Source organism: Ailuropoda melanoleuca, chromosome 2, assembly GCF_002007445.2.
Source record: "Ailuropoda melanoleuca isolate Jingjing chromosome 2, ASM200744v2, whole genome shotgun sequence".
Classification (NCBI taxonomy): Eukaryota; Metazoa; Chordata; class Mammalia; order Carnivora; family Ursidae; genus Ailuropoda; species Ailuropoda melanoleuca.
The window spans coordinates 56,085,499-56,157,232 of NC_048219.1; the positions used below are offsets into that span (position 1 = coordinate 56,085,499).

General features: G+C 42.2%; 3 protein-coding genes across 3 annotated transcripts in view; all 3 read right to left on the reverse strand.

The window, feature by feature from the left end:
* Nucleotides 1-8,916: 8,916 nt before the first annotated feature.
* Nucleotides 8,917-18,847, reverse strand: C2H1orf52 (chromosome 2 C1orf52 homolog). Its single transcript, XM_002919390.4, has 3 exons — nt 18,537-18,847; nt 17,699-17,897; nt 8,917-12,767 (listed from the first exon to the last, which is right to left on the reverse strand). Exons 1-3 carry the CDS (start codon nt 18,810-18,812, stop codon nt 12,694-12,696), a joined length of 549 nt encoding a protein of 182 aa, XP_002919436.2. The 5' UTR covers nt 18,813-18,847; the 3' UTR covers nt 8,917-12,693.
* Nucleotides 18,848-24,071: 5,224 nt separating this feature from the next.
* Nucleotides 24,072-34,533, reverse strand: BCL10 (BCL10 immune signaling adaptor). Its single transcript, XM_002919396.4, has 3 exons — nt 34,055-34,533; nt 27,658-27,946; nt 24,072-25,905 (listed from the first exon to the last, which is right to left on the reverse strand). The coding sequence occupies exons 1-3, from the start codon at nt 34,109-34,111 to the stop codon at nt 25,547-25,549; spliced, it is 705 nt and encodes a 234-aa protein (XP_002919442.1). The 5' UTR covers nt 34,112-34,533; the 3' UTR covers nt 24,072-25,546.
* A 29,371-nt stretch (nt 34,534-63,904) lies between these two features.
* The window catches only part of DDAH1 (dimethylarginine dimethylaminohydrolase 1), a 140,375-nt gene continuing 132,545 nt past the window's right edge, over nt 63,905-71,734 (reverse strand). Inside the window, exons 5-6 of the mRNA XM_034653811.1 lie at nt 69,363-69,506; nt 63,905-67,148 (exon numbers count right to left, since the gene is read on the reverse strand). Coding sequence (XP_034509702.1) covers nt 67,032-67,148; nt 69,363-69,506 — 261 coding nt within the window. The 3' untranslated portion in view covers nt 63,905-67,031. The remainder of the gene's footprint in view (nt 67,149-69,362; nt 69,507-71,734) is intronic.

The following is a 71,734-nucleotide window of genomic DNA, read 5'->3' on the forward strand; positions in this document are numbered from 1 at the left end:
CACAGAAGTTAGCACTGGGAAGCTTCTTAGAGAATATCTAATACAACCCTTTCGATTTCCTTGAAAAGAAACTGTGTTGGTTTGAATAAAGTTAATCCATACAGTGGCTTTATTANGAAGTTAGCACTGGGAAGCTTCTTAGAGAATATCTAATACAACCCTTTCGATTTCCTTGAAAAGAAACTGTGCTGGTTTGAATAAAGTTAATCCATACAGTGGCTTTATTAAAAAAAGTTTCTTTTTCTCTCGTGCAACAGTTTTAGTATGAATGGTCCGGGTCTTCAGGGCAGCTTTGCTCCTCCTGGTCACTCAGTGATTCAGGCCCCTTCCAGGAAACTGCAGTGCCCTCTCTTAGGACTGGTCATCAAGCAAGGCCACCACATCCAAGGTCCAGCCAGCAAGAACAGGGAAATGGCCATGCACAAGGTACATGTAGGCTCAGGCTTCCAAAACATTAAAGAAAAGTGAAGGCGGAAGGAGAAAGAAGAGCCAAAGGGCGGACATATGTGGAGGAAGAAAAGAGAAAAATGACTTGTTTCTGTGGTAGGAGGAAAGATTATGGGTTCGAACCAGGAAATTTTATCAGCCATGGGTTAAAAAAAATATACAGGAGAGGACAGGACCGCTTCCTGCCTTTTCCCTCTTTTCCCTTCTTCTCCATGTTATCTCATTACAAGTGTACTTATGAGGAAGGAAAAGCCTGGAAAGGTCTGTGAGCGGTCACCTCATCGGTCAATAGAGAAAGCTGAAGAGTGGGACAAGCTTCTATCCTGAAGCACTGAACTGGGATGCCAGGCCCGAGGTAGTCTAGTTAATGGCACTTTCAAGGTAGCCCCTAGTTTGTCAAAAGTATCTTTGGCTTGTTTGGTATTTTAAATTAAATTAAAAATTTTTAAGTGGGCCAGGCAATCACATGGTTTGAACATCAAAATGATATATAAAGGTTAACCCCAAGAAGTCTTCAACCTCTGTCCCCATGCTTGTTGTGAAAATGCACTCGACAATGAAAGAGGGAGGTAATTTTATTCTGGCTGTTATAATAGGGAGAGCATTCATTAATGAGGGGTGTCTTAAAGAGAGGGAAGGAGCGGGTCAACAAGGGAGCCAGCCAAAGGAGTCTTATGGGAGTCTTATGAAGATGGGACTTATTTCAGATAGGAGGGGGTTCCTTTGCTATTTCCTAGTACACAGAAGGGTTGGGGGATGTCTTAGGCTTCACGGTTGTCTGGAGCACAGGGCTTAGGTAAAGTTTGACATTGTCGCAATTTATACCAAACTCCCCCTGTCCTCTTACAGGTGACTGCTTTCATTGGTCTCTTCTGTGTAGTTGCAGTATTACCTGATACAAACACGAACAAACACGACTCTACATATTTTCAAAAGGCTTTTTTTAGAGCAGGTTTAAGGTCAAAGCAAAATTGAGAGAAGGTACAGATTTTTCCCGTTTACCTCCTGCCCCCACACACCCACAGCCCTCCCCATGATCGATGTCCTCCCCCCAGAGTCGTACATTTATTACAACTGATGAAGCTACACGGACACAACATAATCGCCCAGACTCCATAGTTTACATTACAGCTCACTCTCGCTGTTGCACATTCTACGGCTTTGGACAAACGGATAACATGTATCCAACATCATAGTACCATACAGAGTATTTTCACTGCCCTAAAATTCCTCTGTGTTCCACCTATGCATCCCTCCCACTCACTCCAACTCCTGGCAACCACCTATCTTCTTACAGTCTTCATAGGTTTACTTTTTTTTTTTTTTAAGATTGTATTTATTTGGGAGAAAGAAGGAGAGAATGCGTGCATGAGCGGGGAGGAGGGTCAGAAGAAGAGGGAGAAGCAGACTCCCTGCCCCCAGGTGCCCCATGGTTTAATCTTTGCCAGGTCATACAGATGGAATCATACAGTATGTAGCCTTTTCAACTTGGTTTCCTTCATTTATGCACTTAAGTTTTTTCCATGTTTTCATGGCTTGATAGCTCATTTCTTTTTAGTGCTGAACAATATTCCATTGTCTGGTGAATATATTTTCTTATCACCCCCTTTCTTACACAAAAAGTAAACAGTAGCACAGTATACACACCTTCTGCAATTTCCTTCTTTCACTTTATAATATATGCTGGTTATCTTTCCATATCCATCCAGGGAATTTTTTTTTTCCTTACTTTTGGCACTGAATACTATTCCATCGTGCGGATAAACCATAGTTGTTTAACCAGTCCCCTATGTCACTTGAATTCATTCCAGTATTTTGCTATAATAGTGTTTCAATAAATGACTTTTTTACATATATCATTTGGTACACATACCTACAGGATAAATTCCCAGAAGTGAGATTGCTGGGTCAACAAATATATTTGTAATTTCTGTAGTTTTTGCCAAATTGTTCTCCATAGATTTAGATCATTTCGCCTTCTTACTTGCATCGTATGAGAATGCTGTGTCTCCGTATCCTTACCAGAATGTGTTGTCACATGTCATTTTTCTAACCTACTTAGGGAGAAATAGTATCCCTTAGGAGTATTAATTTGCATTTCTCTTAAAAATATCTTTGATTAGAAAGGTGGGGGGGCCACCCAGGTGGCTCAGTCGGTTAAGCGTCTGCCTTCGGCTCAGGTCATGATCCCAGGGTCTTGGGTCCCTGCTCAGAGAGGGGCCTGCTTCTCCTTCTCCCTCTGTCCTTTCCCCCCTCGTGTTCTCATTCATCTGCGTGCTCTCTCTCTCAAATAAATAAATAAATCTTTAAAAAAATATCTTTGATTCAACAACTGTTTTGAAAAATAATTTAGCAAGTAGACTCTATTGGAGATACTCCTTGAATAATCGATGATCAACTCTCCCCGCCCCCAGCGTAAACCCAAGTGTGTACTGTCATGCCACACGGTGGACGGTGGACGGTAGCGTGTCTGCAAGTGCATTCCACAAATTTTTGCCAGCTGTTCCTCAGAATTCTGTGCTCGGGGAAATCTGAGACACACGGGCCAAGAAGGTAGAGGCTTCTTTATTGAGTGACTCCTCAGAACCCTTGTAACTCTCATGTTCATTGTGAATATCTAGAAGGGAAGAATCCTAGATTCTTGTCAATGGAAACCTTTTCTCAGAGCATCTGCAAGCAGTTTTCTTGGAACATATTTCTGGAAACATTGACAGAGAAGGTTGAGGAGACGGAGTTGGATTTTTACCTAGCCCACGGCCAACATTGAGGAAGTAGTTTTACTTGTTTTTTAAAAAATAAAAATCCCTATTGTTTTCTTATAATTTTTTTTTCCTAAAAATTGAGGAAGTGGGGGAGGAGCTCAGTTAATTGAAGGTTATTAACAGTTGGATTAACTGAGGGACAGGAGTCAGAATTGGACTCGGTTAGCTTTCTTCAGGGCCAGCCCAGGGAAATAAGGTCGTTGGTAAACTGCCCTTTCCTGGTCCTCTTTCCCCTGGGTTGCTTTGCCTAGTTCCCCATCGAAAAGAGACTGATCGAGAAGGACCTAAAGGCTCATCTGCTCCAAGATGCTGTGTGTTGGTTCCCTTGTGCAAATAATTACCGAACAACTTCTAATTTTATTGCTTCGGGCTGGGTCCGAGGGTTTGTTCCACAAGACTTGGAAGACCCTGGGGACTCTCCAGCAGCTCCAAATCCAGTTAGGAAGATAAGAAATGCCCAGCAGAGGGGTAACAATGTAAGTGCCATTAAGTGACCAGATGAGAAATGGGGATAACGTTACTTCTCCCAGGGAGCTCCTCTCTTGGGAGGCTGCTTTGCAAACCCTCTGGTAAAACTCGACTGGGAGCTCTGGCTGTGGAATTTCCCCAATTCCACAAACCACGATAAGGAGGCCTTTCTTCTTTTCTTTGAGAGGAGGTGCTCCCTGGCGTGCTCTGTTCTTGGCTGGCTTGCTCTGGACGCCTCCTGCCGTGAGGCTAGCCAGCGGCTGTGGGGAATCCGGGAGACGGGGCCTGCCCGAATGCAGAAGGGGTTTCTCCAGAAGCCTCTCTGGCTCCACCTAAGGCTCTTCTCTGTTAATTGCAATTATATTGTCAATAACGTGCAGGTGGGGTGGGAGGAAAGCCCAGTACGCTTTACGTATTTATTTATTTTCCCTCTGTCCACTTTCCACCCTCAAATCCATCTTTAATTCAGAGTGGCCACAAATTCCTTTTGCTGAAGGCAAAATAACCAGGTTCTCAATCTGAGCACTGGTGAATGGCTTTTTGGAATCTGAGTAGTTTTTTGGAGCAGAGCAGCTAAAAAGAGGACATATTAGAAATACCAGATTTCTGGGGACACTGGGTGGCTCATTTGGTTAAGCTGCTGCCTTTCGCTCTGGTCATGATCCCAGGGTCCTGGGATTGAGCCCCTGCATTGGGCTCCTTGCTCCTCAGGGAGCCTGCCTCTCCCTCTCCCTCTGCCTGCAGCTCCCCCTGCTTGTGCTCTCTCTTCTGCCAAATAAATAAATAAAATCTTTAAAAAAAGAAATACCAGATTGCTGTTATAAAGAGCTGGTTTTTGGACAGGGACTTAACATGTAGGAGGTCAAAAAGAAGTAAAAAAACTTTTAAAATATTTGTTTAGATGTGGTCTCAAGAATTTAGCATTAAGTCAAGCAAACTAGATCAACTTTACATAGGACTCTGTCTTAAATTCCTATTCACAAAAGCAGTTCTATAATCAGATTCTACAACTGAATACTAAATTACAAGATGTTCATCTTAGCGTTATTTATAGTGGTGAAAAATGTGGAAATAATTTCAAAGTCCAGTAGATAAATGAAAATTTAAAAAGGTGTTTGAGGAATTCTTAATGGAATTAATGCTTAATGCGAAGTAAAGTATAGAATATCTATGTTGTTCAGAATGTGTACACATGTGAATAGGAAAAAACACTCTGTGAAAATACTCCATATCAAAATGTTACTGGTGGATTTCTCTACTAAATGTGATTTCTATTTTCTTCATATTTTTTTCCCAGAACTTCTACAATGAATGTGTATCATTTTCATAATCAGAAATATTTTTTAAGATTTATTTTAGAGAAGTGTGCAAGTGGGGGGAGGGGCAGAGGAAGAGAGAGTCTCAAGCAGAGTTCATGCTGAGTGGGGAGCCTCCTGACATGGGGCTCAATCCCAAAACCTTGTGGTATCGACCTCAGTCCAAACCAAGAGTCGGCCGCTTAATAGACTGCGCCATTGAGGCACCCCCATAATCAGAAAAACTGTTTTCCTTTACTTTTTTTAAGATTTTGTTTCTTTGAGAGAGCAAGCCAGCATGAGTCAGAGGAGGGGCAGAAGGAGGGGGAGAAGCAGGCTTCCTGCTGAGCGGGGAGCACAACGTGAGCGAGCTCGATCCCAGGACCCTGGGATCATGACCTGAGCCGAAGGCAGATGCTTAACCGACTGAGCCACACAGGCGGTCCCAGAAATATTTTTAAATGAACATTACTATTATAAACAATATATGTAACATTGATGTTATGAGAATTAATTGGAACAACGTAACTTGAAAGTAATAAATTGTTATTGTGTTTTTGGCATAAACTTTGATCCTGTCCTGGAAAAAGACAAAATATACTTGTAGTAAAGAAAACATACAAGTTTTTGTTTTCTGCGCTTCTGTGACATAAGGATTTTTTTTCTCACTCTTGGCACTCAGGTGAGGCAATTGAAAACCCGTTTCCCATCACTTTTTATTACATTTTCACAAATCTCTGTTGGAAAAATTATTTGAAATCATGGTAATGCTAAGAAACTCAAATTCTTTTTAAACTAAATCTCTTGGCCTTAAAAAAAAAAAAAATCAACGCTAGCCTAAGCAAGCTAAAAAAAACCCTCCAGGGCAAAAAAAGATTAAATTAGGAACTCCAGTTTAGCTAGCCAGTAAGACTGACATAGGATAGCCTTGCTACTGTTACAGGGGACACAAAAGTGGAAAAAGAATAGAAAAACCTAGGTAGTTTATAATTAGCCGAAGTGACTGGATGAATTTAAGTTAAAAATACACAGGGCCCTGGTCTAATTATCTAGAAAAAGCCACTTACTGCTTAAAGTTTTAAGTCAACCTCTCCAAGCTGGCACCAGAGGCAATCCCATTTCTTTCTAAAAAGTATCAAAATATTTTTACACAGTTGAAGCAGCAAGGCCAGGAGGCCCTCTTTCACATGGCATAGTGAATTCCAAAAGCTTCGGTTCAGAATTAAGTCACTTACCTCCAGACAGGCTGGAACCCCAAAGAAAGCTCTTCTCCTGGGTGGCAGTTTGATGTTGAGAAAAAATAGCTTGAAATCTCAAAAGCACCCTACTAATGTAAAAGACTTGTTATCTTTCTTCACCAACTATGGAGCAATCTGGAGAAATTAACCCTCTCATTTGTTAACCTCAATAACAGGCTTTAACAGATCTGGAGCCAGGGCTGGCTCAGATAATCGTTCTAATTAGTTTGGTATGGAGGGATGCAGGGGCCTGCAGGATTTTGAGCTCAAGTAATTAAGCCTAAATAAAAAGGAAAAAAAGATTTTATGCCTTACATACTGGACATAAGGATTCCAGATGTGATGGAAGAAATTTTACTGCTAAGGCTTCTAAGCCACTTCTTGTAGTTGAGGAGAGGGTTGGAGGGAAAGCCTGCGGCAGAGCTTGGTGAAAAGAGGAGAGGAAGGTCCTACTACCTGGGAAATCTCGTGTGTGTGTGTGTGCGTGCGTGCGTGCGTGCGTGCGTGCGTGTGTCTCTCTCTAAACTGAAAACTAGCAAAAACTAGCAAAGGGGTCTTAAGCTCTTTCTGCAACAGGAGCCTGGAGGAGTTATTTCTGAGTTGGCTTGCTTGTAACTTCGCTGGCAGGCAAGTCACCTCCTCAGTTGGAAGTGATTGTTTTGTTATTCTATTGCAGTTTCTCTCAGGAATTCTAAATTTAAAATGTTAATGCAAACTCCCCAGTGCGCTAGAGAAGGTTGCTAGAATTTTGGTCTCATGTACAAACGGAGACAGGTAATTATGCCAGGAATAGAGCTGCACTTTTACTTCAATAATATCCACCAAATACTGTTTCTTCTTCTTCAGAAAATGGTAAACACAGGGAAGGGAACAGGAGTTCCAGACCCTGGGAACCAAAATATTACAGACACACAGGAAATGACTTTTCAAATCCAGCCTGTAAGCCTGTCATTTTGTGGGCTCATCTGTGAACCTAGAAAAGAGAGACAAAGATCACAGAGAAGCCATTCCTACATTATGGCAAGGCTGTACCCAAGGACTTCCGGAGGCCTTCGTGCGCCCTAGTGCTAGGATTCTACACTTAAGCCATCGTTTGAAAGGTTAGAAGAAACCAATGAAATTTGAAGCAAAATCGATGACTTAAAGCTTCTTCACTTTGCTTAAAAAACTGTAGACTTTGAAAAACAAGTGAAAATCTAAAATATATTTTTGGAGGGAGAGGGGTATATTCTCAGCCCTATTGTTTTAAGGCTTTCGATGAAAAATACTCCAAATATGTGATAAATAAGGTACTAAATCATTGAAATATTAATTTTCCTAACACACTTATGTATTGGCTATGCTTTCCATAGCATTAAACAAATGCTATGCCTCTGGTTAGTGAACTGGTTTTGGATTCATTAGCTCTCCAGATATTTATATTCTGAGTGCCTTCTAGGGATAAGACATCCTTTGAATGAAACACATACAAATTAATACATCAATCTATGGGTTCATTCGGGCGCTCCTCCTCCTCTCCAGTGCAGTGAAGGAGTGCCCTGGGTCTGGAAACAGACTGCCTGCCTTCCCAGCTCTACCACCCGGAGCAAATCACTTAACCTCTCTGTGCCTCCATTTTCTCCCCGGGGGGGAAGTAGGGCTAGTAATAGCACCTACCTCATCAAATTAAATGAGTTAATACCCGTAAAGCACCAAGAACAATGCCTGGCACACGGTAATGTAACCAAACCCAAGTTCATCCGCCCGATTCACAGCAAAGATGATCACTGAAGACAAGTGTGCAGCAAGGAGAGAGGGTTTATTTGAGAGGCAGTCAAACAAGGAGACAGGAGGGCAAGCCTCAAATCCACCTCTTGCAGTATCAGGGAACTGTAAAGACATCTGAAAAAAAAATCCGAGGTAAAAAGTTGCAGCTGCACTTGAGTCTGCAGCTGCATGCAGCCCCATTAACCCTTGGGTTACCGGTTTCAGTAAGTACTCTGCAAATACAGGGCACAGGGAAAAGCAATGGGCGGGTGCAGATACAGAGATAAACAGAGCAAGGTGTATAAGAGAGAGAAATGCTTGGGACTCCCATTTTGAGGATAAGAGGGCGTTCATGGTAGAAAGGTCAGGCCAAGCAAATGGTACAAGTGAACACACAGAACTATCAAACTAGCATATCTGGGGAATTATAAATGATTCATTAGAGCTGGTTTATTGAGTGTGTGAGCAAGAGTGGAGAGAACCCTTAGGATTTAGTAACTAAACCCATGTGACAGGAAATGAGGCAGAGGGCAGGTTTTTGGGTTGATGGTGATGCAATTAACCAGAAACAAATACAGGAGGCGACAGCGGTATTGCCACAGTTTGATTTTGCACATCCAGTCTGTGAGGGGCCTTAGACTCAAGCAGAGACGTACAACTGGATACACAAATCTGGGGTTTTCTGAGAACATTCTGGCAAGCAGTGTAGGGAACCGTCAGAGTGTTACTGACTGTGGAAGCCGCGAACTCCACTGAAATTGTCGAGAACCAGGGTAGAGAGTGAGAAGGCAACGCCATAGGCCACATGGGCGTTCCAGGGCAGCTGGCAGAGGAGCCAGAGAGGAGAAACAGAGAAGAGAACAGGATAGTGTGGGGCCTTGGCAAGAAACCAAGGGAGTAAAGAGTTTCAAATCAATTAGGATGTTTTTGATGGAAAATGATAGAAAACTGAACTCCAACTGGTTTAAACTGTCAAGATTTATTGGCCCATGTAACTGAGGACACAAGCCTCTGGAGGATCGCTTCCAAACCAGAGGTGAAAAGTTCTGTTCACCACCAACAATCAGGAGTTCTACTGAGTCCCTTCTATGTGCCAGGCATGGCTCTAGTCAATGAACAAAACAGGCAGAGGCCCTCCTCTGTGGACTGTACGTACAAATGCCCCTCGGCCCTTTTTTTTTTTTTTTGCATTACAATGCAACGCAATGCTTTAAATTGAGAAAACTATGGAAAGGGAAGAGAGAAAGCTTTACAAAATAATGAAAAGTCCAAAACACTTGCTGGGAATTTAACACCTTTTTGGTAAGAATATCTGGAACTTCTGTACTAAGTGAACTAGGCAAGCAGTTCAGTATGGACACAAAAGGCTAAAATCTGAAATACCACCAATGACACTAAAGTCCAGCTGTGGTTCTCAGTCAGAAATTTGACTTATTCAAAGTTGTTGAGTTCATGCAGATACCTGTAAAAATAATTATATTTAAAAAATATCTCTAGTAGGGCTGTGTGTCTAAATGGTGTGACAATATGTTTTATATGCAGGTCATGTCCAAACCTGCATTAGCCCATTCACAATTAAATATATATATATATTTATTTATTGCAAACTATATATATGTAGTTTGAAATAAAAAACCTGCACTATATACATATACATATATGCAGTAAAAGAAAACCTCACTCTCAGCCATTATATCCAACTGAGGACTATAGGTTTCTCATATCCGTCTCCTCTCCAAGCCTTAGTTCATACAGACACCTACTGCTCTACTCAACTACTGCAACTGGTCTTTCTGACTCCGCCCTTACATGTCCTTTCTCCTTAGGGCTACCAACCTGACTTTGCTAAAACAAAGATGGGTCCTTTTTTCCTAACACAGTGCTTTGCACTATTTATGGAGTACAACAGGTACTCCATAAACTTTATATGGAATGGGATTACAGATTTTAGCCCGCGCTCTGAAGCTAACTCATATACTTGTGGGTATATTGTTTTATCTGGCTGGGCCTGTTTTCCATTTCTCTAATTTGGAAATGATAAAGCCTACCTCATTAGGTTTTTGGAAACTAAAATACTACGTGATTGAACTTTGTGAACTCAAAAGCACCACACAGCATTAAGGACTTAGACTAGAAATTTGCAAGTTTGCAAATAAGTCCAGGTAATATTAGTATTTTAATGGCTAAAAATCAGTGTCAATTTTCTCAATGTTCTTTGACTCCAGTTAGAATGTTTTCCACAAAACTCCATAATGTTATTTACACTTTGAATTCTAAAATATGGCCCACAGATGCTTAGTTCTTCTCAAATTTTGTCTTTGCATAAAAGAAAGTCATTTATGCCTGATATGGCTTAACTTCCTTAAAGATGAGGAACTGAGTCAATTATCAAGTGACTTGTCTAAAAAAGAAACAACTTGAATAGAGGTCCCTTTCCCCTTCTGTTTTTTGGGCCATATTTTGAAAAGAAACCCAATGAGATACAAAAGGCAGAATGAGACTGCTCCAAAATATTTAGCCTCCTTCTTCCTAAAATCTCTCTTCCCTCTCCTACATTACAACTACTCAAATAGGCATACATCTCCCAGCAGGGGCATAAGCTCACAAGTATAGCCACTACATGTCCTAAAATATCAATCCCCCTTCTAAGAAAGTGGTATTTATTCCTCCCCACCACTCCATTCTGTTAACTTCTAGGAGGGGGGCTCAAAGCATCACCAGTGAGCATCACCAGTGAGCTTTTTATCTATCATAAACTAACTGATGTAAGTTGGAAGTTGATCCAATGGGTGATAAAAAGAGGTTAGATTTCTAGACAGTGGCTTGCCGGGTTCTGTTTTTTTTATATGAGGTTTGCCTTCATGCTAATTTTTAAATCTTGTAATATTTCGGTAACTTCTTGAGATAGCTGCTCCTCTAGTAAATGTATCCAGACAACAGATTTCTCTAGATTTGGGAAACACAGACTCAAAATTAGAATTCCACTTGTTTAGTTTGGTGTCACACTGGAGTCATGCTTTATCACTTGATGCCACTCCCTAATAGGATACTATAGCCCTCCAAATTATTCATATACAAAGGCTTTACACAGAAAGTTTCTTGCTTTACCAATTTCTTTAATTCTGGGAACCATATATCTATAGAGGATAAGCAGCTATAGAATTAGTTTTTGTTAAGTTTGAGACGTACTGGAAGCTATCATACTGTTATATTCCCACCTCAATCCACAAAACCCCATGGCTAGCACCATCACTTTTAATGCCTTTTACAAAACCCCATCACTTTTAGTGCCTTTTACAAATTTTAATCTACTTGATCCACGTTTCCAATTAAACAAATTTCTTAGTTTTTCAAATATTGATTTTCCAGTACTGAAGAAAAACAACTGGACTGAGGATTTTTTTTTAAATTCAAAGACCAATGTCTTTAATTCTTCTTATACACTAGAGGTGCAGTGTTCTGTATTTAACTCGTCTCTAAAAGGCATTAAGATGCAAGGAACGATAGCTATAACGTATAACCTCTCCTTTTTATAGTTCCAAATGCTACAAATAACTGCACTGCATTTTGGACTGTAGAAGTAAAATCAAAGATGATTAATTTCCTGACTACCCCTTGCCGATTTTGATTATTACTATATGCAAAGCATTAAAATAGGAGTCATGTACAAAAACACAATAGAAGTAGTGTCGTCAGATAAAACACACGATGCTCAGTTAAAACTGAGTCTCAGATAAATTTTTACTGTATGTCCCAAATATTGCACATACAAAACATTATTTATCTGGAATTCAAATTTAACTGGGTGTCCTGTATTTTTATTTGCTACACCTGGCAGTACTTTATAGAGAATCATTATCTTCGGCAAACTATTTACCAGGGAAATTAATAACCATCACATCAGGCTTACATGATAAAGTGTAGTAATACAATCAGGGAAGATCTCCTTGCTTACCACGGAGAGTACCTGAAGACATGACAACTGCAGTCCCTAGAAGATAACCGAAGTTTGACTGATGGGTAGGTGGTTTCGGGTGATGATTTTGGAGTTCAAGTATCCTCAGTTAATCCTGAAATCATTGCTCACTCCCTGTGGAACCTTGGGTAAGTTAATCTCTATTATAAAATGAAGCCACTAATACCTGCTTTACCAGGCTGTTTGGGGATCAGAGAAAAAGTATCCACAAGGCACCTGGAACACAGGAGGCACTCTTAGATGGTAATACCTACTATTAAAACATCACATGGCAAAGAGGGTACTTGTCACAAATATTCAAATGCTAATGTTATGCAATAGTAATATTGAATAAGTAATTTTATTTCCATGATCTATTTACACTGTACAAACACTGTTGAAAAGCACCCTACAAGTTCACAGTACATTACAATATATTTACTTTAAAAATATATTCCTTTATAAAAGGTTCATAGAACACTGGCATGTCGACATGTGACAAAACTCTCAAAGCATGTCACCAACTCTGTGGCAGCAAGAATGCTTCCATATGTTGTCAATTTCATAATCACAAATCACCACTTGAGTTTTAAATAAAAATTTTAAATAAACAATGAATCCTACAGTGGAACGTTCCCACAGCAACACTTATTATTAGTTAATTAACATGTACTTTCATGGAGATGTTGTTTCATAATAATTTAAAATGTCAACTTAATCTGCCCCCAAAAAACCGTTTCAACAAGCTTCACAGTCCCGAAATCCTTGTCATTTGTTGTTTTCTACTTTTTCTTCTTTGTTGGTTCTCCTGGGTCTACTTTGCGCTTTTTAGAAGTATGCTCATCTTTTTCATCGTCTTTAAACAGGAAAGGAAAAGTTTCAATCAGTAATTAAAAAAAAAAAGTTAAGTATTAAAATTTCACTGACTTTAGACCAAAATCATTATCCTCAACTTATGTTTCTTCCAGTTTCCTAATAAACACCAAAAATTAACTTTTAGAACTCTAACTTTAAAGTGCAAGTAAAAATAAGAAATTCTTAAATTGTAGTGTCATACAAAATTCACAGTGACCTTTTAGTGCTATATTAAGGTAGTTAAAAATGAAAAAAATCAGACTTGTTCTGAAAAAAAGCTATCCCCAAATATTCTACAGTATATATTTTGTGTACACTTAAATAATCTACATGTTGTAAAAACGGAACACATTCTATTCTTTTTACCAAAGAGTATCAATCTAACCATGACATCATTTAAGTGGCCATCAGCTGTTCTTTCCCTTCCAATCTCTTTCTCTCCCTGCAAAACAACTCCCTTCCCTATCTATAACCCCTGTCCTTTTATTTTGAAATTTAAAAAGCACTCACTGGTAAATGTTGTGTGGCTTTATGTTAAGAACTCCATACAGATAGAATAACATGTAGAAATTAATAAATTTTAAAATACAAATTTATTTTAAGCACATTACTGGATTCACTGGCTTTACCTTCCCAATCAACAGATACCCAAAGTTCAACAACTATCACGTGGTGATCTATAAGATATTCTGATGTTGAAAGGGGCCTTCATATTAGAAAAAACTGGGAAGCTGCAGTGGCGGCTGGCTAAGCAGTAGAGCATGCGACTCTTGATCTTCGGGTGGTGAGTTCAAGCCCCACGCTGGATGTAAAGCTTACTTAATAAAAAAATGATACTAAAAATAAAAAGTAGGGGAAACGCTGCTTATCACACCATGAACTCCTTATGGAGAAAATACATGTACAACCTAAGCCTTCAATTCCCTTCTAACTGCACCATACTCAGAATATCTCCTTTGTTGATGTGGAGAATAATTAGAATCAACAACAGATGACTCATCTTCATTCATCTTCAAGCACAGCAGGGCGATGTTATTCATGTATTTCAGAAAGCACTTATGAGTTTATATAGGCAGCAAGATAAAATAAAATTCAGATCAATGAATCATCCTAGGAATTTACAAGCCAGAGTTTTAATCAATAGTTTATCACGTATACACAAAAATAACGTACAAACCAACTGATATGGCACATAGTTCAAATAAGCCAAGGCCTTTGTTTAACTGGAGTTTAATTAACATCATTGCTTGACTTTGAGATTATCTTCACAGTATAAACACTGAAATTACTTTCTAGTTCTGCTATAAAATCCACTGTTGACGTATTAAAAAGATGACTGTGGGTGCCTGGGTGGCTCAGTCAGTTAAGTGTTTGCCTTCGGTTCAGGTCATGATCCCAGGGTCCTGGGATCAAGCCCTGCAATTAGCTCCATGCTCAGCAGAGAGCCTGCTTCTCCCTCTCTGTCTGCCCCTCCCCCCTGCTCATGTTTGCTGTCTCTCAAATAAATAAATAAAATCTGTAAAAAAAACCCCAAATTACTAGGGTTGGAAAAATAATTTTCTATTAGTAATTTGAACAGGAGCTTATGCCATCTAGTGACATAACAAGGCATTGCCTTAAAAACCACAGCAGGATTAAAAAAAAAAAAACACAAACAAAAAAAACCACCTTGAAATGTTCATTTACCAAGATTATTGATTTTCTACTCTAGGCCAAATATTACAGGTGCATTAGTAAGGAAAAAAATTTTCTATTATGGAATTCATGCCACCTAAGGTAAATAAGTTTACACTGTTAATATGAACTAACTTTCTAAATTCTTAAAAAAAGAAAAAAAAAAGCATTAGCTACCTTAACTAGGATTTTGTGGTTAAGTACATGTCAGTAATAGCTAAGCCTTAGTGATTTGCATTTCACAATTACCAAAAAAGAAGTGCTGGTAAGTAGCAAGCCTCAATGAGTTTTGAATCTTTCCCAGCTTAAAAGAAAAAAAAAAATCTGGAAGAAGTTAACTGGCAAAAAAGTGCCTGGGTGGCACAGTGGTTAAGCGTCTGCCTTCAGCTCAGGGCGTGATCCGGCGTTGTGGGATCGAGCCCCACATCGGGCTCCTCTGCTATGGGCCTGCTTCTTCCTCTCCCACTCCCCCTGTTTGTGTTCCTTCTCTCGCTGGCTGTCTCTATCTCTGTCAAATAAATAAATAAAATCTTAAAAAAAAAAAAAAAGTCCAAAGTGCAAAAAATGAATAGGAAAAGTAAAAATAATTTAATAATCTAAAAATTAGATAATTTAAGAATATGGAATTTCCTAAACAAGGTATAAGTTAAAAATACAGGTAAAAAATGATCGATTTTATAGCAACTTTGTTGAACATGGTATGGGATTCTGAAATGGCAAAAATCACTTCTAAAAAGAGTATCTAAAAAAGAAGGTAGCTATATTCAATAACCAACATTAGAGTCCACATTAAATTCCAGGATTATCAGGGCGCCTGGGCGGCTCAGTCAGTTAAGCGGCTGCCTTCAGTTCAGGTCACGATCTCAGCGTCCTGGGATCAAGTCCCGCATCGGGCTCTCCACTCAGTCAGCGGTGAGTCTCCTTCTCCCTCTCTTTCTGTGATCTCTCTCACTTTCTCTCTCTCAAATAAATAAATAAAATCTTTAAAAAAAAAAATAAATTCCAGGATTATCTTTTAACTTTATGATCTAGCTTTAAACTGTCTAAGCACTTCGTCCTTTTGTTTGATATTGTTTATGTATACTTTCTGATGGAGGACCATCATATAATCAAAAGTACTGAAATTATCTAGGAGAATAACAATATTATTTGCCACATATTTGGGACCTCTTTTTTATTTTTATTTTTTTAATTTTTTTTTAAGATTTTTTAATTTATTTATTCGACAGAGATAGAGACAGCCAGCGAGAGAGGGAACACAAGCAGGGGGAGTGGGAGAGGAAGAAGCAGGCTCATAGAGGAAGAGCCTGATGTGGGGCTCGACCATAACGCCGGGATCACGCCCTGAGCCGAAGGCAGACGCTTAACTGCTGTGCCACCCAGGCGCCCCAATATTTGGGACTTCTTCTATATGAACTCAAGAGGCAAGCTGGAAAAAAGGTAATTCTTTCTGCTTGTTTGTCCTGGTATAGAATCCTCACTTCTTCCATATAGGGACAAAGATAGAGCACCAGCCTATGGTACCTTAGTTTGAGTATCAACTCTAGTGGTCTTATTTCCTACAGAACAGCTATTTCTCAAGCACTACAGCTTGCAAAACATAAAGAGAATAAACTCTAGCTTAAGAGGTATCATTTCCATTTAAAGGCCTGAATTTGAATTCTAATTCCACCTTTCCCTAGCTGTGTGAATTTACTTAGGCCAATTCTTTAATCTGGGATTATTTCCTTGTCCATAAAAGAGTAATAATGAATTACGTACCACTTCTGTACTAGGCTGCTAAGATCAATAAATTTTAAAAATTGTGTGAAAGTACCTATTTTACAGCTTGGCATTTTCTAGTTTTGTGATCATGGAGAAGCCACATTAAGCTCTCATTTCCACATGTCCCTATTTGGTTTCACAAGGTGTAGGAGTAAACATTACTTATGCAAAAAATTTTTTTTATTAATTACATAATGCTATACAGTATGAGATACTTGGATTTAAAAGGATGCCATTTACTGAAATATACCTTTTAAGTGACTTCAAATCCATGCTGGAAATCAGTGAAAGAAATGGAAAAGCCAAGCAGAATCAAAACTGAAGAACTCCTACCAGTTATTCTTTCTTCTAAAACAAAACTCTCTGCCTGGTTGTAAAAGGAGCTAAGTAAATAGTCCTGGATTCATGAGAACATCAGAAATCTGTTTAACTGGCATGCCCTTTCGTAAAAACAACAGTCCAAACATTTAGTTCAATTCAACAATTATACACTGACTATTTAAAATGTACTACAAACTGTAAACTCATTTTCAAAAAGAAGACGCACTTACGAACAATCTCATAAAGGATGATAGATGCAACCAAGAGCACTGGCACATAAAGTACAGAGGAGCAAATAATTTGAGGGAGGTGCTGACATTTTTTTCTTTCTTCTTTGAATTGGATTTTGAAGGATGAAAGAGGGAGGGAAGAACATTCTGGACTAAGGAGCAACATATGCTGAAAGGCATGGAACCATAAAATAGCATGATCTGTTCAGTTTTCAATTTTAAGATCTTAAAGTGCTAGAAGAAGCACCATTTGAAATGAGGGTGGAGAAAGGCAGGGCCTATCAGAAGGCTTTGACTATGCTGTTGGTGAAGGAGTTTAAGCAGGTGAGTTACATAATCAGACATTACTTTTAGAACGTGATCACTAGCTACAGTGGGAAGGATGAAATTGGGAGGTTGGGTAAAAGTGTGTAAGCAGAGATTACTGTGGTTACTTACACTGTAAATACGAGATGAAATTATGATATAAACAAGTCAACTAAGTCATTATCTTCCTATTACTATGTAGTAAATCTCAATTAACTTCATTTTGTCACACTAATTTTGGCTTTAAACCACAATTGCTTTAATATAAAATGATGCCTTCAGCTCTTCAAAGCTGCAATCATAAGAAAGAATGCATGATTTAACTGGCTCTGTTTTAATAATGCACCATAAATCATATATACTACTGGTTGAGATATCCGAGATTTCACTCTAAAACCTGAATAACTTAAGATCTTTTTCTAAAATACTGTAAATACTACTGGTTGAGGTTTCAGAAACTTCACTTCAAAGTCGAATTTATACAATCTTTCTCAAAACTGCAGCAAAAACAATAATCATACACCGTATTTAATTTGTTAAGTCGCTAGATTTAAATTCCATTCATTAAATATCTTGCTCTTTTTAAACTCATCACAGGGACCAAAAGGTATTATCAAGGGAGTCTGACTCGCCTTACCTGATTCCACTGTCTCCTCCCCTTCTGGTAGAAGCCTAGCTTTCTTAGCATGCTGTGGGGCATCATCACCATTGTCCTCATAGATGTTAGACCATTTTATTGCCATATCCAGCTCTGGAGGGGGAGGTTTCTTCTCAGTAGTGTAAGTCTCCGGAGGTGGTACATAGTTTGACTTCCATATTTTGAATTCTTTTGGAGGCTGTTAAGCAAACACATTAAGAAGCACCGTGACGAACCGAGGTTCCTACAATCGGTAGGAGCACATGCATCTCCCTGCCGTTCGCTTATTGTTCAGGCTGACTTTTTTTTTTTTAACGTTTAAAGACACATTTTTTTCCATCAAAATCACAATACTGTTAAGTGAAAAGCCAAAGGATTCCCTATACGAATAAAGCTAATAACTTTTAGTTACCAAAGAAGAATCCAGTCTCAGAGATACTACGCCAAGGCTGACCCCTTCAGGAGGCTGCAGCAGACACTGTCTTGGAGGCAGCACCGCAGGCACTTCGGCGTCAAAGGGAAGGGGTCTCGGGGAGAAGCTGCAGCGGGGGGGGGCGGGGGAGTCACCACTGTTAGTCCTCGCAGCGCGGGGTCGGGGCACCGAGCGCGTCGGTTTGGGTCTCCTCACAAGGGGGCGGGGGCTGCGGGCCAGTCTGACACCCACTAGGCTGGGGAAGGGGGCCCGGGCTCCCCAGGGCTGGAGGTGGGAGGGGTGGTGCGGCATCCCGCAGGAGGTGACTGCGTGTGGGGGAACGAACTGCCGGTCCCCAGGAGAGGGCTCAGGAGGAAGGGGGCGGAGGCCGGGGCCACGATCGGGAAACCGGGTCGGGAACCTCACCTCCTCAGGCGCCTTGACGACGTGCCTCTCCCAGTCTATCTGTTTGTTGAGCGGATTGTAGAGAAAGGCCGGGCGAGTCACGCTCCGGAACAGTTCGTCGGGTCCCGGCAGCCGCTTCTCCGCCTTGTTCCCACAGCCGCCCGCCGACTTCCCAGGATCTGGGGTCCTGCGATTCGTTTCCTCCGGCTCGCTGTTATCCTCCTCGCCCGAGGAACCTGAGCTGCTGCTGCCGTAAGCCGCGAAATAGCTCAGAGGGTCCTTCTCTTCGGCCGCCATGACGGCTGCGCGCGACGACTGTGAGCTCCTCCGGAAGCCGGAAGCTGCCCCAGGGCCCGCCCCGCGGTTGGTTCCGCCCCAAGTCTTGCGGTAGAGCGCAGGGCCTGCGCCCCCTGACGGCTGCGCTGAGCTCCTGTCGCCCGACTCCGGACTGAGGCTGGAGGCGGGGAGCGCACTTTGCCAAGCAGGGGCTGCTTTATGCTTCTTCTTGAGGAACCTTGAGAGGAGACAAGTCCTGAACCAGTGGTCCCAACCAAACTTTCAACATTCAATAAGAATTTATTAAAGGCATACAAGAGATAAGAATTTTTTTTCTCTGCCACTTCACCTTAGCCATTACCCAGAGACACCAGGATTTCTTCCTGATGTCACTGCATCTCCTCTTCAAAATGAAAATCACTCTCAGTATGGTTGCTCCCCGCAGTCATCATGGAAGACCTCTATGGATGGTGGACTTATCAAGTCACAAACTAAATCCTCTCCAGCTTGACCTCATTCCAGTGGCTCTGAACAACTATCTTTTTTTTTTTTTTTAAAGATTTTATTTACTTATTTGACAGAGAGAGACAGCGAGAGAGGGAACGCAAGCAGGGGGAGTGGGAGAGGAAGAAGCAGGCTCCTAGTAGAGGAGCCTGATGCGGGGCTCTATTCCAGAACGCCGGGATCACGCCCTGAGCCGAAGGCAGACGCTTAACGACTGAGCCACCCAGGCGCCCCTTTAACTATCTTTAATGAAGTTCCTCTTGGGTTGCATCCCACCACTCAGTGGGTCTTCCAAACTCTCTGGCTTCTCATTGTCAGCTTCTTTCCATTCTTGCTTTGCCCTGTACAGCCTGTAAACGCTGGCGTTGCCCAGCGTATTTTACCATCTTCAGCAATACTTATCATTTCGTAGACGGCATTACAAAGTTGCAAGTCAGCCCATCTCTTTCCATGGCATTAACTACCTTATGCTTGTGACTCTCAGATCTGGGTTGCCAGCCTCAATCTTTCCATCCAACCTCTGGACCAGACCTCCATTTGGCTCTTAAAGTTTCCATGTGAACATCCTGCTGGGGCCTCAAACATCCATTTACTAGATCAGTAACTTGTCTTTTCATATGACTTGTCTCTGTATGTGTTCCCTCTCTTAGTAAATGACATAACCTAAGCACCAGGAAAACTAGAAATCTTTTACTCCTCTTGGTGATCTAAGAGGGAACGATACTTAAAGTGAAAAAGTTGGTTGTAGGGCCCCTGGGTGGCTCAGTTGGTTAAGTGACTGCCTTTGGCTCAGGTCATGATCCCAGGGTCCTGGGATCGAGTTCCACATCGGGCTCCTCCTGCTCTGCGGGTAGCCTGCTTCTCCCTGTCCCTCTGCTTGTGCTCTCTGTCAAATAAATAAATAAAATCTTAAAAAAAAAAGTTGGTTGTAAACATTTACAGAGCACAGGGAGGGGTGCCTGCTCATTCAGATGATGCACTCATTCATGACTTGCTGTTCCTGCAAGAGGTAAGCTCCATGGGGCTCCATGTCTGTTTTCTTCACTTCTCTCTCCCAGGGGAGGAGTTGGACTGTATTTCATTCATTTTTATATTCCTGGTACCCAGCTCAGTGCCTTTCACTGAGTAGATGATCAGTAAATAATGTGGGTTATGATAACTTTGAGTGTGTAGTTCTAGATAAATGTTTTCTCAACATTTTTCATCCAAATACCTGTGTTGACAGAGGAAAACGATGGTCCCAAAGTGCAAACTTTGGGGGCATCCAAAACCATCCTCACTTCTGACACAAATTGCAAGTTTTTGCTAAAAGGACTCACAAAGCTCACTGAAAGCTTTTTTACTCTTGTTTGTAGTTTATTTCAGCAAAAGGATACAGATTAAAGTCAGCCAAGGAAAGAAGTACAAGGGGTAGAGTCCGAGAGATTTCCACACACAGAGCTTCCAATGTCCTGACCCCATGGAGATATAGACAGTATTAATTTCTTGCAGCAGAGATATGTGACAGTGTCATGGAGTATTGCCAACCAGGAGACTTGCCCAAGCCTTGGCGTTCAGAGTTTTAATTGGGGTTCAGTCATGTAGACATAGTTGATTGCCCACGTGGCTGACCTCAGTTTCTAGCCCCTTCCTAGATAAAACTCTCAAATAAATAAATAAAATCTTAAAAAAAAAAAAACCTTGCCCACTGTTGAGTGCCTGTGGGGTTGGGGTACCCAATTTGAGTAATATGGAGTCCCTGTTATCAAAGCCACCAATAGCCTCCATGTGACCAAGTCCAAGGGCTGGTTCTTACTTCACCTTTTAAGAAGATGGGCCTCCTTCTTTTTTTTTTTAAGTTTTTTTTTCTTCGAATTTATCTATTTGTCAGAGAGAAAGAGCAAGCACAAGCAAGGGGAGAAGCAGACAGAGGGAGAAGCAGGCCCCTGCCGAGCAAGGAGACGGAACTGTGACTCCATCCCAGGACCCCAGGATCATGACCTGAGCCGAAGGCAGATGATCAACCAACTGAGCCACCCAGGCGTCCCGAGATAGGCTTCCTTGAAACACTTTTTTCTCTTGCCTTTCACTAGATCATACACTTTAGTTCTCTTCTTATTTCACAGGGCTCTTTTCAGTTTCCTCTCTTGCCTTCTTCTGTCTCACGTCCAGAGATGTTAGAGCACCTCAGGGTCAGTCCTGGATCATCCTTTCTTTTCTATGAATCCTATGCTTCAAGGTGAATTCATCAAGTCCCATGGTTTAAAATACCATGTTATGCTAATAACTCCCACATTTATATAACCAGTCCAGAAGTATTCCCTGAACACCAAATCCTTGTACCCAGTTTCCAACTTCAATGTCTAACAAACACTGCAAACTTAACATGTTTGAGGTAGATTTTCTACCAAGATGGTGATCAACAGTTCCTGCCATGCCAGTGCTGCATGCCGCTCCTTCCCTCATGGGTCTATTTCCTCTCCCTTTGGATCTGGGCTAGCCTTATGCCTTGCTTAGATGACTAGAATGCCTCTGCTTTTTTTTTTTTTCCCCAGGAGCCCTGAGCCACCATGTAAAGAGAGGTCCAGCTCCTCTGCTGGAGAGACCATGAATAAAGAACCCCAGCCAGCTCCCAGCTAGTGTATCCATCCCAGGTAAGGCACTAGACTTGTGAGTGAATTTATACAATGCCAGTTGAGCCTTTATAAGAATGCAGAATGAGGGGCGCCTGGGTGGTGCAGTTGTTAAGCGTCTGCCTTCAGCTCAGGGCGTGATCCTGGCATTCCGGGATCGAGTCCCACATCGGGCTCCTCCGCTGGGAGCCTGCTTCTTTCTCTTCCACTCCCCTGCTGTGTTCCCTCTCTCGCTGGCTATCTCTCTGTCAAATAAATAAATAAAATCTTTAAAAAAAAAATGCAGAATGATCCCAGGATAGACCATCATAAGAACTATGAAGTCAAGTCTAGCCCAATTTGCAGAATCATGACAAATAAATGGTCATTATTTTATTTTATTTTATTTTTTTTTTAAAGTCCTATCCTCATAGGGCTNCCATTATTTTATTTTATTTTATTTTAAAAGTCCTATCCTCATAGGGCTTACATTCTAGTAGGGAAAGAAGGCTTTAAGCTTACATTGTAAATATTTGATTTTTTTAAAAAAATATTTAATTTATTTATTTGACAGAGATAGAGACAGCCAGCGAGAGAGGGAACACAAGCAGGGAGAGTGGGAGAGGAAGAAGCAGGCTCATAGCGGAGGAGCGTGATGTGGGGCTCGATCCCATAACGCCGGGATCACGCCGAGCCGAAGGCAGACGCCCAACCGCTGTGCCACCCAGGTGCCCCAAATGGTCATTATTTTAAACCACTAAGTTTTAGGGTGGTGTGTTATGCAGCAATAGATACCTGAAAAACATGTCCAAACTGAACTTTTCATTTCCTACCCTCAATACTCCCCACCTCCCATCATCTGCCCCATCTCTTTAAATTGCAGCATTACCATTATTTTTGAGTAATGTCTGCACCCAACGTGGGGCTTGAACTCGTGACCCTGAGATCAAGAGTCATATGCTCTATGGACTAAGCCAGCCAGGCACCTCAAATTGCAGCATTATTAATCCAGGTGCTCAGGTGGAAAGTCAGCCAAGTGTTATCATTTCAAATTTAAAATATAGTTCAAGTCCAAACACTTATTACCAATTCTACCTCTACTACCTTTCTCCTAGCTTGCTTATTTTAACATTTAATAATCTTTAAATTGGTTTAGATTCATGCATTACATTTAGTGGCTATGTCTCATCATCTCCTTCAACCTGAAATGGTTTCTGTCTTTAACTTTCGTGATCTTGATATTTAGACTATAGACCAGTTATTTTGTAGAAGACGCCTCAGTTTGTCTTAGTGATAAATTAAGTTTACAAATCTTTGTTAAGAATATCATGAAAGTCGTGTTGTGTTCTTCTCATTGCATTCTATCAGGAGGCATGTGGTTTCACTTGCTTTGGTACTAATTTTAACTTTTTCTTTTTTTTAAGATTTTATTTTTAGGTAATCTCTATATCCAATGTGGGGCTCAAAGTCACAACCCCAAGATCAAGAGTCACATGTTCTACCAGCTGGGCCAGCCAGGCTCCCCTGATTTTTTGTTTAAGTAGTATCTGGCAGGGTTTTCTACTATCAAGTTACTTTTTTCCTCCTTTGTAATTAGTGTGTGTTTTGTAGGGAGATATTTGAGACTACGTCAATATCCCATTCTTCATCACATTATTCATCCATTTACATTAGCTCAGCGGCGAGTCTGCTGGAAGATTCTCTCCCTCTGCCTCTCTCTCTGCTAGCACATGCACTCTCTAAATAAATAAAATCTTAAAAAAAAAAAGCACCAAAAACCTGAAGAACTGCACAGCACAGAGTGAATCCTAATGTAAACTACTAACTTTAGTTGATGTTTCAAGGCTAGTTCATCAATTCTAACAAATGTACCACACTAATGCAAGATGTGAAAATGGAAAACAGAGGAAGAGGGGATAAATGGGAACTCTGTACTTTCTGCTCAATTTTTCTATAAATCTAAAACCATGCTAAAAAATAGTCTATTAATTAAGATAAAATTTTAAAAGTGAGAATTGTTTTTGTAAGAAGTGACAACATGGTATCTGTAAAAAGTGACTTTTTCATTCCTGCATTCACCAACTGTCAGTCTGACATCCTAATTTATGTATTTTCGGCAATAGGTGGTGTCACTGTTTAAAGGGAAAAAAAAATGACTTCATAAGATTCAGAACACCCAAAAGGCTAAGTTTGTTAAAACCTTAATTTTATTGTCTGTATAGTTAACAGTCTGAAAGAAAACTCAGTGTTATAAACTATAAATGTAGGTGATACAACATATCTAAATTCTTTTTGATTCTGAGTAAATTCTATTTAAAGTAACCACGTATCAAATTTTATTTTAATTGATGAAAAGCCTGCTTCTGCTTTTTAACGAAGACTTCTTTAAATGTAATGCCACTATTTTCTTATGCCTCGCTGAATGTGAAACATGCTTCCCATAATCTTTAGAAAATGACACAGTACAAAAATCATCCAGGCTTGAAAAAAATTTATCTAAAGAATATGTCAATCTTCTTCATGATTGATAAATGCATCAGTCTATCCAGAAATGCAACTTGATCTCACCACTTGAAGTAATGTTTCCATAAAAATTGGTACATATAAAAAAAGGTATTTTAGGTATTTACTTCCTATTGAAATACTTGAAACTTCCAAAAAAAATAGCACAATTGAAAAAACTTTTGTTAATAGCATATTTCCATCTCTGCTTTTTAAAAGTAATGGAAATATATGAGACATATATCAGGAAATAGGCAGAATTATAATTTAAATAAAAACAATGATAGCATAAAATTTATAAAGGTGTAAAATTAGTCAAACTTTGTTAAAATAAAAAGACAAATCAGGCTAATGGCCCACTTGTTCCAAAGAGCATTAAAGACAGAACTGGCACATATATACACACACACACACACAACATTTCGTCCTAGTTATTTCAACTGGTACAGTGGTCCTCATTAAAAGAGAATGAAAAGTATACAGAAAAATATTTTTAAAATCTCACCAAATTACACGCAATCTCAGGCTTTTGCCGAGATTTTTCTGTAGGAGTGAAAATGATAAGCAAAGATTGTGAAAATCCTAAGAAAACAGTACTAATTAGTAAGGATAATAAGAAATGTATTTTGGCAAATTGAGATCTTAGGTGGCTCAAACTCCCTTAGATGTTCCTCCGCATCAGAAGGGGACTCTGTGGGAGATTCTTTTCAGTACACCAGCAGTTTTCCTGTCAGTGATTGGCTTTATCACCATATAGATGTAGCTTAATCTGAAAATTACTGCTGAATAGTTGGAAAGGACTATTAGACTGTGAAAATTCTAGCACAAATGCACTGAGACATTATTCCCAGCCTCAGACTCTGTTCTCAAATAGAGAAATGTCCCCTATTAAAGTTAGTCTTAAAACATAAAAAATGTGAAAACACTCGATACCTCAAAAATGCAAAGAATAAACACTGAAAAGTACATGATCAACACGATTTTCTTTAGCTATCTAAAAGTACGCTTTTGTCCTAAAAAAGTCTATTTACAAAGTATGCTTCCATAGCATTTTACAAGACATATACCAAATGTTGTCATTATAGCAATTTTATAAAAAGATTGATCTCCTTTCAAATATTTTTTGTCATTATTAAAAAATTAAAAGGCTATAAACTGTCATTGATGGGAAACGGCACGTGATCTCAAGGGAAGAAACATCTCACTAGAGTTTCCACAAGTTCCTCCTTCCTCTAACTGCAGCTCCGGTGGCAAAGGAGGAGCCCCAGGGTCCCCAGGTCTGGGAAGCGTAGTGGAAGAGAAGGTGGGATTTTCAGTTCTGCCGACTTCTAGAACAGGCAAATTCAGAGAAGACTCAGTAGAAAAAAAGGGCGCCGTGCTGGATTCTCCTTCGGGATGGTATATGACAGTGGATGCTCTCAGTTTTTCAGAGAAATTACTCTCATTTGAATTTGATCGAGAGAAGTTGTTGGTGGCTCCTCCATCTGGGAAAGGCTCACAGCTGCTACATTTCAGTCCTACAATAAAATTATTCAGATGTAAATGAAAAAGTAACCTAAATTGAGCCCATACCCATCTTGTAAGTTTTTAAAGATTATAAGCGAGTTACCACACAACCAAGATTTAAACAGCAATTTATAAATTCTGTCATAATCCATTTCACGTTTCATTTGCTTTTCCCAACAACCATGAAGTATACCATTATTTTTATTTCCTAGATAAGGAAATAGTCTCAAGGAAGCTAAATGACATGCTACAATTCACATTTAATTTGTATCCTTATATACTTAACCATTGAATGACCTGGAAAAAATTAGGTAGCCCCCAAAGTTTTTCATAAAATAAGAAATAGCTGTCACAACTAATATTCTTTAGCATTCTGGCACAAAATGTATTACACAATTAAAAAAAACCCTTTAAACAGAGAATATGTAAAATTCTGAGTTAATTAATACCAATTACGGATTCTTGAATCACAGGGTGTTAGAAGTGGAAGGGATTTCAGAGGTCCCGTGGGACAGCTCCTCACTAGTAGAGATGAAAAACTAGAGGCCCAAAACAGTTAAGTCATGCCCAACATTCCAGAACTACTTCATGGGAAAGTGAGAACTATAACCCAGTCTCCTCTTCACATTAAATAATGTCCTGGTTCTCAACCTAACAGTTTATTTAAATGACAGTGGTTGTTGCTCTGATCAAAGAATTTTACCATATCCAATGGGTATAGCCAACAATTAGCCAGCCTCAGGGTAAAAGAAAACACACAAATTCTATCTTTCTGTTAGTCTTAGCAAATATTTCACCTAACTGTCTAGAGGCACAGAACCTTCTGAGTTGACAAATTTTATGTAAAATCTGCGAAGTCTATAAAGTACATTTATATGTCATTTTTTCCCCCACTAGCTTTTCAACTTCACAATACATTCAGCATTTCTGTTCCATGCTATAGGAACTATTTTCTTAAATATGGCTCAGGAGGGGAGACTTACAATGTGTCCCAATATGGACTTACAGAGTTTCTTAAGGGCAGAGCCCTAACTTATTTTTTTCTGTATCCCCAGTGCCTAAACAGCTGGAGTAGAGCTACAGCACATGCAAGTTTATCTTAAGTGCTCTAGAGAAAGGCCCAGGGAGAGAGAGAGATGGGGTTTGTGGGGAGAGGAGGATTTAAACAGTGCAGGCAATTCTCTGTAGTATTCCAATTAGTGATGTATGCTCTAGGGTGAGGGTGAAACACAGGAAGTGAATTTGCTATGCCATTGATCAACTTCCGTTCCCATGCCTCTCTCTTCATGCCAGACTGAATGTGACTCTAGTGTTTTAAGTTATGGATAACTTATGTAACATGATTCTTACAAGCATATGCCAACCACTTCATTCTGTGATCAACTGGGGGAAGAAGAACCATCTGAGTTGGACTTACTAAAAATACTTTGCCTATGTATTATTCATGTGTGATAGTGCATTTTCAGGGGTTACTTCTGAGTTGATCTTACATTCTGCAGACTTCAGAAACAAATTCATGTGTATCCTGGGATTTCATTAAAGTTTTGTATAAATGGTATTGTTAAATGAATATAAATATAGAACACTGATATTCCACTTTTCCAATGAAATGACATAAGGTGAAAAGAAAAAACGTAAGTCAAATGTAATTCTGAAGCTGAAACTTTTTGAATAAATAGTCACTTCTGAGTTTTTTGTTTTGTATTTTACTTTTAAAAGCATTGTCACATTTAAATGAATTCTTGGATACCAAAAATTCTTACCTTTCAGATGTTCTAGTTTTATATTTCTAAGTTTCAGTACTTCATCTGTAATCTTCTGAATCAGGAAGTTCTGTGTTTTTTCTCGCCGAATAGATTCAACCAATGTATCTAGTCCTTTGGGGTTTTCTTGTAAGTAGTCTAACAATTTTCCAGCCCTTTTTCTACTTGATGTTCGGCAAGAAATTTCTTCAGTGTCTTCTCTACTGAGTATTTTTTTTGCACGTAGATGATCAAAATGTCTCTCCGCTATGATTTTTTCACACAGGTATACACGCAGATTTTCTAAAGCCTAAAAGACATCAAACTGTGCTTCAGTGCTTTTTTTTTTTTTTTTTAACACTTGAAATCACATGGGTGACTGATTATTAGTTAGGAATCTTAACTGGTTAGAGAAAACGTACTGAAGTCAGGAGGCTCAGGCCTACTAAAATCCATGGTATTAAGAAGAAGGGCCAAGAAGACAGAAGTAGGTCCTAGACTAAACATTCCTTCCAGCTTCTGCTGTGCTTTAATCTCATCTTCACACCTATAAACCAAGACCAGGCTGTTGTGAGGAGGAAGCTGGTCAAATTTAGAGGGCATGGGTCCATGGAAATAGGGAGATATGCTCAGGGCCTCCACCTTCAGGGATAAAGATGAGAGCGGGGGCTTCCATACATTTTAGTCACCCATTTAACAAGGAATCCAGGATTAGTCAGGACCAAAGAGGATAACTTAGTGAGGCCGCATAATTTATAACTTTCTTATGTTTACTAATTTTCCATTTTCCTAGAGTAAAACCATAAGAGTGTCTATCCTAGAGTAAGAGTGTCTTTCCTAGAGTAAAACCATAGGAGTCCATAATATGTCTATCTTTGGAATCAGTTGGAAAGTCTATACCCTAACTCAATGAGTCAACTGGTAGAAGGGAAGTGGGTGTGGGACGGGGGAGTATGCTAAAGAAATAGTGAATGCTGCAAGAAATTAAAGAAATGAAGAAAAGGAAATCACAGAAAACATGCTTAGATATGAGGTCTGAAAACAGGAGGCATAATTAGCAGAAAGCTGGTGTGGGTCCCAATAAATAGCATTAATAATTTGGTATCAGTGACTGTATCCTAGCTCTTCCATTTATTAGACATGCGATCGTGGGTAAGCAACTTAACTCCTCGGTGCCTCAGTTTCCTTATCTGAGTATTAAGAGGAATAAAATAATATATGTAATGTACTTAGAAAAGTGCCTGGTACATAGTAAGTCATCAACAAATATTAGTGATGAAGATGACTAATTTGACTTGCATTTATCATGATGAGCTAAAGGCAATGGAAGATCTTAGAAGTATCCGAGTACATGGTGGCAGGAAAGTAGGCTGGGTGAAGGGTTCCTATAGTTCTCAGTCCACTGAACTCCCACATTCATGTATTTATTCATACAACAAACATTTCATATATCTAAATACCTAATATGCCAAGTGCTGAGCATACAAAGATAAGCAAGTCTTGAATCCTGTACATAAAGGGCACATGGTCTAGTTGGAGATTACATATCAGACACAACCAATAATTATAAGACAATGTGATATGATCCAGAAAAAAAAAAAACACAGGTACTGAGGAAACACACAGTAAACAACTAACTGTACCTCCATGACCTGGGAAATTTGCAGAGGCTACATTTGTAGAATGAAGGTGCACAGAGGGGAATACTAACAAGTCTGGGGTAGTTGGGATGCAGGGTGCATGTGAGACAGTAGTTAAGAAATGAATCTGGAAAGGAAAACGGGTTGGATTATGGAAGAATTTTTATAACACGTTAAGGAACATACATTTCCCTGGAGCCAAAAGAGTTATCAAAGGTTTATAAATAAGAAGCAATAAAAAAAGTTTGCAGAGGACTGGGGGAGCAAAAATTGGGAGACCCATAAGAAGACTGTCACGATATTTTACATAAGCTATGTTGAGTGCATGGATTTAAGCTGTGGGGGTGGAGAGAGAGAATAGATTTAAAGCTCAACTCCTTGAAGAAACCTCATCTGTTGTCAACTCTACCATTTATATGCTGATGATTCCCAAACTTGTGTATGTGATCAAGACTTTTTCCACCTAGACATCCCAAAGGTACTTTAAATTTACCTTGTCCAAAACCAAATTTGTTATCTTTGCCTGTCCTTTCCCTCTGATATTGTTAACTCATTTGGGAGTACCACCATCCATCCGATCATGCGATAAACCTACAATTCATCCTCCACTTCCTCTCTTTTGCTCACCTGCCACATCTGATCACCCACCCACCAAGTCCTGCCAACTTACCCCTTATGTTTATCTAATCCGCCCCATCACTTCATTTCTATTATTAGCATTGCCTTAGCTCAGGTCTTCACCATACATTGAATGGACTATTAAAAAACAAGCCACCTAGCTGTACTTCCTATTTCTTTTCTCCTGCTCAAATTTCTCCTTCACACATCTATCAGATCTTCCAATTTTTCCTGAGGAAATGGAAATCTGGAGTGTTATGTGAGTTCTACTAATACTGAAATATTGTCAGTTAATTTTGTAAAAATTTAAAACTTGGTGTGTTCCACCAACTTAAAAGATAAAGTTCCTCAACTTTGGCAGAATAGTACAGAGGTCAAGAGTGTGGCTCTGGATCAGGCCAACTTCAGTTCAGATCTTAAATCTGCCATATACTCCTGTAAGAGCTGGGGCAAGTAACTTAACCTCTCTAAGCTTCAGGTTACTTATGGAATAGTGATAAACACCCTGCAGGACCGTTAGGAGGACTTAGTAGGACAGTGAATATGAAGACTCGACACAGTGTCTGATACACAGTAAGTGCCCAATAAATAATAGCTGTTTGATAATGGCAGACAGGGTACTTCATAATATGGATCCTGCCTACCTCTGGAGCGTAATCTATCACCACCTCTACCTGTCCTGGTACTTTATGTTCTACCTAAAAACTGCTGTTTGTCACTATACAGTTCTTTGTGTTGTTACTTTGTCTGGTTTTCTCTTCTCAGACCCTAAGTCCCTATTTATCACTTACGATGCAGCACAGTGGTCACTCCTTCAGGAAGCTTTGCTTGAACTCCCCAGATGGAGTGAGGCACCCCTCTCCTCTGTCCTTATAGCACCCTGTGTGATTATTTCACTTGTCTATATACCACGACTTCACTTCTTATCTCCCAATTCATTTCTACTCTGTGTCACTACTCTTTTCAGCCACCAAAAACCTCCTCACTGTCAAATCTCATACTTGTCAGTCTTCATCTTATCTCTCAGCAGCATGGACACAGCTGATCACTCACTCCCTCCTTGAAATACTGCTTTCTTGTCTTATATGAATACCACACTCTTTATTCCCACCTCCGTGGCTATAACCTTTCACTTTTTAAAACTCTCCTATGCTCTCCCTTTTCCCTTTAATTTTTTTTTTTTAATTTTTTTTTTTTTTTAAAGATTTTATTATTTATTGGACAGAGATAGAGACAGCCAGCGAGAGAGGGAACACAAGCAGGGGGNTGTGGCTATAACCTTTCACTTTTTAAAACTCTCCTATGCTCTCCCTTTTCCCTTTAGCTCTCAACTTCCAAGGTGAACTCATTCAATCCCACGCTTATATTTCTAGCTCAGATCTCCTTTCTGATCTTCAGACTTGTAGGTCTAATTGCTGATTTAACATTTTCACTTACCAGTCTGATACCACTCTCTCAACTCAATCCATCACCAAGTCCTATCATTTCTATTTCAAAAATGCATCTGGAATTCTCTTGTTCCATCCATTTCCACGGCTTTCACCCTGATCCAAATCACCATCAGCTCTTAACTATATAAATTCTAAGAATCTCCTCACTGGTTTCCCTCTTCTTACTTTGGCTTTCCTTAGTCCATACAACAGGCAGAGGGATTAAAAATATAACATAATTCTTCAACAGAACCCCTACTATACTTGGGGAAAAAAATCCTAACACTTTATTATCACCTGTAAGACCCTTCATGAACTGGCTCTAGCCCACCTTTGTAACTTCACCTCAGGGCACCCTCTGCCTGTTTTCAATTTCCCCAAGTCACCAAAGTCTTGCCTGTTTTAGGTCCTTTGCAAATTCTATTCTGCCTAGAATATTATTCCCTCAGTTCTGTCAAATTCTTCAGCAACCAGTTTAAATGTAACCTTCCCTGACCATTCTATGTCAAGTAGATTCTCCCTGCTACTGTCTCAGTACCTGTTTGTCTCCTTCATAGTACTTACCACAATTTGTAATCATATATTTGTTTTCAACTCTAATGACCTATATGTTTGAAGCAGGCAAAAACCAGGCATGTTTTGTTCAACTCTGTATATCCTGCACTTAGCAGAGTGTCAAGTAGATAGTGTTTCGGATAAACGGAAAATTCACTGCACTTATACTGTAATTTGAAATTATTAATTTATGTCTGTCTACCTCTTCCCAAGAAATCAAGTTCTTTTCAAACTGGGATTGTGTCTTGTCTTTAATTTTTGAACTGTTAGAATCATGCATTCCTCACAGCACTCTGTTAATCCATATTTATGAAACTGAACTAAATCCAACCCAAAAGATGAGGTAAACAACTAAAGTGGGTGGGTGGGGGAATGGGAGGAGCATAGTGAAAAAGTGGGACTTTCCAGGATGTTGGGTGGTGGTATACTATCCATCAAGACAGAGAATACGGCAGGGGACAGCAAGCAGCTTTGGGGAAGGGATAATAAAAAGTCCAATTTTTGACAGGATGAGAAGTGTGCAGAATATAAAAGTGGATTTCCAGTAGATATTTGGAAATAAGTACCTAGAGTTGACAAAGAAGGAACTCCAAATATGTGTATAATTTTAAAACCTTCTGAGGTCATCAACCATTTTGAAAATAAATGAGAAAAATTTCTAAGAAAAAAAATGTGCATATACTTTTTTTTATAGACCTCCTGCAAACCACTCATGATTCTCCAAGGTTATGAATTTCTGATAGAGCTGTAAATTGAAATCATGGAGATAGATAATATCAATGAACTGATAGGAAAAACATGAATGAAGACCTAGAAGACACTCTTCATAACTGTTTGTGTACAGGTTTTATACTTATGCTCACTTGTAACCTCTCACAGCCTTTTGTTATCAGCTGTAAAATGGGAATGACAATTATTTCCCTTAGAGGCTGCTGTAAAGATTAAATGGGAATATTGCCAATTGTGTGACAAAGAACCTGGAACATCACAGGCCTAGCTCTTAAAGTTCATGGTTCCGCTGGCACAAATCTTATATAAGACAGCAGTCATTTATTCTATGGTAGTTATCAATGTCCTAGTCTTATCTCAAATAGAATATAAAGCAGAGGCCTGACTGTCCTTTTTTTGTATCTTTCTAGGCCCAAGAACAGTACTTTCCATATATTAAGTGCTCCATAAAAATCTGCTGAATGAAGAAACTAAGGCAGAAATCCCAATTATATCCAGTTTCCTTCTGTTAATGAGTCACACCAACTGTAATTATGTAATTATGAGTACAGTGTAATAAACCTTCCAAGGGAGGGAAAGGGGAAGAATTTAAGGTAGATGAACATTTAAAAAGCTGCTGTCTTGTCCAGTTCACAAACATGATTCTGTGTAAGTACTAAGGTGTTAAACTGGAACTCATTTTCTGTTGAGTTTCTGTGTTTAAGTTACATGAAGTTATTTTACTGGTACCTATATAGGTTTCATATGGCAAAACAAGTAATTAAAAGCAAAAGAAACAACTTAACAAGTAAGTATTAAGATTTGGGCAGTTCTGCAGCGTCCAAGCAACAGACCATAATTTAGGTACTGAATATTTTCAGCATTTACCTGTAAATTAATTTTCGGCTACACCCCCCCCCAATTTAAATATGTGGGCGTTTGCTTACTAGGGGAATTCCAGGTTGTGCTTTCAGCTGTTGAGCTTCCCCCAACCCCCCTTATAAAAGAGTTTCACGCATTTGCTCCACTGCTTGGGATCCTTTAACTGGCCCAGTTTTTGCTCCAGGTTGAGCCAGCAGCCTAAGGATTCTGACTCAAGAATGAACCTGGGCAGACGATTCCCAACAACGCAGCCCCAAAGCGCAGAGGGGGTAAAAATCACCAGGGGATGAGTGATGAGTGGGCAAGAAGCTGACTGCGAAGAAACGCTCCACTGGACAAAGTTTCAGGAACCCAAGTCCTGCTTTTAGAGATTTTAAACGTGGATTAACAGGTTACGAGGGATCACTTCCACCAAGGTACCTCGGGTGCCGTCCTGCGGTGCCTGGACCTTCCGCTTCTTCCACCCCAAGGCTCCTCTTCCGACGCGGACTCCCACTTCGGGTTTCCGCTTTCCTCGCCCGCCGGGCCGCAGCCTGCCCCTGCCCACCCTCGACCCCCTGCCCTGGACAAGGCTGTGCTACTCACGTCCTTCTTCACTTCTGTCAGGTCCTCCTCGGTGAGGGACGGCGCGGTGGGCTCCATGGCGGAGGAGGGAGTAAGCGCTTCTTCCGGGTCCGGGAGCTCCTGCAGCACCGCCCGGCCAGGCTGGGGACTTCGGCCTCCGGGTGAAGGGGGAGAAGGGCAGGAGGAACGGGTCGAGAGGAAGAGGACTGCCCCTTCGAAAACAGAGGGGCTCAGGGACGAAACCGTAGAGCTTCCGGCTCCGCCCCTGGGGCCGAGGGCGCAGCAGACCTATGCGTCCCAAACTGGGTTCCGTGTCGCGCTCCTTCCTCTCCAGGAGGCTTAGGCGCAGGCCCCGCCCCTCGACGAGCCTGGGCGAGCCTTGGAACCCGCCCCATCTCAGACGGAACCAATCGGTGCCGACCAGTGGGCCAAGCCTGTTCCTGCCCCCCGGCCGGATCCTTTCAGGAGTGGCTCCGCCCACAGCCCCCGCACCTCATTTGCGAAGAGCAGCCGGTTGGCCTCCCGGTAAGGGCTCGTTTCCGTAGGTGGGGCCCGTTGCTCCTCCCGCCGCACGCCCCGCCTTCGCAGGCTGCTCACCGTGGAGGCGGATCTCTGCCTGTCAGTACCTCTGGGTTCCGCCCCTTTTCTCAGACCCTGCCCTGCAATTTCCGGGTGCTGTGTTAGCCCCCTGAAGTGCTAGGTTATTTGCTCACGTGCAGATACCGGCGCATGCACGTATACAACACACACGCAGCTTAACTCCAATATTAAAGAAATTTTTGAAAGAGAGAAACCACCTATAATCCCCTCGTTTTAATACCTAATTTAACGTCTGCATACTTTTTGGTCACTGTTTTTTATAAACCTGTTTCCTTATTTGTTCATCTGTGTGATGATATGTCTAGCTTACAGGGCTGCTGAGAGAATTAGATGATACTATGCATGTAAGGTTCTTAGAGGTACTTGGCACACAGTATGAACTCAATGTATTATTATCTTGTATTACTCAAACATTTATTGAGTCCTTACTAATATGTCCTAGTCATCTTATCCTGGAAGAGTTCTACTTTTATGGAGGAGACTGATAAACAGACAACTCTTCCCAGAATGTTATCTAACTACTAATGGAGGTGTATACAAAACAACATAAATAATGAATAACATTGGTGAGAAGTTCAAAACATGGCCTGGGGACAAGACATGTTTGGACAACATGATAAATAAACTGGATGGTATCTGAAATGGTGAGGGTAGATAGAAATGACAAGAGGAACAAAGTCAAACTTGGGAACTCCAACATTTTTTAAAAGTAAACTCTATACCCAACATGAGGCTCAAACTCACAACCCAGTATCAAGAGTTGAACACTCTACCTACTGAGCCAGCCAGTCAGACACCTCTTGGGAACTCTAACATTTAAGGGACGAGAAAGAAAAGAAGAAGAAGAAGAAAAAAAGAACAATGTTGCTAAAGCCACACCAATGTAGTTTTGATCAGGCTGCATCATAAACTTCTGACATTTACATTACATCATATGTCTTTTCCTATGTTGATACACAGTACAAGTCCAGTTTTTTCTGATTGCTTAATCTTCCCTCATCTTGGTATAACCCAATTTACTTAACCATTTGTGTTTTCATTTCACAAATATTTATTGAATGTCAACTATGTACCAGACAGTGTTCTAGGTGCAGGGGAAATAGCTATGAACAAAATAGATAAAAAATTCCTTCCTTCCTGGAATTTAAATTCTAGCATACATGTGTTTTGGGGCAGGGCACAGAGACATTTGGAAAATGATATGTAAAGTTATTATGTTAGAAGATGATAAACACTAAGAGAAAATACAAAACAGGAAAGTAGAATGAAAGGGTATATGGAATGTTAACATTAAAATTTTTTTATTCAAGTAGAATTAACATACAGTGTTATATTAGTTTCAGGTGTACAATAAAATGATTCAACAATTCTATACATTACTCAGCACTCAGTGCTGGAGTGGTAACATTTAAGACAGGGTGGTTAGTGAAGATCTCATGGAGAAGGGGAGATTTCAGTTACCACTTGAAGGAAGTGAGGGAATGAGTCATGTGGACATATGGAGAAAGATTAGGAATAGAGGGAACAGCCAATGAAAAGTATCCAGCGGGACTGGAAAGGAGCTGAGGTCCTTGTGTGCTATACTGTAAATGTGCACTCTAACTTTACTCTGAGTCATAAGGGTGTACTCTGAGTCAAATGGGAAGCCACTGGAGGGTTCCGAGCAGGGGAGTGACATGATCCGATTTATGATTTGAAAAAGGAACACTTTTACTGTTTCCTTGAGGGGAAAGAAGATGGAAAAGAGGAGACCAGTTAAGTTACTGTTCCCAAAATCCAGGTGCCAGGAGGTGGTGGCTCAGGTCAGGGTTAGTAGCAGCAAGGATGGTGGGAACCTTTGGAAGAGAAGTGAGGACACGGTTTCATTTCCTTTTAAAAGGGCTACTTTGGCTGTTGAGAGTAGACCGTAGGTGTTAAGTGTGGACACAGAGACAGCTGGAGGCTACCACAGTGATCTAGGGGAAGATGAGGGTGGCGTGACCAGAGCGGGAGCAGTGGTGAGCACTCCCTCATGGTTACCTTGTTATTCCCAATTTGTCATTGTTATAATTTTGTCCCCCAATTTTTCATCTACATATTCTTCATCCTTTTCCCTTTTGAATTGTCATTTCCTTTGCATAAATTCTCAGGAGTAGGAGTACAGAGCCCAAGGAAATGTCTTTTCATATATATATTTCCACAGCTTCTCTCCAACGTATTGGTCCATCTGCGTGTGGAAATGAACTGTTTTACCACAATTACACAAGGTCTGCTCATGAAGGAGAGGATTCAGCATTCATCAAAGTAAAGTGATTTGAACGATGCCAATTTGACACATTCATATTGATAAAGCCATTAGGAGGTGGTGGTTGTTCTATTGTTTCTTTCTTTCTTTCTTTCTTTCTTTCTTTCTTTCTTTCTTTCTTTCTTTCATTTTATTTTTTTTCTAGAGAGAGAGAGTGCATGTACATGTGTACCTGAGTTGGGGAGGAGAATAGGGGATGGAGGTGAGAAGGAGAGGGAGAGGGAGAGAGAGAATCTTAAGCAGCCTCCACACCAGCAGAGATCCCAACATGGGGCTCGATCTCATGACCCTGAGATCGTGACCTGAGCCAAAATCAAGAGTTGGATACTTAACCGACTGAACCACCCAGGTGCCCCTGTTGTTCTTTTCTTAAACAAACATTTAAAACACACCAAACTATAAAGAAAAATATTACAAACATCTATATTTACTACCAAGATTTGACAAATATTGGTATTTTGCCACATTGCCTTTTGTTACCACTATTGATTACCCAACATTAGTGGCAGACATCTCTGATTCTTGAGGCTTCTTTCATGACTCTTTGTACATTTGGCTTTCTCCTTGTTGTTGACCATTATCTCTTTCTGACACCTCCAACGTCCTAACGCCGGGATCACGCCCTGAGCCAAAGGCAGGCGCTTAACCGCTGTGCCACCCAGGCGCCCCACTACCTTGTAGTAATTTGACCTCTTCCCCACTCTCTCCAACCCCGCCTCAAGTTCTAGGGGCACTATCTGTCTCCTACTGTGAAATACAAGGCATCTGATAAATGTACCATGAAAGAAAGAGTTTAGGCACTACAAACACGAGACAGCATATCATGTTGGCTAAATATGAAGATGTTTGTCATCTGACAGACTTAGGCTGGTGTATTACTTTCCTAGGGCTGCTGTAACGAATAACACAAACCCGGTGACTTAAAACAACAGAAATGTATTCTCTCACAGTGCTAGAGGCTAAAAGTTCAAAATTGGCAGGGCCATGTCCCCTCTGAAGACTCTGGGGAGGACTGCTTCCTTGCCTCTTTGTAGCTTCTGGTGGTTGCCAGAAATCCTTGGCATCCCTTGGCTTTGGCAACATGACTCTAACATGTTTACCTGGCCTCTCTGTTTTCCTACTGTCTCGTTGTCTCCAAATTTCCCTCTCTTCTTATAACAACACCGATCATTGGATTTAAGCCCACTCTAATCTAGTATGGCATTCTCTTAACTTGAATGCATCTGTAAAGACATTATTTTCAAATAAGGTCACATTCCTGTGTTCCAGTGGACATGGATTTTGGGAAGACACTGTTTAACTCGGTACAGTTGGATTCTAGTTGATCTAGTACAGTTGTCAATTATCAGCTATATGACCTGGGAATAATTAATAAGTATTCGATAAAGATAGCTATTATAGGGATGAAGAGGGCAGGAACAGGAAAACATTTTTTTTTAAAGATTGTTTATTTATTTATTTGACAGAGATAGACAGCCAGGGAGAGAGGGAACACAAGCAGGGGGAGTGGGAGAGGAAGAAGCAGGCTCCCAGTGGAGGAGCCCGATGTGGGACTCGATCCCGGAACGCTGGGATCACGCCCTGAGCTGAAGGCAGACGCTAATGACTGCGCTACCCAGGCGCCCCAGGAAACCATTTCTGACAAGACAACATGAAAGAAGTGTATTTAGATTTTTTTAAAAAAGATTTTATTTATTTATTTGAGGTAGAGAGAGAAAGCATGAGCAGGGGGCAGAGGAAGAGGGAGAAGCAGGCTCCCTGCTGAGTAGGGGGCCCAACAGGGGGCTGGATCTCAGGACCCTGGGATCATAACTTGAGCTGAAGGCAGACACTTAACCAACGGAGCCACCCAGGTGCTCTGAAAGAAGTGTATGTAAACTGGACCAGAGGACTTTCATAGGTGGTACTTTAACTGCTATTTATTGATTCCTCCCAAAACTTCCTACCAGATACCAGGTGTCATGTTGAGCAATGAATTCTATTCCAAGTGATTGTGAATTAGGAATTTCCTGTCAGTAGTTGGAGGAAAAAAGTGGCCAGTTCTGAGCCAGACACTCCTGGGTTTTCATGGCCTGACAAGATGGGTGGAATTCAGACAGTTCAGCTCAGGAACTTAATGACTTTTCCAAGGTAGTCTGTCCCAGGAGTGGCTCCCCGTTTAGGAAGGAAAGACCAAGAGGATGCAGGGGGTAAGCATGGGCCTGAGCAAATACTCGGAGGACATTCATAAGTATACTCCAAGACTAGGATATTGTTGGGGTTGTTGAGGAAACTTCAGTTGGAAGGGATCAGTCCGTCTGCCTTGCCCTAGGAGGTTTGTTTAGAGAGTGAAGACTGGAATTTACTATTAGAGGCTTGCATGATTATGGGACAAAGTACCTTAAATATAGTTGAGGGGAGACGCTATCCTATATACTGGCCCAGAAATCTTGATGGAGGGGTTAGATCTCCCCATCATACAAATGCCTGGGAAGAAATGATCGCTAGAGATTTATTTCATAGCCACTCTGAACCAAGCACAATACCTCTGCTATTGCAGTTTAATACCTATAACAGTCCTTCCAGGTCGGCTTTATTATACTCACTTCACAGTGAGAATTCTGAGGCTTAGAAAGTATTATCTGCCCAAGTCCACTCCACTACCGACTAGTAGAATCAGGATTCCAACACAGCAGGTCTGATTAGAAGGCCAGTGTTCTTAACTACTAGCTGTAGACTGAGCTAACTGCTTTAGGATGCCGTGTGAGTCAGAGGAGCTAAGAACATTCCCTGGGGCAAGGGCAGATATAATGCACTCAGGTCTGTTCTCCGTGCCTGAGGCAGGAAAGAGAAAAGCTAGGAAACTTACCAACGGACTGTTCAACCTCCTCGATGCAAAAGAGAACATCCCAAGATTGACAGGAAAGAGAGCATTCAGGTTCTGCTGCCTTTCAAGAGCATCCTGCCACGGCGAGGAAGCTAAGGAATGGGCCCTACATCAAGCCCTAGGGATGTAGGTGGTGGAGCAGGACTCAGAAGGTGGCCTCAACATAATTAAGCAGAAGCCGAAGCTCAGGAAAATCTAGTAAGAGGACTTCTTAGTCTATAGCGAGTTTCTACAAATGGATGCTCTTCTGGTGAATGAGGAGATGGTAACAAAACAGCTTCACGTGAGTTCAGAGGTTCGTGGTGCTGTCAGATGGCACCTTGGAGTATACAGAAGGCATCTCGTAAAGGAGCATGCCTGATCCTGCTGAAGATCCACGAGGCATGAAGACCCGTGTGCAACAGTGAGGGAACTTACACACAGGTCGCAGAAGGAGAAAGAAGGCAGTACTTGCAAACTCCAGCAGGGCTCTATCACAGGCATAATTTGGGAAGGAGTGTTGAAGGCGTAGCTTATGAGTGCCCAGAGTGGAACAATACCCAGGGCTTCTCAGAGCATTGTGTGAAAAACAGTGATCCAGAAGGCATTTAAAAAACATTAATTTGTGGGTAACCCAAAACGGAGAACATAAAATACTTTTAATGACGGACTCAGGGTTAGCATGAACGCTAACAGGGATCAGCTTAAGGTAAACAAAACAAAATAAAACAAAAACTGAACTTCTCTGGAGTGGATTGAGTTGAGAAACACTAAGTTTTCTTTCCTGCAAGGTGTTCAAGCATATCCCAGAGAACTTTTTCTGGGAGGGAGTACACAAGCTGGAAGGGAGAAGGTAAGGCGGTTTGCCTAGGGGACTTTGACAGTGCTTCCAGCTCTAAGCCTCTGGGGGCCATGTTCATATGCCAGGCCTACTCGAAACTTGAGAATCTTTGTTAAACTGAGGAAGGGGGTTGGCCTGAAGAATAGGAAGTTGTTTTTTTGTTTGTCTTTTCCCTAATTTTTTAAATCCAGTTCCACTAGGATTTTTCCTTGGAAAGAGCTGGTTGTGATAGCACAACACATCAGATTTACTGTTTTTATTGTTTAATATTCAATCTATTGTTATTCAGCTAAATGGTAACCTCAGTAAGGCCAGCATTTTGTCTACTTTTTCAATGTTGCTTCTATAACAGTGCCTGCTATGTGGTAGGTTTTTGAAATGAATGTGTCTCCCCAAAACTCATGTGTTGAAATCCTGACCCTCAATGAGAGTATTAGGAGGTGAGGCCTATGAGAGGTGATGAGGTCATGAGGGTGGAGCCCTCATGAATGGGGTTGGCACCCTTGCGCAAGAGACCCCAGAGAGCTCCCTTGGCTCTTTCTGCCAAGTGAAGATGTAATAAGAAGTTGGCAGTCTGCCACCTGGAAGAGGGCTCTCACCAGAACTGGACCATGTTGGCACCCTGATCGCTGTCTTACATCTTCTAGAACTGTGACAAATAAATTTCCGATGTGTTTATAAGCCACTCGGTCAATGGTAATTTGTTAGAGCAGCCTTGGTGGACTAAGTCAGTAGGTGTTCAATAAATACATGTTGAATGACTAGCTAACTGAAAGCTATTCAATGCATATAAAGTTTCAGTTAGGGAGGTGCCTGCGTGGTGTGGTCAGTTAAGCGTCTGACTCTTGGTTTCAGCTCAGGTCGTGATCTCAGGGTCATGAGATCCAGCCCCACGCAGGGCTCCGCACTCAGTGCAGAGTCTGCTTGGGGTTCTCTTTCTCTTTCCCTGCCCCTCCCACTTGCTCTCTCTCTCTAAAAGAAAGAAACAAATCTTAAAAAAAAAGTTTCAGTTAATCAAGATGAATATGTTCTAGAGACCTGCTGTGCAACCCTGTGCCTATAGTTAACAATGCTGTATTGTGCACCCAAAATTTTGTTAGGAGGATAGATGCCGTGTTAAGTGTTCTTACCCAACAGAGTAACAGAAAGCAAAATAAAATAATCGTTCTTCTTTCCGTCAGCGTACCTTTTCCATTATCCCCAACCAGTCCTGTGTGGCTCCTCTCAGCCGCCATCCTCACTTCTGTGACACACCAGGACGCAGCTAAAGGAGAATTCAGTGTTTTGTAACTTTTCCTGACCTTAGCTCTAACCCACTTGCCTCGACCCATCCCTTGCCTGTCCTCCATCCTGACCTCCATCTTGTGGTCTCTGACTCACACCCCACTGTCTGGTTTTCAGCCTTACTTCGCTTGGCCTTGAGTCATTCCTTAACCACTTACTGTTCAAGTTCAGGCAAGTTTCCTAACTGCTATATGCCCAAGGTTTCTCATCCATCCAGGAAAAAAGTTTAAATATGTGAAGAGCAGAGGAATAAAGGTGGAGTGTTGGGAAATACGAACATAAAAGGATAAGAAGTAGCAGCCTTTCATCTCACAGATTGAGCGCATGTACCGAGCTTAGTTTCTCACGTATACCAAGCGGGCAGTAGATGTTAGCAATGACCACTTTTGTTTTTCTGAGGCTTATTGTCATTATTAAGTCATCCTTCAGATCTGATGCTTGTCGGCACCTTCTTCTTGATGACGACCTTGATTCCTCTCAGCCACTAGGCGGTTTCTCCCCCAGCTATGCTGCCTTGAGGAAACGCAGTCCTTAGGCTGCTTCTCCAGATGCTGGTTCTCCCTGGGCAGCACCCACACCCTCTGGACGACTTTCAGAACCGAACAAAACTTGATCCCATCTTTCTGATGGGACATTGAACAGCTACTGGGCCGTCAGTCATCTCAAGCCTCAAGCTGCTGCATGTGAGGATTAACCTGCAGCTCCTGAACGTCTGGGCGATGAACCAGCTTCACGTGCCTTGAACTGCTTGGTGTCAGCTCTCCAAACTCCCAAACAACCACTTGTGATTATCTGGGTTGCTGTCAAGATTAGCTTAGCTCTATCAGCCATTCACAGTTCATGAGAACCTTTGCTGTTTAACTACAGACAGGTCCTATAGCAGTGAAAAGCGTGTCAACCCCTTTGAAGCGGGAAGAGCATTTCACTCTTGTTTTGAGAGAAAAAAAATTACTCCATTGTGTTTTTTCTATGTATGATTCCATTGACAAATGAACCTGCGTCTCTTAGTGTATGTTTTATCAAGGGATCTTTGGTAAGCATATTACCAATTTCAGAAGGCCTGATTCAGGAAAAAGGCAGTGACAAGATTTGATTTGTATTTTAGGGAACGATCCCTCAGGCAGCAACATGGGGGCTGGGGTAGAGAAGAGTAAGACTAGAGCTCAGGAGGGAGAGCAGCTTGAAGGTTGAGGCCCCAAACTCATAAAATGGCACCAGCAGTGGGGAGAGAGAGTGTAGGTTTGAGAGAACCAGCACGGTCTCCAGGCCCAGATGTAAGCAACACCCCAGCTCCATTTTCCATAAGAAATCCAATTACACTTGGCACCTTGTGATGCTTAGGAATTTACTGACTGTTTGGGGATACTTAAGGTGAAAATCACACATCACCCCACAGCTTTCTCTCATCTTCCAGTCTGACTCATATTCTCCAGCCTCCAAAGCCTAAGACCTTTCCTTGCTTGCTCAGAAAGGACATTTTGGTGTCCAACTTCTAAAAACTATCAGTAACTGGGGACTATGGTTTAATGACGTCTGCCCATACTATAATGTGAGCTCCAGAGGGCACAGGTCTTTGTCTTATTTGCTGATATATCTAAAGTACTTATAACAGTGCTCGGTTTATAGTGATAAGCAAATACTTATTGAAATGGAATAAACAAAGTGGTGTTCAATATGTTGACTGCTGCAGAAAACATTCAAGTAGAATGAGAATGTAGAGAGTATCCCTGGTTAGGTTCATTAGGACAGGAGCTCACTGGTGACCTTAGGGAAAGTAATTTCAAAGAGTGTGTTGTGGAAACCAAGATAAAACATTGCCATTGTCATTTTAAATTCACTTTTTGGAAAAGGTAGTGAAGGCACATGGTTTTAGGAGGTAAGGATATAAAGCCACAGCTTTAGACTAGTCTTCTGCAAGATATTTTGTTCATTTCTAATGCCTGGCTCATAGAAGTTAAAATATATTGGCCTATATTTGATGAAGATGATGGCTTGAGAAAAAAAAATATGCCTGGAAAAACAGCTAGTTCCATTCTGCTTAAGAGAATTGGAGAGGGAGCACAGATAAGCAGGAAGGAATTTTCCATTTTCAGTAGGTAAATACAAAACAAAATATTTTGTTAATACATGTGAACATTTTGGGGTCAGGTTTCTTCTAAGGATACTTTCATGCTTGCTGACACAAAGTTGCTCTCTCATCTTTGCTCCGTACCCTGATAGAATTGTTCTTTTTTTTTTTTTTAAAGATTTTATTTATTTATTTGACAGAGAGAGGGAGCACAGGCAAGGGGAGCAGTAGGCAGAGGGCAGAGGGAGAAGCAGGCTCCCCGCTGAGCCAGAAGCCTGACTGGGGCTCAATCCCAGGACCCTGGGATCCTGACCTGAGCTGAAGGCAGACGCTAACTGACTGAGCCACCCAGGTGCCCCCTGATAGAGCTGGTCTATGTGTTTAGTGTTGTTTGACGTAATTATAAGTCACGCTCTAACTCCTAGAAGCATGCACCTGTTCTAGAAGGAAGCTCCTCTCCTAGAGGAATTTATAAACAGTGCTGGAGTCAATCTGCATCTCAACCTGCTATTGCTTTTTTTCCCGAGGTATGGATGGAGGATTCTCTGAAGTCATCCTGACTGAGGCAGCAAATTGAGACTTAACTAACAAGCCACTCCGGTGTCCAGGCTTTACCACCTATGCCTACAGAAATTTAAATTTCCAGGGCGCCTGGGTGGCACAGCGGTTAAGCGTCTGCCTTTGGCTCAGGGCGTGATCCCAGCGTTCTGGGATTGAGCCCCACATCAGGCTCCTCCGCTGGGAGCCTGCTTCTTCCTCTCCCACTTCCCCTGCTTGTGTTCCTTCTCTCGCTGGCTGTCTCTGTCGAATAAATAAATAAAATCTTAAAAAAAAAAGAAATTTAAATTTCCTTTTAAATATACAATTGTGATAGCTGGTACACCCTTCCCTTGGTTTGGGGGCTAGAAACTGTCCTCTGGCCTGAGGGTCCCCAGCACCATCTTGTGTGAAAGCCAAGAGTCCCTTGTGTTCTTCTGCCCCAATCTCCTTGTCACTCGGCTACGTTGCTGCTGGTGACCCTCGTGAAATTGCCCCTCTATGGGGCATAGCTATCTTCATGGGCCCTGCTACTGCTACCACCACTTTGGCCTCAGGAGAGGGGACACTGTTCTGTCCTTTGCTATTGAGGCTCAAGAACAGACAGACCCTTCCCTCAGGTTGTCACAGCATAGAACACACCTTGTTGTAACTTTTAGCAAGTATTTACCCTATGTAAAAATAACAGAAGGAAAGTTCAAAATTGAGCACACCTTAACAACTAACATGAGATTTGGCCTTAGAGCTTAGAGGCTTAGATCCATCGTGTGTCAGGTTGTGGTCCCCAGAAGCTGACTCAGAGTCACAGATATGGAGGCAAGTAGTTCACCTGGCAGATGATCTCAGCAGCACTGGTAAAAAACTGCAGAAGTCATTCGGGGAAGGGAAGGAAGACTAAATAGGGTGCATCAATGTGAAGATTTACCACTGTCGGGCAACTGGGGCTCAATCGCACCGGGAGACTTTGAGAGACAGTATAGAACTGGCGTGGTCAATATGATCATTAGTCACATGTGGCTGCTGAGCATTTAAAATGTGTCTAGGGGCGCCTGGGTGGCACAGCGGTTAAGCGTCTGCCTTCGGCTCCGGGCGTGATCCCGGCATTATGGGATCGAGCCCCACATCAGACTCCTCTGCTATGAGCCTGCTTCTTCCTCTCCCACTCCCCCTGCTTGTGTTCCCTCTCTCACTGGCTGTCTCTATCTCTGTCAAATAAATAAAATCTTAAAAAAAAATAAAAAATAAAATGTGTCTAATCAGAATTGAGCTGTGCTCTGAATGTAAAATACACGTGGGATTTCTAACATAAAAAAAATTTTCCAAAAAAGTAAATTATCTTGTTGATAATTTTTATATTGATTATATGTTGACATGACAATATTTTAGATACATGGGTTAAACAAACTATTTTATTAATTTCACCTGCCTCATATTACCTTTTTAAATGTGTCCACAAGAAAATGTAAGATTCCATGAGGATTGCGTGATAATTATAATCATTTACATTATTTTACTGTTGGACAGTAATGGTGTAGAACACGTCTCAGAATTGTCCTGAGGATTGAAGAAATTGGGTATATTTGTCCAGTTGCTCCCAGCCACCGCTGGCTGACACTCCCCTGGGAGTGTTATCTCCCTGGTACTTCTGGCTGCCACGTGCAGAGTGTGCTTCCAACCTCTAGGTAGGGGGCCAGGAAGACGCGGTGGGTGCCGAGGCATGCAGAGGGGGTACACTCCCTCATTTCTACCTCCCATAGGAAAGGCTGTCCTAACCAAAAAACCTCACCTCCCCAGACAGGAGGGTTTCGCTTATGTTCATCCTCAGAATTTAGGCCTGACTCACCCCAGGGAAAAGGAAAAGTTATTTGCTTATTTTCTCCCCTTCACTTAACTTGAGGTCAGCTTACCCAAGAAATGATTGAAAGGACACCCCTTTAAGGGAAAAACATACCTTCATTGGTGGACATGAGGTCTGGCATTATGGTCTTCAAAAAACACAAGGAAGTGACATCTAATATCAGTACATTTCTCGAGATCTGGTCCCTTAGTCAACTCTGTAGCTGGACATCTGCGGTTCAGCACCCCCTGGGCTGCACTGAGTCAAATCCAGCCGATCTTCCTGCTTTCTCCTCTGGGTAAGGTCCCCTTGTCTGTCCTGTAGCCCTGCAGAAAACCACGTGAACAAGAACACAAACCTCCAGAATAACAAGCATTATAGTATGGGCACAGTGCCTAATCCATATGGAATGGGATAATACTTGAAGGAATCGGTTCTGTGTTCTCACCCACCCCTCAGCACCCACAATCCTTCCAACTCTGCACTCTCAGGTTTTCTTCACTTGCACCCTGAAGATGTTCCTCCCAGCCCAGAAAACTAGATGAGTCATCCAGGGCTTCTAGGGGAAGGGTGTTCCTCCTGAGGCAGAAAATAAAGGAGGCGAATTAGTAATGTGTAAGTTCAAAAGTCACTGATACGGGGGTGAGACAGAAAGAGCCGGCTGCATTGCTGCTTTAGTGCAAACAGAGCTCTGCCCCCAGACTAAATATTCCACAGACAGGGGGGGTGGGGGAGGAGGTGTGGAGAGAGGAAGGACCTCAAGGCCAGAAAGAGAGAGCTGTGCTCCACTGGGACATGGCCCATGGCCCAGCAGCTCATACCCGTGGAGACCTCAGGCAGCTCAACTCCTAGAAGCATGCAGCTAGATTAGGTGTCCTGAGGACCTAGATTAGGTCTTCTGTTCACCTGTTGTGAGGAATGCTCATTGGCTGCAGTCACCATGATGATTAGCTGGGTCTGAACGCAGCCACCTGTGTGCCAGGATGTCCTTCAGCTGCTCTCCTTCCAATAGCTCCGAATATTTAAAATCTCCGGGATCAAAGACTTGATCACCTAGAGGGTCTTCATGGAGTTGTACCTGGGCAAGCAGTGCCGTGGAACCAACCAGAACTGGCCCCAAACCTGTCTATAAGCCAGGACGATGGTGGACACACACCTGCATTGCACTTTCCTAGGGTAGGAATATTTCTCCAAAGAAGTCCTCATCTTTGGAGCTATGTCTCTGTCCACAGCGAGGACAGATCTTACATTACTGTGCACAGCAGCTTCTCCACTTGTAGCCACCTCGTTTTACCCTCCCCACCACCCCGTCTACCGAAGAGACTTCACACCACAAAGGAACACTTTGCTCAAATGTAAATCAATTGAAAAATACCAAGTATTCAAAAAAAAAAAAAAAAAGCCCAAGGTATGCCCTCACCTGGTGTCATCTTGTATCACATACCCCTGGGCTCCCTGGCCAGCGAACCATTTGAATGAATCAGAAATAGTCAGCGAGAGAGGCAAAAGGCTGTGTGAGCTGGCCTCATAATTACCCATGGAAAAGTGTGTTTGGGGTGCATTCAGGATACACTACCTTGCTCTGTCGAGGTGGTTGGACTCAGGGGTACATTCCAGGAGTTATTTTCTCAGGCCCCAGAATCAATGAAAGAGGAAGGTGGAAACTTGCCCACAGGATTTCTGTCACACTTGGCTTCTTTAGGCTAATTTAGGGCGGTGAACATTTCTCTGTCATTGACTCATGATTGCTGCTTTAGATCCATGAACCCTGGAAACAAGTGTTGAATGCCCTAGTGACCCAGTAAACATTTCACAGGGCGGCCTTTTCTATTTTACGCTCCCAGGGCTAGGTGATAGTGGGTGAATGACAGAGAAAACAAATGGAAAATATCTGGACAGTTTAAAAGAAATGATAATAAACTTTCTCAGATGTTATCAGTCTGGAGTGCATACACCACCTGTTGACTAAGGTAAAGATGGTAAATGTCCTTTGGGGTGATTTTCAGCCACATACCCTGTTCTCTGAACCCTGCTGGCTACCACGCCTGTGCGACGTGACCCCACCTACAGCTGATGAGAAGGGATGTGGACACTTGACCCAAGATGGTCCCATCAGATTTTCCTCCCTGGAACTGGGAAATGGGTCTGTGGGACTGGCGAGCAGCCATATTTGGCTCCTGTGCATAGGTCTGTGGTGAGAGAAGGAAGCAGAGCCACAGAGCAAAGGAGAGGACAATGTAGTGGGCGGAGCAGCAATGGCGCAGCCTCTGGCTCCTGGCTTTCCAGGGCTGACTTCAGGCCCTACTGAGGCCTCACTGTGCCGGCTCTTCCCGGGTGCCGTGACCTATCTAAACTGCCTGCGGGAGTCTGTGCAAACTGTGTTCCCCATTTTCTGAAGCACAGCTGGCCCTTTAGTGCACATGGGCAGTGTGGCTGGAACCGTCTCCAGGACAGCTCCGTGTCTTGGCCCGCCACATTTCTTACAGCATTCCTCCTTTGCATCTTGAAGGATACATGGCTTGAGACATTTCTCACTTCCCCCACCTGTTCTCCCACCACAGATGTTTTCTGGACCCTGTTGTCTACGTTGAAGAGCCAGGGGGCAGGTCAGCAAAGGGCAGAAGAACAGTTTCCTTTTTCTCCCTGGAGATTCCACTGCTCTACATTTAAAAAAAGTTGATTGAATAGGGCTTGGGGGGAGGGGAAACACTCCCTTCCTTCCTCCCCCTCTTCCTCTATTTATTCACTCCATTGAAACCCTGTTAGGAACTTACCACATGCCAGGCACTATTTAAGACACTGGAGCTAAGGTACCTCTGGGAGCTTACATTATAATGGATGGAGACAGACAATAACTACACATACAGCTAAAATAATTTCCCATAGTGAAGAGTCAGAAATAGATAAGGCGGGGAAGGAAGATAGAAGGTGACTCTGTGTGTGTGTGTGTGTGTGTGTGTGTGTGTGTGTGTCCGTGTGTGCCCATTTGGTGATTCCTTTAGGAAGGATGCAGATACTCTGAAGAGGTGACCCTGAAAGGACATGGGAGTGACAGAAGGGAGGGAGCTGTCCATGAGAAAGTGTAGTGTGGGGACAGCTTTGTGGCGAGGGGTACTAGCATATGCATGGGTGCTGCGGCCCGGCCCCTCTTGAACGCCTCACTTCTTTCTTTCCCTTTCCCTTTCATCTAATAGTAACTGAGCCCCCACTAGGAGTGAGGAGCTAGCTGGAGGAGATCCAAAAAAAGACAGTTTTGTCTTGGCGGATTCGCAGAGTAGGCAAGTAGAAAGACAGAGGAGCAAGTCATGAAAACACGGATGGTGTGTGCATGGCTGAAGGAAGTGTAAAGTGTTGTTGGGAAGATAATGGAAGCACCGGGGAGGATGCAACTACCTGCCAAGTTCCCTTAGACTACTGCCCCACTGCTGGGGCCCCCAAGGAGGAGGCTCTGAACTCAGAAAATTCAATTCCTTTCCAGTGTATTGCTCTTCACCTTAGATGGCTTTGAAACAGAGTGGGAAGCTTATTGGAACAATCCAGCAAAGCACACACACTAAACACTAACAGGGAAACCCAGAAGAAAATTGGAATTGATTCAATTTGCTGAAAAAAAACAGGAAAGGTGGCTTTAATTTGCAGGACTAGGATGCTGACACGAACACACACACACACACACACACACACACACACACACACACACACACACACTGCTCAGAGAAGGACAGAGGAGAAAGGAGGAATTGGCAGTCATCCCTGAAAATGTGTAATCCAAGAACGAAAGTTTTACAGAACAAGGAAAAAACCGTAACACAACACGGGGTCAGAGTGAACTCTTTGGAACTTGTGTAACTGATTAAGCGCTTAAAGGAAACTGTGTATTTACTTAATGGTATGACTCATTTGAATGGAACAGCCTTAAACAAAAAACCCACAATGATTAGGTTTTCCATTTATTGTTGCTGTGGGTTCATGTAACACTAATGACACTGGAGTCCAAAAATATGGAAACCGCCAACAGAATGTGCCTATGTAAGGACAAAAGAGGGACAGGTTGTATCATTTAAATGGTTTAGGAGGAAACGCTAACTCGAGCCACGATGTCATGCGTGCCTTCAGACTACAGCTGGCGGTGAGTAGCTGTTGGGTGTTAGGTAAACGGAAGAAGTGCCTGCAGTGGTGGGAGGTGTGAATGCCAGAACACAACTGGGGTTTGTGGTAAACACCAGAAAGAGCATGCGATGGAGGTGTGTTAATTACTATGTCAGAAGAGAATAGATCATAGGGTAACCAGATGTCCCTCTTGAAGGAAATTGTCATTCTGTAAACATTTGCCTCCAGGAGACTGAGAGCAAAGACTAGTCCTTGGCTAGGATTAGCCTAGGGCAGAGTTCCTTCTACTTGGTGAACTTGGGAAGAAAACCGGGAGTTTGGCTCAGGGCCTCACTTTTTCCTGTTGGGAGCAGGTGTCTCTGCTGTGCGCACATGCTCTGCTCTGCTCTTCCAGGCGGGCTCGGCTGCACCCCCGGCGGGGGGAGGCTTGCTCTGGTCCAGCACGCCCTTACCAGGGTCCAGCCTAAAGGTGAGGTTCTGTTTGCCAACAGATACAAGTCAGATTTTCCAACCTAACCTATTTCAGCAAAAAATGAGACATTTTGGGCTCTAACTATTTGGTCTCTTGCCTTACTTCTCAGTAGGTTCAGGACTCAGGCTGGGAAGTAAAGCATTGTTACTAAGCCCCCAATGGGGTCCTGCAGGGCCTCTCAAAGGGTCCTCCGGAACTGTTGCATTTGACAGTCGGAAGCCCGCGCACCTGCCAATTTGGAGAGACAAGTCTAATACGTTAGGGCAAAGGAAACATATTGTGGTTTCTGATCCAATCCCCAAATCAAAAGTCACAGGGACAGACACTCTGAGCATCAGGTGTGAGTTTGGAGCTGAGCCACTTCTCACCTAAGCAAGTCTATGTAGGAAGCTGAAGGGTGAGAATTCTCTCTCCAGAGAATCCTGTCTCTATCTCAGCCACGCTGGGAGGCCAGCTGGGTTTTCAAAATGCCACTAAATTCCCTTAGGAACTGAAATGTGCACAGAAATCAGAACTAAAAAACAAGAAAATGAAAAAGCCAAGAACCCTAAAACTAAACAAACATCCCCTCTCTCCCCCCCCCAAAATAAAACCAGTGCTTTTAACTGATGGTATGTGATGCATAGAGAGGAGTTCCTGTACTGAAAAATAAAACAATGAAACATATATTCTGTATAGCCCCTTACAGTTAACAAAGCACTTTTAGACACATGTACTTTCATGTACACATTGTATTAATATGATCTCCATTTGTAGGAAAGGATGACAAGAGGAAGAAGAATGGAAAAAGTAAAGGGGCTGGAGAGATGGAGATAGGAGGTGAGTTAGACCAGGGTCAGGAAAGGGAGAGGCTTGGGACCCCTCACCCACCGTGTAAGCATGCTTGGCTATGTACCACACAATCATGTTTGGTGGGCTCAGAGATACCTGCCATGTTGAAAGATCACAGGGGTGTGAGATTGTCTTTTATACCTCCAGCTGCATCAGATTCCAACAATCACTTCCACTCCTGAGTGAGGCAACACGCTACCATGTGGCAGATCACATGACCCAGGGCTCAGGGCTTGGGCCTTCAAAGTCTTGCTACGCTGGTGCCGGGGCATCTCCTCGAATCTGGGCTGGAACGCCAGAGCTAGATTTTTTCCACGTGTGTCCTTTTGGGGTTTTCTGGGGCAGGCCTGACAAGAGTGGAAGGAAAGTTCCATTTATTGAGTACCTCCAATGTATTACAAATGCACAGAATAGGAACATGCATAATATCCTCTAAAATTCTCCTAATGACCTACATGGGAGGTGTAATGCCATCTTATAAAAGAAGCATTTGAGCCTTTGGGAGATCATGGGTGGCTAAAGCCCCTCTAAGCTACCTTTGGTGTCACCCCTGTAACGGCCCAAGCCAGCAGATGATGAAGACTCCATCAGAGGGCAGTTCTGATTCCAGAGAATCACTACTCACTACTACCCCATAGCACTTCTGCGAGTGGCCGGGAGTGGTGGCTAACTGGGAGTTTGGTTTTCCTTGAGCCCAGCCTCCTGACTGACGAGTTGGGGGTTGACAAGCTCCTGTGCTTCTGTGACTCTCTGGGACCACCATCACTTTTTTCCACAAGCAAAACTAAGACACAGAAGCCCCAAAGGTAGATTTCTCTTCCTTGCTTTCCCCAAAGAGCAGAGACTTCCAGCAAGGAAGATGAACTTGGACTGGATCTCTTTACCTTTTTCCAAATTGTTCTGGAAACCTGCCTTACAGCATTAGAGCAACTCTCCTGTAGCTCAGCAGACTTCCAGGCTGTGACCGGCTCCATTTCATCAGGATTTTCACTTTCCCCAGGAGGGCCCACGGTGCTGTTGCAGGCTGCTCACAGCACTAAGTGCACAGTCTTCCTGGCTTTCCCCCAAGGGGTCCGATGGCTCTCTGACACTTTCTCCTTCCTGTGGTGACAGCAGGCAAGGCTGGGATTTTGCAAACAAAGGGTTCTGAAATCTGAACCAAATGTAAAAGATAGCAATTCGTAAAAGCCTGTTCTCAGACTCTGATGAGAAGAGAGAGTGGTTTTCGGTCAGCTCCATGGGAAACGCAAGGCCAGCCCCTTCTCTAAGAAGGGAACCACTCAGTGGTCCCTGGGTCAGCAAACATTTATTGAGCACCTCCTATGTGTCAAACACCATATTAAGCACTGAGAATGTGGTGACATGCCCAGCCCTGAACTCAGAGCTTACCGCCCTCTAGAGAGGGCGCGGCTCTGTAATTAGACGAGTACTGTACATTCTTCATATGGGGCCCAAATCTGTGAGTTTGTTCCTTTGTCTGTTTTCACACTTTTCAAACATATTGAGGACTTAACTGTGTCAGATGCTGGGGCTATGATGCTAGAAGAGACTGTTTCTGCCCTTAGCCTCTACTGTCTAGGGTGAGAACAGCCTGGATGCAAACAACCAAAAAGTTGTGTGCCAACAGGGGCTGTTGCCAAGTGGGATGGTTCACTTTATGTGTGAACTTGACTGAGCCACAGGATGCCCAGGTATTTGGTTGAATATTATTTCAGGGTGTGTCTGTGAGGATGTTTCTAGATGAGATTAACATTAGAATCAGTGGAGTGAGTGAAGCAGATTGCCCTGCCCAGTGTGGGTGGACCTCATCCTGCTGAGGGCCTGCATAGACTAAAAAGCTGACTAAGAGAGAATCCTCTCTCTCTCTGCCTCTTTGATCTGGGATACCAGTGTTCTCCCCCCTTCAGACTTGGACTCAGACTGAAAGTTGCACCATCCAGTGTCCTGGTTCTCAGGCCCTCAGCCTTGAACTGGAACTATACGCCTTGCTCTCCTGAGTCTCCAGCTTGCTGGCTGTGGATCATGAATTCTTAGGCCCCCAAATCTCACGAGCCATTTCCTTGTAGTATCTATCTACTTACCTACCTATCTCTCTGACCTATTCATTCTGCTTCTCTGGAGAGCCCAGACTATACACAAAGCCATGAAGCCACGAAGCCATGATGGGAACCCAGGGGGGAGCCCTTGGAATGTCTTGTGCATTGAATACACTCCCTTTGCAGGTTCTTCCAGCTTCCGAAGCCCGGGGCAAGGAGGACTGAGTCAGACTGCAGAGGGCACTGGACTACACCCGTCTCCTGTCTTCTTGGGCCCTTCCCGCCCTCCCCTTCCCTTCTCCTTCCTCCTCCTCTCCTCTCTGAGTCCTCTTCCTTTCTCTAGTTCTTGCCTTCCCCGCCCCCCCCAACTCCTGGCTCTCGGCATCCTTAGGTTCTTCTCTTCCCTTGAAACACTTGTTATCAGGGATGGACCAGAAGGACATATTTCACATGAAGATGTGAATAATTACTAAGAATTAAAGTGTTGCTGCTCTCACCCCTACCTCAGGCTGGTGATTTTATTTCCAGCAGGGCAACGAAGCTTTAGCAGAGCCAGTGCTCCGTGGGAGGAGATGCAGGTGTGGGCCAAGGACTGGATGGCAGGGGGCATTTTCTTGGCCACGAAGCCTTCAGATTTCCTATGGGTCTGGGTGGATCTTCAACACCTCTGTTGGGACTTTGACTGCACTTCTCTTTTCAGCCACGGTGGCAGAGTCCAGGCCTGGAATCTGCCCAGGTCTACAGCCAGGTCCTCGGGGGTCACACGCACATACCACGAAGGCCATCAGGTCAGCGGCGGCAGGTTTCTTCTCACTTCTCTAGACCTAGAGGCCACATGAGAAAATGCACATGACCACCTGGGGGCGCTGTTACTCCACACTTTCTCTATAAAAACTGCGTCCGCAACCAAGGATGTCCGGCTTCCTTAGTTTTTGAGGCTCAACCAAGGGATGCCTCTGGGAGAGAGGGGAAATACGAACTCCCAGATCCAGCTTAACGTGGAAAAGCAGAAGTAGGAAAACTTCACTCATTCTGAAAATGCCTTGATGTGTAACAATTCAGAGAGTGTAAGAGGGCACTAGTTTCCAGTGTGCAGCACAGAACAACATAGAAGAGCATGGGCTCTGTGTTCAAACAGAATCGGGGTTTGAGCCCTGGTGCCACCTCCACCAGCTGTGTGACTTTGTCCGGTGATTAAGTCTCTCTGGGCCTCAGTTTTGCCATCTGCCTCATAAAGCGCTTGTGAGGAGGCGCATAACACTTCTTGACACCATGCCAGGTACATAGAGCTTTACAAAAAAGCTCTTATCATTAGATACTATTTGCAAAATGTAAAAAAGAGATCAAGAGGGCATCGGCTGCTTGTAAGCCAAATGAAACGTGGCTGGGGTCCAAGGCTGTATAAATTGGATGAAAAGCTAAGGTGATTTGGACTGCAGGGTTGGCCAGGTCAGCCAAGCAAAGAAAATGCCACCGGAAAGGGTCACTTGATTTCTCCCTCCTTCTCATGTCTAAAAATGGTGTGCTGGCGCTGCATTCATAGGCTCACCTGGCCAAGAACCAGATTCTTTCAATATTGTTCTCAACCTCACCACTTTGACAAATATCTTTCTCATCTCCTTTTGCTTATTCGGACTGCCGTTCACCACGGCTCGGAAGAGCATAGCGATGGCCAAAATATAATGAGGGATTTGGGAACTTGAGAGGAAAGGAATGATTACCAGTTAGCAGATTATTATACACACCATGCAGACGTCATGGTTGATGCAGTGAGGAACTTGGTGTGTGTGGTGATTATGCACACTTGAGCTGAAATTTAGGAAAACATATAAAAGAAATGTTATTTCCTCTTTTAAAAAGGCTGTGATGGTAAGAAGCATTCCACAAGCAACTATTATGCAGAGCTATTTCAGGGGCGTAATGAATGAATTTGTCAATGAGTTTTAACTACTGAAGAAAAGGAAATCTAATTGGAGGCGAAGGTAGTTTCAGGAATGGCAGTTTATGAGTTTTGCACTGACAGGTGCTGGTGGAAAAGCGAATTGATCCCATTCAGGGATATAATAGGCTCCATTTGTATAGCATGGCATAGGGTACCAAGTACTTCCACATAAATTCTCCATTTGATGTTCCCATCCACCCTTTGAGATATGAAGAGCACAAAGAGTATTATTACTGTTATTTAAAAAGCAGTTTTATTGAGATATCATTCATATGCCAAACAATTCACCCACTTAAGGTACACAACTCAGGGGTTTTAAGCATATTCACAGATACAGGCAGCCACTGCCACAATTGATTTTAGAACATTTTCATTCCGTCAAAAGAAACCCTCTATTCCTGAGCTATCACTCCTCTATTTTCTCCTCCCTCCCCCTTAACTCAGAGCAACCACTAATCTCCTTTCTGTCTCTACTGGTTTGCCTATTCTGGAATTTCACACAAGGAATCATACAATATGTGGTCTTTGGTGGCTGGTTTCTTTACCTTCGCATGATGTTTTCAAGTTTCCTTCATGTTGTGGCATGTATCAGCGCTCCTTCAGGCTGCGGCGTGTATCAGCGCTCCTTCATGCTGCGGCATGTATCAATGCTCCTTCATGTTGTGGCATGTATCAATACTCCATTCTTTTTTATGGCTCAGTAAGACTCCACTGTGTGGAGCTAACCCATTCTGTTTATCCACTCATCATCTGCTGTACACTGGGGTTGTTCCTACTCTTTGGTTCTTTTGAATGATGCTGCTACAAGTGTTCGTGTACAGGTTTTTGCGTGGACATAGGCATCCAGTTCTCTTGGGTATATACCTAGGAGGGGAACTGCTGGGTCATGTGGTAACTGAATGTTGACGTGTCAAGGAACTGCTGGACTGTTTCCAAAGTGGCTGTGTTTTACATTCCCAGTAGCAGTTTATGAGGGTCTGATTCTCCATATCCTTGCCAATATTTTTACTATCTGACTTTTTGATTCTCCTCATTCTAATGGATACGAAGTGGTATCTCCTTGTGATGTTGACTTGCATCAGGAGTGTTGATCCCTGATAACTAGCGATATTTCATGTGTTTATCGGTCATCAATGTAACTTCTCTGGAGAAATGCCTCTTCAGATCCTTTCACCATGTTAAAATTGGGTTTTTTGTCTATTTTATTATTGAGTTATAAGAGTTCTTTATATATTCTAAATGTAATACTTTACCAGATATATGATTTGCAAATATTTTCTCCCATTTGGTGAATTGTCTTTTAACTTTCTTGATGGTGTCCTTTGAAGCACCAAGTTTTCAATTTTGAGGAAGTCCAGTTTTCTTCCAAGACTTTTATGTTTTTACTCTCACATTCAGATATCTGACCTGTTTTGAGTTTATTTATGATTTTATTTATTTGAGAGAGAGAGCAGGAGGGAGAGGGAGAGAGAATCTGAAGCAGACTCCACCCTGAGCTGACAGCCCGATGCAGAGCTCAAGCCCACAACTGTGAGATCACGACCTGAGCTGAAACCAAGAGTTGTTGGATGCTTAACTGACTGAGCCACCCAAGCTCCCCAATGAGTTCATTTTTTTAAAGATTTTATTTATTTATTTGAAAGAGAGAGGGAGCGTGTGCGTGGGCACATGAGCAGAGGAGGGGCAGAGAGAGAGGGAGAAACAGACTCTCCACTGAGCAGGGACCCCAGACGTGAGGCTCAATCTCAGGACCACGGGATCATGACCTGAGCCAAAGGCAGATGCTACCCGACTGAGCTACCCAGGTGCCCCTTGAGTTAATTTTTGCACATAGTGTGAGGGAAGAGTCTGACTTCATTCTTTTGAGGTGGGTATCCAGTTGTCCCAGCAGCATTTGTTGAGGTGACTATCCTTTCCCCCTATTCAATATTCTTTCACACCCTAGCTGAAAATCAGTTGACTATAAAAACACAGATTTATTTCTGGACTCTTAATTCTATTCTATTGATCTATATGTCTATGCTTATGCAGTACCACACTATTTTAATTATTGTTGCTTTTGAAGTTCGCAGTTGGGAAGTATGAGTTGTCCAGCTTTGTGTCTCTTTTTCAGTATTGTGTTGGTTTTTGGGGGCTCCTTGTAATTCCATACAAATTTTAGAATCAGTTTGTCAAATTCTACAAAGAAGTCAGCTGGGGTTCCAGTAGGTTTTGCATTTATTCTGTAGATTAATTTGGGAAGTAACACCATTTTAATACTAGTAAGTCTTCTGTCAATGAACATGAGAGATTTTTCCATTTATTTAGCTTTTCTTTAATTTCTTTCAACAACGTTTTGTCATTTTCAGAGTGTAAGTTTTGCACTTCTATTACATCTATTCCTAAGTATTTTATTCTTTCTGATGTTACTGTAAGTGGAATTGTTTTTCTTAATTTCGCTTTCAGATTGTTCATTGAAAGTGTATAGAAATGTAATTGATTTTTTGATATTGGTCTTGTAGCCTAAAACGTCACTCAACTCTTTTCATGAGGTCTAATCATCTTTTAGTGGATTCCTTAGGATTTATATATATAATATAGGTCATGTTATCTGTGAACAGGGGTAGTTTTTTTTTTTTTTTAAAGATTTTATTTATTTATTCGACAGAGATAGAGACAGCCAGCGAGAGAGGGAACACAAGCAGGGGGAGTGGGAGAGGAAGAAGCAGGCTCATAGCGGAGGAGCCTGATGTGGGGCTCGATCCCATAACGCCGGGATCACGCCCTGAGCCGAAGGCAAACGCTTAACCGCTGTGCCACCCAGGNGCCCCGAACAGGGGTAGTTTTACTTCTTCCTTTTTCAAGCTGGCTACCTAAAGTTTAGCCTAATCTACTAATCTCCTCCCAATTGCTTTTCATTACAACCTCCACTGTTTGTGAGAGCACCTTTAGACTTGAAGTTCTTTACACTCTGTTACAAATGAAGTCAGTCATTTGGTGAGGAATTTGGAGCTCTTTGTTCTGTAGCCTGCTTCTCCTCCTGGGCAAAATCTCCAAGGCTTGGCTCTGTAGCTGGGGACAGGAAAAATGGTGAGCTTCTCTCTAACTGGTATCTTTGATGTAGCTGGTGAGTGTTAGTTGAAGGGGAGACTGTAGCCTCAGGTCTTTTTGGCTGGCCTCTTCTGGCTAGAACCCCCATCCCATGAGCTAGGGGAACGGTGTTCAGGGCTCCACATTCTTCTTGGTGCTGTGCTCGGAGTAGAGCCTCTGTCCCATACAAGTGAGGCGGGGTGGAAGAGGGGAGCCCCACTTCCCAGACACACTTGCCCAGAATTTAGTCTCAGCAACAGGTGGCTGGGGGCAGGATGAAAAATGGAGAAGTCTTTCCTCTCATCTGTGGGGAGAAAGGGCTCTGTGTTCTTAGCTCTCTATGTAAAGGTAATTGATATATTAATTAACTTGATTGTGGGAATCATTTCATTATGTATACGTATATCCAATTACCATGCTGTGCAACGTAAATACATTACAATTTTGTCACTTATACCTGAATAAACCTGGAAACAATGACTCCTCAAAAAAACAACGTTCATCAGTTTTGCTGGGGAGTTAGTCCACAGATCTCTTCCTGCGATCATGCTAGAAGTGGAACTCTTATTATTGTTATTTACTAGATGAGAACAATGTTCATATAGAGCCTGGGGGGTGGGCCCAGAGTGGGAAGGAAATCACCTGGGATCAGAACAGCGCAAATACCTACTCATAGAACTGCAGGGTGGTAGAGGACATTAGATGTTACTGCTTAGAGCAATCTCTCCACAACCACTCTTGCTTGTGGTCCTTTAGTCTCTGCTTGAACACCTCCAGGAATGGAGAACGAACTGGACGAGTTTAGACAGAATATTATCCCCATGAACAACATAACCACGTAAAACCAAACACAGCTTGGGCCTAGTGGGATCAGCTGTGTGTACAAACAAAGGGGAAACAGAGAAAATAGGCTCTGCGGAATGCTAAACAACTTTATGTCACCAGCAGGTCATGAGCATGCTGTAAAAAGGCACCTAGCTGTTTTTGAACACCAGGTGCCCAAGAGATTGCTCTAATTTTAGAATTAACATAGTGCTTACTAAAGAGGTCCAGGACTCATGGGTCTGGAATGTGACGTTCTCTCACCCTCCGGCAGTGCAGACTCATGTCCTACTGTTGATTCTGCGCCAATCATTTTCTGATATTCAGAAAGGGAGAACCAGACCATGGAACTGGCATGTCCCTAAGGAATTTGCCAAGAAATATGATTTAAATGCTAACTTTGAGAGATAGAGTTGGCGATGGCCTCTCCCTGAAGGGCTAAGAGCTCATTTTCGTAGTGGCATTGTGCTGATTACCCTCTACCCTCTCCAGCTCCTTCCCCTGCCCTTCTCGGCCAGTTCCATGGCTCAGGAGGCTTGCCTCTGAAGAAGGCATTGCCTGGGCTCCCCCACTAGCCATTTGGCCATTGTGTTCAGTCAACGTAGAGCACTAGCAGATCAGAGAGTGGGAAGAGAGAGGCTGAGGTATGTTTTCCTGCTCTGGAACCTGGTCTCTGGCTGGAGTTGTGGTCCTTCTTTCTCTGTCTCAGATGCAGTAGCATGATTTCCTGCCCTTATCCTGCTGGGCCTGGGGTGCTGCTGACAGCCGGTTTCTGGATGTCACACCCCTTGTTTGTACCCTGAACATGCATGTCTTTGACACAGACCATCATTAAAATCTCTATTTGCTCTAAGGAGGGGGGTGAATTCTATTTCCTATCAGATAAAGTCCTTGTTACCATCCTTCAAAGATAACAATGTTCCTTAGGTCTCCCCCAATTATAATCAAGCCTAGAAAGGAAGCAAGCCCCATGTTGCTGTCCTAGCATTAACTCTAGAGGACCTCATATGCTCGCATGGGTCCCACGTAAACAAAATGGATGATTTTGTTCATATCCTGCCCTGGAATGTGAAGCCTCTGTTGGATCCATGAATCTGTTCATTTCACAAGCTTTTTCTGGAGATAGGAGAGGTAACATTTCTACATAGCTTGGCTGTTGCTTAGAATCAGAACTTGTTTGGTTCCTGAACTTTTTCTGCCTCGATGTGAAATTTGTAGTCTTTGCACCCTTGATGGATAGTGGGAAATTTCAACACATAGTCCAACACATAGCCCTAATTTAACTTGGAGCTGTTGTCCTCTGAGTTCTGTCCCAAAGTCCTTCCTAGCTAATCAATAAGTTTCCTTGTCCATGAGCAGGAACTTAAAAAAATTATTTTTAAAGTTTAACTGTAGGAAAAAGCAAGCTACCTTCTTAGGTCTGTGTTAATTCACTCAAGCTCTATCTTTGTATTCATAGCCAGATGACTAAACTTTCTATTTATAAATAGAGGGGGCTTCCCAAGACCTAGAGACCCATCGTTACTTGTAGGCATTCATGTCACAAGCCAGCCCAGGCTATATTTTACCAAGAGGGTAGTTGGCACACTGGTATAAATCTTTTATTTATAGTGACAGTAACATACTTGGCTCTTACACATTCTCCTAAAAGCCTGATAACCCCAGTTATCTTGTGCTATAAGTGACCAGCTTTCACTGAGTTAGAAATGAGTGCTTGGAGGGGGAAGGAAGATGAGGGATATTCCGACTTACCAACAGTTCCCTAATGCACGTATGTCTTTGGAACAGCCGTGTCGGCTACCAAGGAAACCTGTGAGTTCGTCATGGAAGCTGTCAGGCTAGCTTAGAGGCATCAGTGATGAAAATCTTGAGTTATTTCTGGAGTGGTGATTGATGTTTCAAATAGAAGATGACATTTTGATGGGATCCTGACTTGCTGTGATAGGAGTTAATGAGGATAATGATGATGATAATGATATTTACATTATACCTTTCTTCCAAAGAACTCTTCAGTCCTTTCATCTCATATGTGTTGAAAATGTCCCTTTGGAGTTGGGAGAGAAAGGTGTTATTAATTTGTTTTTCAGGAGAGAAAAAATATATATATAAAGAGAGATAATTGCCCAGCTTTCAGGCTCCATTTTGGAGATGAGAACAGATGTTTAAATGACAAATTAAACTAGAGGAAAACTAAACTTAGAGAAACACCAGTCTCAGTTCCCATCATCCTATACAATGCTGCCATATCAATCTCCAGTAATATCACTCCCTGACCCTGAAGTCTTCAGGAGATCCTCACAGGCTGCCGAATTCAGTTCTAATAGCCTATCTAAGCAGGCAAGACTGTTGACATCCCAACCTACATGGTCTCGCTGTGCTCTTATATTTCCCCATGTTTCAGCTGAACAGATCCACTTGCTTGTCCCTGTCATCTGCTCTGAGCACGCCATTCTCCTTCCACAGTGTTCACCACACATGCCATAGCTTGCTTAATGTCTGTCTTCCTCTGGATGTAAATTCCACGAAAGCAGGTCCTGTCACCATTGTACCCCCAGGGTCTAGTAGCGTTAACTGGTCCATGATGGACACTTCTGAAGTGTATGCTATGCTCTCCCACCTTCATGACTGTGCTCATGCTATTTCCTCCGCCTCAAAGTCCTGACCTCCTATGTTGGCCTATTGAAGCCAGGGCTGTTCTTCCAAGCCCAGATCGAACCCCAGTTCCTCCATCAGGTCTCCCCTTCTTGGGAACCACCATGGCGCTACCCTTTTTAGTTCTTACCTTGCCTTCTTTTGTGTCATAATCATTTGTGATCTTGTGTAGTCTTCCTTCCTCGCCCCTCCCAGACTGCCAGCTCTGGAAAGACAGGAACTGTACCCCAGAGCCTGTTAAACATGTGCTCGCCTGTCTAAAACTATTGTTGACCAGCATCATTCATTCAGCAGAAGTCCCATTTCCAGAATCTGTGGCTTGTCACGAAAGGGGATTTTTCTCCTTCTTACCTTCTGCCATCCTTCTGGAAGGCTAAGAGAAAGATCAGTTAGGGAAACCCTGCCAACTCTTCCTTTAAAAATTGTCTCCATTCTCTTCCGTGAGGAGTAAATACTCTGGCACTTAGGTGGAGGGTTCCATTTCCTACGGGGGCCCAGAGCAGGTATGCAGGGGTGGTAGTTGGCATTTAAAAAAAAATTTTAGCTTCTGTGCCCATTTCAATGTTGTCTTGAATAAGGGAGAACTAATCAATGCAACATCAACTGAGAAGGTATGAATACATCAACGACCTTTTCAAGGAATTTTAATACTAGCCTGTGCTTCTAGTGAGCATTTGCATGTACCATTCAGTTACCATAAGAAGATATCAGATTGAACTAACTCTGGGTGTATGTGAAACCTCGTAAGCAGCACATTTTTGACAGCTTGAGGACCCCAGGCTACTAGCAACATGGGCATACTGAACATCTGTGATATAACACTCCATATAAATTAGAAAGAGCTGCTCCGACAATAGTATCGTGGAATATTCAGGGCTGTTAAAATTGATGACGCAGGTCTCTGTTTATTGACATGGAGAGATGCCCGCCATCTATTGTGAAGTGAAGGCAGCATGCTACAGAACAGCATGATGATGTAAAATTATTCCACATTTATATCTCCATCTATTCATCGATGTGCAGGTAGTCTTCAAAATGTTAACAATGGCATTTCTTTGTGAAGAAATTCTGGGTAATTTTTTCTTTACTTTTGTTTTTAGAGTTTTTTCTGTATTATTTGAATTTTATTTTTATGGTGAGCAATTATTTTTACAATCAGAAAAGGAAAACAATAAAGCTGCTTTCAGCTAGAAAAAAACTGTTGGAAATAAAAAAAGACTCATTAAAATATCTTCAAATGTCCTAACAGATGCTTACTGTAAAATAAACAAACAAAAACCACAACCGAACTCTTGCCTGAATGAGGGAAAACCTGTTCCACTGCTTCCACCACTGAGCCATATAATGTGCTGACCACAGTCAGGAGTGAAAGGGAACAAAGGAAGCCTCCAAGGAGGTGCACAGGTGAAATCAAGACCTCTTGGCCTTGCATGGGTGTCATGCCTGCTTTTTAAATGCCCAAAGTACGAAGTATCACTTCAGATATCATTTTAATCCAAGCTTTTGATGGCATTTGATTTACAGGCATCGTATTTCTAATTACGGGACAACAGAGAAAACTTCCCATCTCTGACAGCAAAGCAATGGTGACTTCATTTACTACAGCAGTTTCTGTTGCAAAAAAGAGACACATGCTGTTGGTCACAGTACAATTCACACTTTATTCCATCGTGATTGGTATACTTGTAGCATCAGGACAGCAAGAGACTAAAATCAGTGGAGAATCTCTCTGGTCTAAAAGGCCGTGAGAGGCATGACTGGTTTTGGCACACAGAGTGGATAACCATACACTGGTTGGAATGTGATGGTCAGTAAAACAAAATGCACAAGTCTAACACCATGTTGAGACCATATCTGAGTTCTGTAGAACGTTAAGGAGTAAATAATCACAAAGACTACCATGCAACTCTATGTAAGTCACATTATTCATCTACAGACTATTTCCCCCTTAGAGATGAAGAGATAGCCTTAGTAATCTGTTCACAGTAGCTTAAAGAGCAATCAGAACACATTAGAAATCTGCCTGCTGATTTCTACAGCAATCCATATAGTTGAAGAGATAATGCTAAACAATGTACTTTCTCTATATTGCCCCTGTTAGACTGAATCTTACTAACCAAGTAGTTCGGACTCAACTTTCCTTACTTTAATACAATTCTTAATGTCTTTACAATGTCAAAGAGAAGCTTCTGTTAGGTTATTTATCTTTATAAATCACAATAGACTGGAGGGGAACCTATGTAATGGGTCATCTTTCCTCTGCAAAGATAATGTTACACTGATGAGGACATCAAAAAATACTACTACTATGCTGCAGATATGTGGGTTTTCACATCATCATATCACATAGGGAGTCCAAAGAAGACAGTCCAGTCAGTGACATAGCAAAGAATACAATTCTGTGGAAGAGGCACATAGATTCTAAGTGATTTCTTGAGACAGAGGAGCAAAGAGGGAAAGAAGCAAAGGAAAGGAAAAGTGAAAAATAGCCTTCTGTAGGACACATTGTTCAAAAGAAAAATCTATTCACTTGCAGTTGACTAAATAGAATGCAGTTCTTCAATTTGGGATGATAGAAATAAAGATATTGGAAATTATATGCCACTTAGCCTTAATAGTAAGCCTAACGTGGCTAATTTTCCTGAAGTTGTTTCCGAGGTGCTGGACTCTCCCAGGGAGAAGTTCTGCTTTTGCCACCACAGGGCCAGAGGACAATTTTTCCTTATTAACTTGAGCATGTCGGTAACATTCATTTTCTCTCTGGTAAAAACACATTGTTCACCCACGATGAGACAATTCTAAATAAGACAGTGAGCAATATATGGTTCATTCATTGGACACTATAACTAAGATATCTTCACAGAAGTGAATTTAAAGTTAAGCAAAGAGGAGGAGAAGGAATTTCTTCAAATTCTGGCATAAAATCATCAAATAAATGAAAAAGATAGGTAGTGGTTAAGGATGTCTTGGTTTTCTCAGAGGTTTATCACTTCCATTTGCTAAGGGGAGATATGAATGGAGGGAATTCTGTCTTGGTCACCAAACATGAGAAATGTTTGGTTAAAAATACATAGGTAAGGGGCTCCTGGGTGGCTCAGTCAGTTAAGCGTCTGATTCTTGTTTTCGGCTCAGGTCATGATCTCCGAGTCATGAGATCAAGCTCTGCGTCAGGCTCCACGCTCAGCGGGGAGTCTGCTTGAGGCTCTCTCTCTACCCCTCCCCCACCCACACCCATGCACTCTCTCTCTCAAATAAATAAATCTTAAAAAAAAAAAAAAAGACAGACTCACATAGGTAAGCAGAGCAAACCCTGAAGTCATGTTTCCTAATCTCCCTGATTGTTAATCTTGAACAACAAGCTACAGGCAATACAGGAAAGGTGGAGATGACTAGGAAGTTTGATAACATGCCTGGATCAGTCACCATTCCTCAGAAAGTACCATTTCCCTGGCCTGCTAAGGCTGATTCTGTCAGGTTTAAGTCAAAGACAATGATCTCTCCCTTCACTGCGGCATTGTTCTTTGTAAGAGACCAGCATCAGTCTCAGGTTGTGTAATTTAAAAGCTAGAGAGGAAAGAAATTTTAATTGAATTTCACAGTGTACATTCATAGATAATTCAAAGTGGAATTGTCCATTGTCTGCGGTTTCAAGCACCAAGCTGATCACTTCCTGGACATGCTCTGTCTGGCTCTCACTAGACCATCAACAATCATTTTTAGATGCAGCATCTCTTTTGAAAGAAGTAACTTTGCTAGACCAGGATAATTGCAGGGGGGGTAGAAGGCTGGAAGTAGGGTGAGTCATGATGAGTGGGGGTGGGAAAAGAAATGAGCTGAAGGAAAAAATAAGACTATTCCCCAAGGTCTATAAATGGTCAGTAATGAAGCAAAAATTCATGGACTGTGACTTAAAGACTTTCTGAGATGTACCCATGGGGTGTTTCCAAGCTTCTCGATCTACGATCCCTAGTAACCCTCTGGAGCTGAATTTACCTTCCTAGGTGTGGTGCCCTACTTCTGGAATTTAGATCTCTGGGACAAACCCCATCAGGATATGCCTGTGCATGGTTAACTCTCCCTCCAAACAGCTATTCTGATTTTGGTCACAGTTCTGCTGAGGGACCCGTTTGCCCTTCCTGGGGAGAGTGAGGGTGGTGGCTGAAGATGTAGCAATGGGCCAGGGGAGGCTAATGTGGCAGACAGGAGGGACCTGCAAGAAGGTATCCAGAAGGCAAGACCGTGGATTTTACCCAAGGTAACAGAAGTAACAAAGGTAACTGGCAACAAAATTTCCAGAGTTCAGATGAAAAAAAAAAGAAGGAAAGGGGGAGAATCCAGGACCAGGGAATTTCACAGGAACCAAAGATAATTAAAGATACAGAAAGGAAAAAAAACCAACCCTGGCCTATCTGACTGATCAAGAAGACATTCTTCAGCATATATTGGCAAATAAACAGCATATATATATTCACGCTGATAATACAAACACTAAAAAGAGTGTTTCTTTATTATTATTAATCACAGTTCAATAATTCATTAGCTCTATATTTTCTAGATTGCTTAATTCATTTAGCAAAACCCACAGTTTAGGTACCACCGCAAGGGGAGGAAGGGGAGGGTGCAGAATGAAGCAAACGTAGAAGGAGACTTTTGTAAATCAGAGTTAGTAGCACAGCGGTACAGTAGATTGTCAATGAACACGACAGGAGCGGTACAGTCATCGGCCTTGTGAGTGCAGTATTGCCGGCTACAAAGGGGGGACTTCGACTCAGGAGTCTACCTTCTTGTTAATTAAAATCGAGCTGCACGTGAGCAGCCCGTCCACCTTTTCCAGTTCAGAATGGCTCACGGGGATCAGCATATGGTCCTTCAGCTTTTCATAAACCTGCAGCAGAAATCAAGGAAAGGTAAAGCAGAAGGATTATGTTCCCACCTCTGTCTTACCCCCGCTGCCCAACTTCCTCGCCTAGTGTGAGAATTCACTGGGCTTGCGAGTTTAAGCCTCTCAGCCATTGAACCCCAAGATGTGCCTGCAATCTAGACCACATGTGCCCACAGCCATACCAATGGAGTGAGCGGCACTGGTTAACCACTAGTTCTATGCTTTAACCTCAAAGCCAGAGATGTGTCAAAAATGTGGTCGTTACTAGAGATGACTTCAACTCTGCCGTTTGTCACCGGGAGATTGAGTGATACATGAAAGCCAGTGGTAGTGTTTTCAGTCTGAATATTACCCTTCCTCACCGCACTTTAAAACCCTCTCAACTGTACTTTAAGGTTTCTTTCCTTACCAACACCACTGGAAAAACTTGACAAAATAGAATTTAAATGAAGTATTTCAGGTCAAACTGCTTTTAAATTACAGGTGTGAATTTTATAGCATCTTTTGACACTAATAGAAAGCATGTGTCAAAACTTTGAATTAACAGTCCACAGATTTTTCTGTGATGATCAAAGCACATTTTTTAAAAATACAAAATCACCTGAAACACATGGTCTAAAAAACAATCTAGCGTGCTTCCTTAGGAAGCACTTTGTTCCTTAAAATTCACTACAGTGTCTAATTAAGAGTGCTGGAGCCAGAGCTGGGCTCCAAACCCAGTTCTGTCAACTCACCACCTAATTGTGACTTCAGCCAAGTGCCAGATCCCCTCTTGAGCCTTAGATTACTATTCAGTAACATTCGAGTAACAAGAGCGCCCTCACAGGGCTGCTATGAGGTATAACGAAGACAATGCACACAGTGGGCTTGGCCCAGCACCTGGCGCAGGGGAAGCCTCAGTGAACATGGATATTATGATCGTTACTTGTGGATGGACACAGGGCTGAATCCAAAGCAGTTAATCACCATCTGGTCATCAGATGATCAATGTGGTCGGTGAAGCACAAACAGTCCAGAGCTGTGTTTCTCCAAGTGAGTTCTGTGACCTGGGTGCTTGTTGAAACTGCAAATTCTAGGGTGTGGTTCTAGAAACCTGTATTTTTAACAATCTTGATGCACAATAAAGTATGAGACCCTCTATTCATCTGAGAGTTGGTTAAGCCCTATTCTGGGGTCAGGGGTCCTCTATTTTCCTCAGGTTCACACTTTCAGCCATGGACACAGAGAAATCATCTATGTATCTCCCCACCCTTTTCTTTTTATCTGCTAAGAAGGTGACTGATTCAGAAGGTAAAACCTAGTGATTACACAATATCACATATCTGAAAGGTGTCCAGAATATTTTCTAAAAATTTTAAAGATATAGCTTTTTAGATACATGTACAAAAAGATCAGTGGCTGTTAAAGGTTCTTCTGTAATGCTGAGTGTACATATCTGATTCCTCTGGGCAGAGATGAAGATGCTGAAATGCCTAAAACAGAAATGGACACTTGGAGGGTCTGCGGATGAACACAGCTGTGTCTGCGTGTGCAGAAGAGACTGGCAGAATGCCCAGAAAGATAAGGAACATCTTCTTAGACCAGGAAAGAATTCCGCATCTAGGGGCAATTCCCGTGTTGGCGCACAAATGCAGAGGCTCTTAGAGCGACACGTGCCTGATGGCAGGTATATCATCTTTTTTGTACTTTTTGATCCTTCCTACCTGAGATGCACAGCCAAAAGCCCCCTTTTTGCAGCCCTGACATTGAGCGCCCACCTCTTTGGGTCATTCACACTTCTCTGCTGTAAAAAACAAATGACCTTCCGATGAAGGGCAACTCAGATTTGTCAGAAAACAATGACACAGTTGACCGCCTAACTGTAGGGCTCTATGCTTAGTGAGCATCTGAGTGCGGGGAGATATGTGTGATCAGAGCTGTAGCACAGACTTGGGAGATCTAAGTACTTGTTTGAAAGTTTTGAATACCAGGCATGATCACCTCAATTACTGTGCATGCATTCGTGATCAGTGACAGCAATGTGAAGACTGAGTTAAATTAACCTTCCCTGTGCCCTGAAATTATATTAGCCTTTCTGCTTTCATAATGATTTGATGTGTATAGAGGAAAAGGAAGTCCCTGTTATTTGTCACTCTATCATGAAAAAAATCCCCAGGCAGGAAGACTGTCACAAAGAGGCCTGCTCAGCTGCAGTAGCCAGGAAGGATGTTTGTTTACCTTCGCACTTTCTGGATATTCTTCTGGGGTGCGGTGTAGCAAGACGTGGCCTTTGCTGGGGATATTTAGGTAAATACAGTTTGCGGCCATGTCATCAGGCACAGTGAGTTTGTCATAGCGGTGGTCACTCATCTGTTGCATGATCTATAAAGAGAAACAAAGCAGGCTTAAGCACAGCATTTCCCCACACTTTCAAACAGAAGGAAGGCAGAGTGTGGGTTTAAGCTTGCAACGGTGCCTAAGAATGTTCCTGTGAAGTTCCTGCCTATTTCCTCTCGTCATTTAGACTCCCAAGAGGCAAACTCCATGAAGCTAGGATTCTTTGGAAGAACTGCAAGGGTTCTTCTTATTGCTTTTTTGAAAGTGTGTGTTTTTAAACTATCCATAATTTTAAAAGGTTTTAAAACTATCCATAATTTTTCTGGTTTTTGTTCATAACATCTATCAGTGAAACCTGAAAGGGACACATATACAAAAGGCCCAGCTGGGGGTTTTGATGACATCTTTGGCTGAGGAAGCAGGGCCGCCCTGGTCTACAGGAAAAAGGGCCCATAGTGGTAATCATTCTGGTCAATAATCTGATTAAGCAATCACACAGACACACACACACACAGACACACACAGACACACACACACACACACACACACACACACATTCCTCTTGTAGATACACTTAAATTTAATTAACCTGTCTGTTGGCAGGTGATGCCCTTAACTCAATAAGCATAAAAATCCCTAGAGGGGAATGTTAAACTCATATTCTTAGGCTTCACCCCCAGGGATTCTGATCTGGCAGATCTGAAGTGAAGCATAGCAATCTGTATTCCAAAGCGTTCCAGGTAATTCTGAGGCAGATGGTCCCAGACCACACTTGGTTAAAAATACAAAAACAAAAAACCCCACCTGATTTAACGGGTCTATTCATCAAATGATGGATTTATTAATGTCTTCGTATATAATAACTTTAAAAAAATCACAGAAGTGAACTCTACAAAATTTTAAAAAATTGACACCTTATCCTCATCTCCTCAACACAATCAAAACAAAAACCCACAAAACAACCACCCCTCCCTCACTACAAAAATATCCAAACACCAAAAACAAACAAACAAAAACCCAAATATATTTTGGGCTTAGTCATGTAGACTCTTTTCATTCTTTATCAATATCTGTATATTTTAAGGAATTTCCTGAAATGTCATGCCATAAAGGCATAACAAGATCTTTCCATCATCTGGTTTGAATCTACCTTTCCAACTAGGCCTCCCTTTACCCTTCAATATCTGTCTGGAAATGTGCTTCATATTACCAGACCTCGGAATAGGTAGGCTTGCCCACTCAGTGGTGGCAACATCGGACAGTAAGATTCACAGTATGGAGGAGTGCAAGAGACTGCATACTCCCTGTAGAAAATTCATTCCAAAGAGACATGGAAAGTGGCATATAGTAAGCTCTTCCTGACTCACCAGTCAAGCAAACCATTCACTTCTCCTCGTGTGGAATATGTCAAAACCTGGGAGGGGGCAGGAGTAATCTGATAATGGAATATCCTTCACACAGAAAGAAACATCGGCATGGGGATGTGCTTAAGCAGTGTACCAAAGGCTGAGAGATGCAGAGATGAGCGGGACACAGATCCAGTTTTTGAGAAGGTTACAGCCTAATGGAGGAGACTGGCAAACAATTATACAATAAGAAGAGACAGGGCACCATGGGAAACATTTAAAATTTATTACTTAATCTCAAAATTCCCATTTTACAGACGAACAAACCGGACTGAGAGGGATCAAATAACTTACTTGCTCAAAGTCATACGGGTAGATTTAAACCCACATCCGGACAACTCAAAACCTTCTTTGTTAATCATCTTACTTTGCCCTCTTTCTTGACCTTCAGAGCTGCAGCAGATCTTGCTCCTATAAACTACCACAACATTGACTTTTTTGCACTCATTTGGTACTTATAATTTATTCTCTTGTGGTACCATTAACTCTTCTTCCACATGTAATCCTATCACGACATGCTACAGTTTGGTGTAGCTACAGGACTTGGCTGGACACCCGTCTTGCACTTTTTAAATAAAGGGATAGCCCTGTAGAGGGTATCGCCTACAGTGGTGGTTCTTCTTTAGAGCCTTGATGGAGAAAACTTAGATCTACTTGAATATGTGGACACTTAAGAAGTGAAAGACATTCCTAAAGAGTAGCTATTCTAAGAAAGTGAAAAACATATTCAACTTAGCCCTCTTTATAAATATTTTATAAATATCCAGAAATACTATGGAGAGGCCTATGAGAAAAAAAAATCCATATCCAAGTAGCTCTCTTCTATTATGAATTGCTGTAACAATATATCTTATGCAGACTTTCTTT

Coding starts and splice junctions, on each gene's coding strand:
- BCL10 (XM_002919396.4), bottom strand. CDS start 34,111: ATGGAGCCCACCGCGCCGTCCCTCACCGAGGAGGACCTGACAGAAGTG. Junction 27,947..34,054: donor TGACAGAAGTGAAGAAGGAC/GTGAGTAGCACA, acceptor GATGTCTTTTAG/GCTTTAGAAAATCTGCGTGT. Junction 25,906..27,657: donor AAAACTAGAACATCTGAAAG/GTAAGAATTTTT, acceptor ATTTTATTGTAG/GACTGAAATGTAGCAGCTGT.
- C2H1orf52 (XM_002919390.4), bottom strand. CDS start 18,812: ATGGCGGCCGAAGAGAAGGACCCTCTGAGCTATTTCGCGGCTTACGGC. Junction 17,898..18,536: donor TCGTCAAGGCGCCTGAGGAG/GTGAGGTTCCCG, acceptor TTTGCTTAACAG/CCTCCAAAAGAATTCAAAAT. Junction 12,768..17,698: donor GGAGGAGACAGTGGAATCAG/GTAAGGCGAGTC, acceptor TCCTGTTTAAAG/ACGATGAAAAAGATGAGCAT.